The sequence below is a fragment of the Triticum dicoccoides genome, chromosome 7A (assembly GCF_002162155.2).
Source record: "Triticum dicoccoides isolate Atlit2015 ecotype Zavitan chromosome 7A, WEW_v2.0, whole genome shotgun sequence".
Lineage (NCBI taxonomy): Eukaryota > Viridiplantae > Streptophyta > Magnoliopsida > Poales > Poaceae > Triticum > Triticum dicoccoides.
This window is the reverse complement of record NC_041392.1, coordinates 590,514,497-590,586,585: the sequence shown is the minus strand read 5'-3', so window position 1 is coordinate 590,586,585 and position 72,089 is coordinate 590,514,497. Positions and strand designations below refer to the sequence as shown.

Genomic DNA, 72,089 nt, shown 5'->3' with positions numbered 1-72,089 from the left:
GTGAATGTCACATAGTAAGAGCAGCGTAATGCCAGTATCTTTAATATGTTGTGACTGTAGATGGAGCTGCCACCGTGGAGACCCTTCGGGCGGAACTTGCCCGAGCCAAGGAACAAGCAAGAATTAGTAATGCGGCCGCTTTAAAGGTGGTCGAAGAGTTACGAGCCGAAAAGGCTGCGCATTGCGAGAGCAAAGATAAAATGGCCAAGATGGTTGTAAAGTTAAAAGACACTACCGATCGTTGCCAGTTCCTTGAAGAAGAAAACTGGGCGAGGGCGACGGACCTCGAGAAGGCCACAATGGCAACCAAGGACACCCGCTCTGCCATGAGAGCGAAGAAGGAGGAACTGCGTGAAGCCGGGGATATTGCGGTTGGGAAGCCCTTTATGCTGCGGAGGAAGTTCGGAGATCCGCGGTATGCCCCTCTGGATCGGCTATGGAGTTTGGCAGACACATATATGGACTTGGCGGCGAGCGCTGTCGATGCGGCCAAATACTTCCGAGATCAAACAGCTCGTGAAGTGGACAAGCTGTTCTAGTCGCAATTTAACGTTCCAGAGCGTCTGCTTCCATTGATTGATCAGCTAGCCGAATGGGCCGAACTCAATAGGTTGTCCGGACTCGCCATGAGGTCTGTCGTGGATCAGCTATGGCCGGAAAAGCCGAAGCCGAACAGCTATTTCAGCTTAGTGCAGCAGTTCCTTGGTGCGGTGCCGCGCATCAATGCGATGAAAAGGTCGGCGTGCATAGAAGGCTCGCGAATGGCCTTTGCCCGTGTCAAAGCATACTGGGCGGAGATGGATGCTGCCACTATTGCGGCGCAGGGTTCGGCCATAGGCCGAGTGGCTGCCGAGCACTATTTTGAAGAAGTTCTTGAGGGTGCTTGTTTGATAGAGGCCCAATGCTTGAAGAATATTATGTTTGAGTGACATGTATTCCCATTGTAAAAACAATGTTTATGAAATTTATTAAGGCTGTATTTATACTTTTGCCTGAAAGTACTATGATGCCTCATGTGCGGCTGTTTATGTATACATGTGTATAACCTGAAAGATTGTTGTCGTCGGCTTCAGCCCCCACGCATATAATGCCAGGGTGTTCGCAGAAGACGCGTGTTCACACTTAATCCAACGTCTTGGTCCTAATAAGGAGGTGATAGCGCAGTGAACTAGGCAACCGGACTATAATGCTTTAACACTTTCACTTAGCCATAGGAGTTTGACAATGGGGCTACTATATAGCCCCTGGTGGCTCCGCACTCATCCGAATTCGGGGTGCGTACATGCCTGGCCAGGAAACGTCCCTTCGTTAAGGCGGAGGAATTCTATCATTCCGACAGGTCATCGAGTGGTTGACCAGTCTCACGCTATATCATGACAGCCAGTTTTCGGCTTTCTCTACTGAGGTGCTTGTCCGGATGAACCGGGGCACAATCGCAGTAGTTCTCCTGGTGCTGCGTTAGCCGATAGAGCAGAACGTAAGGCAGCAAAACACAAGAGCCGGGCAAACCCAACATTTGACCAAAGACATGATTCGGAGCTGATGCATATAAGGCCAAACTCGCGACGCCGAACACTCCCTAAGGTATTCGGTCTTTATGATATAAACCGGGCCTAATCAGTGCCATTTGTAAGAAGCCCCTGGTGTCCAGGTACGTGCATTATTCTGATGTGGCCACATGCCAAGACGTCAGCATCCTTCTCAATAGTACTGAGAATTTGAGGGATGTGTATCAACAAGAGACAGTAAGAAAGGTTTACGCAGGGTCTTAATCTAAAAAGAATCCTTGGAACGGGTCCCTGCTGCACGTCTACGCCTGTGTCTCCATTGTGTCGTATCCTGGACGGGTGTAGCACGATGGTCATCTGTTAAAGAGAGGAACTCAGGTGAAAAGTTATCGTGCAAAAAGATAGGTTTAAAGAAACCATGTACAATTCAAAAAATTGCCACTTGTCTGCGTGCGTTGAGCCCCTTGTATTTGTAATAGGGGTGTGGCCATCAAACCTGTATGAATTACATATAGCTTCGCCGGACTCGTCTAACCGTGTCCGTGGTCTTGACGACCTATCGAATGCTTTAGTTGGTGAGGCCGTTTTAGTGTGTGGCTGCCAAGGCAGCCGCACTCTCTTCGGCGCGCAAGGATCGCTCAATATTTCCACTTACTGTAATGATGCCACGTGGACCGGGCATCTTAAGCGTGAGGGAAGCGTAATGCGGTATTGCGTTGGAGCGAGCGAAAGCGTCGCGTCCGAGTAGTGCTTGATTGCCACTTTGGAACGGAGCAATGTGGAAAGTTAAATTTTCACTACGGAAGTTATCAGGGAAGCCGAATATAACCTCTAGTAGCAGGGAGCCCGTGCAATGAGCCCCCTAGGCCTGGTGTTACTCCTTTAAAGGTAGTGTTGTTGTGGCAAACTTTCGTTGGGTCTATCACCATTTTGCGGATTGTGTCCTGATATATCAGGTTTAGACTGCTGCCACCGTCCATCAGGACTCGTGTGAAGTAGTATCCGTCAATTATTGGGTCTAATACCAAGGCAGCCCATCCTGCACGCTGGATACTTGCTGAGTAATCCCGATGGTCGAAAGTGATCGGTTGAGACGACCAATGGCAGAACTCCGCGGTGATAGGCTCTTGGGCATATTTATCTAGGAGTGCCGCTTTGTTTCTCCCTTTGATAACGTGTAACATGTTTACTGTTTTGGCTTCTGGTGGAAATTTCTTTTGTTCCCCAGTGTCTTGCTTGAGAGACTCATCCTCATCTTCGCTTGGTGTATCCTCCCCCTTGTGTACGGCGTTGAGCTTGCCGGACTGCTTGAAGACCCAACATTCTCTGTGGGTATGATTAGCGGGTTTACCAGGGGTGCTATGGCTCTGACATATTTGGTCCAGAATTTTGTTTAGGCTGGATAGTTCGTCTCTGCTACCTTTAGAGGGCGGCTTTTGCTGACCTGGCCGAGAGCTTGTGAATCCGGCGTTTACCGCTGTGCTCTTCGGGCTGTCTTCTTTATTCCGGCGCTTGTTATTTTTGCTGCGTCGTGATTTCCCATTTCCATCTCTATCTTCGGATGTACTTGGGTTGCTGGTGCTGCACCGGGCTAGCCAGCTGTCCTCGCCCGCGCAAAAGCGGGTAATGAGGCTTGTTAATGCTGCCATTGTTCTCGGCTTTTCTTGGCCGAGGTGTCTGGCGAGCCATTCGTCTCGGACGCTGTGCTTAAAGGCTGCCAAGGCTTCGGCGTCTGGACAGTCGACTATTTGGTTCTTTTTAGTAAGAAACCTATTCCAAAGCTTTCGGGCTGACTCTCCGGGTTGTTGAGTTATATGACTCAAATCGTCCGCATCCGGAGGTCGGACATAAGTCCCTTGAAAATTCGCCCGAAAAGCGTCTTCGAGCTCTTCCCAGCTTCCAATGGAGCTTTTGGGGAGGCTTTTAAGCCAGTGCCGAGCTGGCCCTTTGAGTTTGAGGGGTAAATACTTAATGGCGTGGAGATCATCTCCTTGAGCCATATGTATATGGAGGATATAGTCCTCAATCCAGACCCCGGGGTCTATTGTTCCGTCATATGACTCTATGTTTACGGGTTTAAATCCCTCTGGAAATTCATGGTCCAGCACCTCGTCGGTGAAACGTAGGGGGTGTGCGGCACCCCTGTATCTGGGTGTACCGTGTTGTTCGGATGTTTGTTGTGTTGCATCGTATGCTGGAGCGTGCTTGCGTGGTCCATAGATGGATCTGGTTGCGCCGTCCTTTTGATGCGAGCCTTCGCGTGGATCGCGTATTGGCTCATGTGCAGCGTTGTTTGCCGCTCTATGTTGGCCGTGAGGTCATCTATCCGGCCAAATGGCCATTTTAATTTTTGGTTGCGGGGGATCAAAGGCCTCCTCATCGACTTCAGGTAGCAACTTCCGCTTCGGGTAGCTCTTGGAGTGGAGATTACGGTCGTACTTCGCTGCTGTGTTGAGTACTTTACTCCATCTGATTCTGAGTATGTCTTGCGCAGCTTTGAGCCTTTGCTTCTGCTTTTTTTAGACTCCTCGCGGTAGCAACAAGCCTTTGATGGGCATTCTGTTGCTCCGGGTGTCTGTCCGGTGTGATGTCGTCCGGACTATTATCTTTGACAGAGTCGGGTTGTTCAGTTTGATTCTCCGTGTTGCCGTGATCCGCGATGGTTCAGCCTGATGTAACGCTGGGTCTATATGATCGTTGTTTCTGCCGAGGCGGGATTTGGAGCGGCGCTTATGCCGCCGCTTTGACTGCTTCTCGAGAGGACAACCCTTCGTTGCATCCTTCTGTTCCTCGCCGTCGTTTCCTTTTGGTGTGTCCACCATGTATACGTCATGTGATGAAGTGGGCGTCCAGTGCCCTGTGGGCAGTGGTTCCTGTTCGTCTCCTGCATCGTCGTCCATACCGTCGATGTCTTCGGAGTCGAGGTCGAGCATGTCGGTTAAGTCATCGGCAGTGGCTACTAAGTGGGTGGTGGGTGGGCGGCGAATTTCTTCGTCATCCGCATCCCAATCCTGTCGGATATAGTTCGGCCAGGATCCTCCTGACAAGGAGAGAGACCTTAATGAGTTCAGTACGTCGCCGAGGGGCGAGTGCCGAAAAATATCCGCGGAGGTAAACTCCATGATCGGCGCCCAATTGGATTCAATAGGAACGGGCGCAGGCGGTTCAGAGTCCATGGCCGGAGAAGAATCCGGCAGTTTAGCAACACGGCTCTCGTGAAGGGTAAGGTCGATATTCGGCTCGATCACCGCTGAGGATACGACCCCCGTGACGGGGTCTATCCACCCATCCACGGATGGTGCAACTGGCTCCGAATCGAGGCTCGGAGCGGTTGCCGGTGCGATCTCCTGAACACTGTCTGATGGTAGAGCTAAATCGTACTCATCGTGACCGCATGACGCACAAGGCAGAGGCTCGAATCCGTCGAAGATCAATTCTCCATGGTTATCGGCCATGTAGTTTAAGCTTCCATACCTGACCTGGTGGCCAGGGGCGTAACTTTCGATCTGCTCCAGATGGCCAAGCGAGTTGGCCCGCAGTGTGAAGCCGCCGAACACAAAGATCTTTCCGGGGAGAAAAGTCTCACCCTGAAGTGCATCACTATCAATGATCGTAGGAGCCATCAAGCCTAACGGCGACGACACAGAGGAACTCTCAATGAAAGCACCAATTCGGTGTCAAAACCGGTGGATCTCGGGTAGGGGGTCCCGAACTGTGTGTCTAAGGCGGATGGTAACAGGAGGCAGGGGACACGAAGTTTTACCCAGGTTTGGGACTCTTGATGGAGGTAAAACCCTACGTCCTGATTGATATATTCTTGATGATATGGGTATTACAAGAGTTGATCTACCACGAGATCAAAGAGGCTAAACCCTAGAAGCTAGCCTATGGTATGATTGTATGTTGTCCTACGGACTAAAACCCTCCGGTTTATATAGACATCAGAAAGGGCTAGGGTTACACAAGGTCAGTTACAAAGGAGGAGATATCCATATCCGTACTGCCTAGCTTGCCTTCCACGCCAAGTAGAGTATCATCCGGACACGAGATGAAGTCTTCAATCTTGTATCTTCATAGTCTAACAGTCCGACCAAAGGATATAGTCCAGCTGTCCGGAGACCCCCTAATCCAGGACTCCCTCACTAATCATGGCATGAATATTAAGACACGAGTTATTCAAAGCAATAATCTATCATTTGACTTAAAAACAATAATACTTCAAGCCTACTAATAAAGAAATCATGTCTTTTCAAAATAACATGGCCAAAGAAAGTTATCCCTACAAAATCATGTAGTCTGGCTATGCTCCATCTTCACCACACAAAATATTCACATCATGCACAACCCCGATGACAAGCCGAGCAATTGGTTCATACTTTTGACGTTCTCAAACCTTTTCAACTTTCACGCAATACATGAGCGTAAGCCATGGACATAGCACTATAGGTGGAATAGAATGGTGGTTGTGGAGAAGACAAAACGGAGAAGATAGTCTCACATCAACTAGGCGTATCCACGGGCTATGGAGATGCCCATCAATAGATATCAATGTGAGTGAGTAGGGATTGCCATGCAACGGATGCACTACGAGCTATAAGTGTATGAAAGCTCAAACTGGAAACTAAGTGGGTGTGCATCCAACTTGCTTGCTCATGAAGACCTCGGGCATTTGAGGAAGCCCATCATCGGAATATACAAGCCAAGTTCTATAATGAAAATTCCCACTAGTATATGAAAGTGATAACTCAAGAGACTCTCTATATGAAGAACATGGTGCTACTCTGAAGCACAAGTATGGTAAAAGGATAGTAACATTGTCTCTTCTCTCTTTTTCTCTTATTTTTTTATTTTTTTGGGCCTTCTCTTTTTTTGGCCTTTCTCTCTTTTTTTCTTTTTTTCTTTTTTTATTTTTTTCGTCCGTAGTCTCATCCCGACTTGTGAGGGAATCATAGTCTCCATCATCCTTTCCTCACTGGGACAATGCTTTAATAATGATGATCATCACACTTTTATTTACTTACAACTCAATATTACAACTCGATATCTAGAATAAAGATATGACTCTATATGAATGCCTTCGGCGGTGTACCGGGATGTGCAATGATCTAGCGTAGCAATGACATCAAAAAACGGACAAGCCATGAAAACATCATGCTAGCTATCTTACGATCATGCAAAGCAATATGACAATGAATGCTCAAGTCATGTATATGATGATGATGGAAGTTGCATGGCAATATATCTCGGAATGGCTATGGAAATGCCATAGTAGGTAGGTATCGTGGCTGTTTTGAGGAAGGTATATGGTGGGTTTATGGTACCGGCGAAAGTTGCGCGATACTAGAGGGGCTAGCAATGGTGGAAGGGTGAGAGTGCGTATAATCCATGGACTCAACATTAGTCATAAAGAACTCACATACTTATTGAAAAGTCTATTAGCTATCGAAACAAAGTACTACGCACATGCTCCTAGGGGGATAGATTGGTAGGAAAAGACCATCGCTCGTCCCCGACCGCCACTCATAAGGAAGACAATCAATAAATAAATCATGCTCCGACTTCATCACATAACGGTTCACCATACGTGCATGCTACGGGAATAACAAACCTCAACACAAGTATTTATACTAATCCACAACTACCCACTAGCATGACTCTAATATCACCATCTTTATATCATTGCAAGGGATCAAACATATCATATTCAGTGATCTACAAGTTTTATGTAGGATTTTATGACTAACCATGTGAATGACCAGTTCCTGTCATCTCTCGAAATAGATATAAGTGAAGCAAGAGAGTTTAATTCTTTCTACAAAATATATGCCCGTGCTCTAACAAATATAAGTGAAGCAAAAGAGCATTCTACAAATGGTGGTTTTCTATGTAAAGAGAAACAGGCAATCCAAACTTCAAATGATATAAGTGAAGCACATGAAGCATTCTATAAAGCCATACTCAAAAGATATAACTGAAGTGCATAGAGCATTCTATAAATCAACCAAGGACTATCTCATACCAGCATGGTGCATAAAATAAAAATGAAAACTAAATGCAAAAGATGCTCCAAGATTGCACATATCGCGTGAACGAAACGAATCCGAAAACATACCGATACTTGTTGAAGAAAGAGGGGATGCCTTCCGGGGCATCCCCAAGCTTAGACGCTTGAGTCTCCTTGAATATTTACTTGGGGTGCCTCGGGAATCCCCAAGCTTGAGCTCTTGCCTCTCTTCCTTCTTCTTACATCGAGACCTTCTCGATCATCGAACACTTCATCCACACAAAACTTCAACAGAAAACTCGGTAAGATCCGTTAGTATAATAAAGCAAATCACTACTCTAAGTACTGTTGCAAACCAATTCATATTTTGTTTTGGCATTGTGTCTACTGTAGTATAACTTTTTCGTGGCTTAATCCACTGATATAAATCAATAGTTTCATCAAAACGAGCAAACTATGAATCAAAATTAGAATCTATATAAAACAGAACAGTCTGTAATAATCTGAACATTCACCATACCTCTTATACTTGAAAAATTCTGCCAAAATTAGGAAAAATAAACAATTTTCATAGAAAGACAGTTCAAAAGTAATCATAACCATTTGACGTTCCAGTAAAAATGTAAAATTGCGCACTACATCCAAAGTTTCTGTCCTATACCGTACAAACCTACAAGCATTGTAAACATCCTAAAGGCAAACCTTGGCACATTATTTTTATAATACAATGGAATGGTACAAGGAGATAATTATTTTTATTGAAAAGTTTCTATAATCAAGTTTCACAAAGTTTCCGTGAGCATGAACAAAGTTCAAGGCTAGCTCCCACTTCAACAATGCTCATCTTTCTCACTTTTGCTTTCCTTTTTGAAAAAGTTTTGGGATCCCCTCTTTATTTTTGTTGTTTTTAAACTATATAAAAGCACTCAACAGAAGTAAATGACTCTCTAAAACTTCCGGGTTGTCTCCCTAGCAGTGCTTTCTTTAAAGCCATTAAGCTAGACATATAGTGCTCAAGTAATGAATCCACCCGGATCCCTAGGTATATCAAAGCCAATTTTAATTAACAATGATTTGTAATTTAGTAGTGAGCACAACGTAACATATATCATGCAACAACGAAGTCTAACTCTCTTCCTATGCATCGGCATGTCATAAAAGAACAATTCATGCACACATAATAAAGGCCAATGCATAGTATAATCAGTTTCTTGCAATTTTATCGTGTTGGAAACATAGAGAGGTGGATATATAGTTCCTCTCTCATAATAATAGCAAGTAGGAGCAGCAAGCACATATATTATACTCATCAAAATCATCATGTGTAGTAGTAAAAGGCAACCCATCAATATAATCCTTAATAAGCACCAACTTCTCCGATATAGTGTAGTTTGGAGAATTCAAAAAGATAATAGGACTATCATGTGTGGGTGCAATAGCAACAATTTCATGTTTAACATAAGGAACTATAGCAAGTTCATCTCCATAAGCATAATTCATATTGGCATCTTGGCCACAAGCATAGCAAGCATCATCAAAAAAGGGATATTTCAAAAGAATCAACGGGGTCATAGCAATTGTCATAGCATTCATCCTTCGGTAAGCACGAAGGGAAATTAAACAATGTATGAGTTGAAGAGTTACTCTCATTAGAAGGTGGGCATGGGTGATCAATCCGCTCTTCCTCCTTTTGTTCTTCGCTCTCCTCCTCATCTTTTTCATCCAATGAGATCACAATTTCATCAATTTCTTCTTCCATAGATTCCTGCAAAATATTAGTCTCTTCTGGGACAGCGGAGACTTTCTCAATAAACGCATCAATATCGGAATTGTATTCATAATTCTCATAACAATATTTAAGGATAGCTAAATTTTCAGGTCCGTAGACAGCATCATAAAGATTTTCATATTCTTTGAACATAGATTCAATTTCATAAGCACCCGTAAAAGCAACAAATTATTCTATTTGGTCCACATCATAGTAGTCATATATACCTCTAGCATAAGAAGCCAAAGTTTCATTATCATTAAATTCACATGAAAAGGGAAGGTGTGGAGCCTTCATCCTAGAGCAACAAGTATAATCATATCTCAAGCATAGTTGCCTAGCATACCAATACAACATATAAATTTGATCCCATAATAGTTTCCCTTTTTGAGTCAAGCGATAATCCCTAAAGTATTCACGTTGATCCAACGTGTCTCCAATTACCAAATTGAATGGGGTTTTCTCTGGATTATCAAAGTAGTACATAATATGTCACATAATGAGCATCGAGGGTTTTAGGAGGTTCCTCATCTACATGAGCAGCAAGTACACCTATTTTTTTGGTATTTCGTGTTCCATATCCATAACTAAAGATAAAGAACAACTAAGAACTGCAAATAAAAATTACTTAGTGATTAAGCAAACAAGCACACACGAGAATATTCACCCCACGCTATTGCTCCCCGGCAACGGCGCCAGAAAAAGGTCTTGATAACCCACAAGTATAGGGGATCGCAACAGTTTTTGATAAGTAAGAGTGTCGAACCCAACGAGGAGCTAAAGGTAGAACAAATATTCCCTCAAGTTCTATCAACCACCAATACAACTCTACGCACGCTTAACGTTCGCTTTACCTAGAACAAGTATGAAACTAGAAGTACTTTGTAGGTGTTGTTGGATAGGTTTGCAAGGTAATAAAGAGCATGTAAATAAAAAGTAGGGGTTGTTTAGATAAAGACACAACTAAATTAGTTTTAGTAGAGAGCTTGTTGTTACGAGAAAGTTATTTGTCCCTGGGCAATCGATAACTAGACCGGTAATCATTATTGCAATTTTATATGAGGGAGATGCATAAGCTAACATACTTTCTCTACTTGGATCATATGAACTTATGATTGGAACTCTAGCAAGCGTCTGCAACTACTAAAGATCATTAAGGTAAAACCCAACCATAGCATTAAAGCATCAAGTCCTCTTTATCCCATACCCAAACAACCTACTTACTCGGGTATGTGCTTCTGTCACTCACGCCACCCACCATAAGAAAATCATGAACATATTGCAAACCCTACAGCGGGAATCCCTCACGCTTGCGCGACACGGAGAGCACCATAGGACATCACCAATAATAAAACATGAAACTCAAACCAATCTTGATCATCAAATAACCCATAGGACAAAACGGATCTACTCAAACATCATAGGATAGTCATACATCATTGGGAAATAATATATAGCGTTGAGCACCATGTTTAAGTAGATATTACAGCGGGTAAAAGAGGGGTTACACCGCTGCATAAAGGGGGGGAGAGTTGGTGATGATGGCGGTGAAGTTGTTGGTGAAGATTGCGGTGATGATGATGGCCCCCGGTGGCACTCCGGTGCCATCGGAAGCGAGGGGGAGAGAGCCCCCCCCTCCTTCTTCTTCCTTGACCTCCTCCCTAGATGGGAGAAGGGTTTCCCCTCTGGTCCTTGGTCTCCATGGCATGGGAGGGGTGAGAGCCCCTCCGAGATTGGATATGTTTATCTGTCTCTCTCTGTTTCTGTGTTCCCTGATTCTACCCTTTCACCGTTTCTTATATTCCCGGAGATCCTTAACTCCGATTGGGATGAAATTTTAACATGATCTCTATCCAGATATTAGATTTCTTGCGGCAAAAGAAGGGCATCAACCGCCTTATGGGGTGGCCACGAGGGTCAGGGGCGTGCCTGCCCCCCTGGGGCACGCCCCCTGCCTCGTGGCCCCCTCGGGCATCATCTCGCGTTGGTTTTTCTTCCCAAAAATCACATATATTCAAAAAAAATCTCCGTCAGTTTTTATTCCGTTTGGACTCCGTTTGATATGGATTTTCTGCGAAACAAAAAACATGCAACAAATAGGAACTGGCACTGGGCACTGGATCAATATGTTAGTCCCAAAAATAGTATAAAAAGTTGCCAAAAGTATATGAAAGTTGTAGAATATTGGCATGGAACAATCAAAAATTATAGATACGACAGAGACGTATCAACAACAAAGAGTCACTCCAAAGTCACTAATAGCGGAGAACAAACGAAGAGATTATGGTAGGGTACGAAACCACCTCAAAGTTATCCTTTCTGATCGATCTATTCAAGAGTCCGTAGTAAAATAACATGAAGTTATTCTTTCCGTTCAATCTATCATAGAGTTCGTACTAGAATAACACCTTAAGACACAAATCAACCAAAACCCTAATGTCACCTAGATACTTCGTTATCACCTCAAGTATTCGTGGGTATGATTATATGATATGCATCACACAATCTCAGATTCATCTATTCAAACCAACACAAAGTACTTCAAAGAGTGCCCCAAAGTTTCTACCGGAGAGTCAAGACAAAAACGTGTGCCAACCCCTATGCATAGGTTCATGGGCGGAACCCGCAATTTGATCACCAAAACATACATCAAGTGGATCAAAAGAATACCCCATTTTCACCACGGGTATCCCACGCAAGGCATACATCAAGTGTTCTCAAATCCTTAAAGACTCAATCCAATAAGATAACTTCAAAGGGAAAACTCAATCCATTACAAGAGAGTAGAGGGGGAGAAACATCATAAGATCCAACTATAATAGCAAAGCTCGTGATACATCAAGATCGTACCACCTCAAGAACATGAGAGAGAGAGAGAGAGATCAAACACATAGCTACTGGTACATACCCTCAGCCCCGAGGGAGAACTACTCCCTCCTCGTCATGGAGAACGCCGGGATGATGAAGATGGCCACCGGAGAGGGATTCCCCCCTCTGGCAGGGTGCCAGAACAGGTCTAGATTTGTTTTCGGTGGCTACGGAGGCTTCTGGCGGCGAAACTCCCGATCTATTGTGCTCCCCGAAGTTTTTAGGGTATATGGGTATATATAGGAGGAAGAAGTACGTCGGTGGACCTCCGGGCTGTCCACGAGGCAGGGGGGCGCCCAGGGGGGTGGGCGCGCCCCCCATCCTCATGGGCAGCCCGGGACTCTCCTGGTCCATCTCTGATACTGCATGGGCTTCTTCTGGTCCAAAAATAAGTTCTGTGAAGTTTCAGGTCAATTGGACTCCGTTTGATTTTCCTTTTCTACGATACTCTAAAACAAGGAAAAAAACAGAAACTGGCACTGGGCTCTGGGTTAATAGCTTAGTCCCAAAAATAATATAAAAGTGTATAATAAAGCCCATAAACATCCAAAACAGATAATATAATAGCATGGAACAATCAAAAATTATAGATACATTGGAGATGTATCAGCATCCCCAAGCTTAATTCCTGCTCGTCCTCGAGTAGGTAAATGATAAAAACAGAATTTTTGATGTGGAATGCTACCTAACATATTTATCCATGTAATTCTCTTTATTGTGGCAAGAATATTCAGATCCATAAGATTCAAGACAAAAGTTTAATATTGACATAAAAGTAATAATACTTCAAGCATACTAACAAAGTAATCATGTCTTCTCAAAATAACATGGCCAAAGAAAGCTATCCCTACAAAATCATATAGTCTGGCTATGCTCCATTTTCACCACACAAAATATTTAAATCATGCACAACCCCGATGACAAGACAAGCAATTGTTTCATACTTTTGGTGTTCTCAAACTTTTTCAATCTTCACGAAATACATGAGCGTGAGCCATGGATATAACACTATATGTGGAATAGAATGGTGGTTGTGGAGAAGACAAAAAGGAGAAGATAGTCTCACATCAACTAGGCGTATCAACGGGCTATGGAGATGCCCATTAATAGATATCAATGTGAGTGAGTAGGGATTTCCATGCAACGGATGCACTAGAGCTATAAGTATATGAGAGCTCAACAAAAGGAACTAAGTGGGTGTGCATCCAACTTGCTTGCTCACGAAGACCTAGGGCATTTGAGGAAGCCCATTGTTGGAATATACAAGCAGAGTTCTATAATGAAAATTTCCCACTAGTATATGAAGGTGACAAAACAAGAGACTCTCTATCATGAAGATCATGGTGCTACTTTGAAGCACAAGTGTGGAAAAAAGGATAGTAGCATTGTCCCTTTTATTTTTATTTTTTTATTTGTCCTTTCTTTTCTTGGCCTTCCTTTTTTTATTTGGCCTTCCTTTTTTTATTTGGCCTTTCTTTTTTTGGCCTTTCTCTTCTTTTGGGATAATGCTCTATTAATGATGATCATCACACTTCTATTTATTTACAACTCAATGATTACAACTCGATAGTAGAACAAAGTATGACTCTATATGAATGCCTCCGGCGGTGTACCGGGATGTGCAATGACTCATGAGTGACATGTATGGAAGAATTATGAACGGTGGCTTTGCCACAAATACGATGTCAACTACATGATCATGCCAAGCAATATGACAATGATGAAACGTGTCATAATAACGGAACGGTGGAAATTTGCATGTCAATATATCTCGGAATGGCTATGGAAATGCCATAATAAGTAGGTATCGTGGCTGTTTTGAGGAAGGTATATGGTGGGTTTATGATACCGGCGAAAGGTGCACGGTATTAGAGAGGCTAGCAATGGTGGAAGGGTGAGAGTGCGTATAATCCATGGACTCAACATTAGTCATAAAGAACTCACATACTTATTGCAAAAATCTATTAGTTATCAAAACAAAGTACTACGCGCATGCTCCTAGGGGGATAGATTGGTAGGAAAAGACCATCGCTCGTCCCCGACCGCCACTCATAAGGAAGACAATCAATAAATAAATCATGCTCCGACTTCGTCATATAACGGTTCACCATACGTGTATGCTATGGGAATCACAAACTTCAACACAAGTATTTCTTAAATTCACAAATAATCAACTAGCCTAACTCTAATATCACCATCTCCATATCTCAAAACAATTATCAAGTATCAAACTTCTCATAGTATTCAATGCACTTTATATGAAAGTTTTTATTATACCCATCTTGGATGCCCATCATATTAGGACTAAATTCATAACCAAAGAAAATTACCATGCTGTTTAGGACTCTCAAAATAATATAAGTGACGCATGAGAGTTCATCTATTTCTACAAAATAAAACCACCACCGTGCTCTAAAAGGATATAAGTGAAGTAGTAGAGCAAATGACAAACTACTCTGAAAGATATAAGTGAAGATCAATGAGTAGTCGAATAATTATGCAACTATGTGAAGACTATCTAACATTTAAGAGTTTCAGGTCTTGGTATTTTATTCAAACAGCAAGAAAAACAATAGAAAATAAAATGACGCTCCAAGCAAAACACATATCATGTGGTAAATAAAAATATAGCTCCAAGTAAATTTACTGATGAACGAAGACAAAAGAGGGGATGCCTTCCGGGGCATCCCCAAGCTTAGGATTTTGGTTGTCCTTGAATATTATCTTGGGGTGCCTTGGGCATCCCCAAGCTTAGGCTCTTTCCACTCCTTATTCCATAGTCCATCGAATCTTTACCCAAAACTTGAAAACTTCACAATACAAAACTTAACAGAAAACTCGTAAGCTCCGTTAGTATAAGAAAATAAATCGCCACTTAGGTACAGTTGTGAACTCATTCTAAATTCATATTGGTGTAATATGTACTGTATTCCAACTTATCTATGGTTCATACCCTCCGATACTACTCATAGATTCATCAAAATAAGCAAACAACACATCGAAAACAGAATCTGTCAAAAACAGAACAGTCTGTAGTAATATGGATCAAACGTATATTTCTGAAACTCATAAAATTCTCAAATAAATTGGTAGACCTGAGTAATTTGTCTATTAATCCTCTGCAAAAAAGAATCAACTTAATATCACTTTCCAACTAAAAATGGCAGCAATTCTCGTGAGCGCTAAAGTTTCTGTTTTTTGCAGCAAGATCAAAACGACTTCCCCCAAGTCTTCCCAACGGTTCTACTTGGCACAAACACTAATTAGACACAAAAAAACCCAAAACAGAGGCTAGATAATTTATTTATTACTAAACAGGAACAAAAAGAAAATAACAAAAATAAAATTGGGTTGTCTCCCAACAAGCGCCAACATTTAACGCCCCTAGCTAGACATGATGATTTCAACGATGCTCACATAAAGGATAAGAATTAAAACATAAAGAGAGCATCATGAAGAATATGACTAGCACATCTAAGTCTAACCCTCTTCCTATGCATAGGGATTTTGTGAGCAAACAACTTGTGGGAACAAGAATCAACTTGCATAGGAAGGTAAAACAAGCATAACTTTAAAACTTTAAGCACATAGAGAGGAAACTTGGTATTATTGCAATTCCTACAAGCATATATTCCTCCCTCATAATAATTTTCAGTAGACTCATGAATGAATTCAACAATATAACTATCACATAAAGCATTCTTTTCATGTTCTACAAGCATAGAAATTTTATTACTCTCCACATAAGCAAAATTCTTCTCATTCGGAATAGTGGGAGTATCATAAGAAACTCGAATACTATAAATTGTTTCCACATTAAAAGAGTAATGTTTAGAACAAGGGTAATCATAATCATGACAAGTTTTATAAATATAATCATCACTACTTTTTATAGCATATGTTGAAGGAAATATGCCCTAGAGGCAATAATGAAGTTATTATTTATTTCCTTATATCATGATAAATGTTTATTATTCATGCTAGAATTGTATTAACCAGAAACATAATACATGTGTGAATACATAGACAAACAGATTGTCACTAGTATGCCTCTACTTGACTAGCTCGTTAATCAAAGATGGTTATGTTTCCTAACCATAGACATGAGTTGTCATTTGATTAACGGGGTCACATCATTAGGAGAATGATGTGATTGACATGACCCATTCCGTTAGCTTAGCACTTGATCGTTTAGTTTGTTGCTATTGCTTTATTCATAACTTATACATGTTCGTATGACTATGAGATTATGCAACTCCCGTTTGCCGGAGGAACACTTTGTGTGCCACCAAACGTCACAACGTAACTGGGTGATTATAAAGGTGCTCTACAGGTGTCTCCGAAGGTACTTGTTGGGTTGGCGTATTTCGAGATTAGGTTTTGTCACTCCGATTGTCGGAGAGGTATCTCTAGGCCCTCTCGGTAATGCACATCACTTAAGCCTTACAAGCATTGCAACTAATGAGTTAGTTGTGGGATGATGTATTACGGAACGAGTAAAGAGACTTTCCGGTAACGAGATTGAACTAGGTATTGAGATACCGACGATCGAATCTCGGGCAAGTAACATACCGATGACAAAGGGAACAACGTATGTTGTTATGCGGTTTGACCAATAAAGATCTTCGTAGAATATGTAGGAGCCAATATGAGCATCCAGGTTCCGCTATTGGTTATTGACCGAAGACGTGTCTCAGTCATGTCTACATAGTTCTCGAACACGTAGGGTCTGCACGCTTAAAGTTCGATGACGGTTATATTATGAGTTTATGTGTTTTGATGTACCGAAGGAGTTCGGAGTCCCGGATGAGATCGGGGACATGACGAGGAGTCTCGAAATGGTCGAGATGTAAAGATCGATATATTGGACGACTATATTCGGACATCGGAAAGGTTCCGAGTGATTCGGGTATTTTCAGAAGTACCGGGGAGTTACGGAAATTCGTATTGGGCCTTAATGGGACATATGGGAAAGGAGAGAAAGGCCTCAAAGGGTGGCCGCACCCCTCCCCATGGGCTGGTCCGAATTGGACTAGGGAGGGGGGCGCCCCCTTCCTTCCTTCTCCTTTTCCCTTCCCTTTCCTTCCCTCCTACTCCTACTACTTGGAAGGGCTCCTAGTTCTACTAGGAAAGGGGGAATCCTACTCCCGGTGGTAGTAGGACTCCCCTAGGGCACACCATAGAGAGGGCCGGCCCTCCCCCTCCTCCACTCCTTTATATACGAGGGCAGGGGCACCCCAAAGACACAACAGTTGATCTCTTGATCTCTTAGCCGTGTGCGGTGCCCCCTCCACCATAATCCACCTCGATCATATCGTAGCGGTGCTTAGGCGAAGCCCTGCGTCGGTAGAACATCATCATCGTCACCACGCCGTCGTGCTGACGAAACTCTCCCTCAACACTCGGCTGGATCAGAGTTCGAGAGACGTCATCGAGTTGAACGTGTGCAGAACTCGGAGGTGCCGTGCATTCGGTACTTGATCGGTCGGATCGTGAAGACGTACGACTACATCAACCACGTTGTGCTAACGCTTCCGCTTTCGTTCTACGAGGGTACGTGGACAACACTCTCCCCTCTCGTTGCTATGCATCACCATGATCTTGCGTGTGCTTAGGAAATTTTTGAAATTACTACGTTCCCCAATAGTGGCATCCGAGCCAGGTTTTATGCGTAGATGTCATATGCACGAGTAGAACACAAGTGAGTTGTGGGCGATATAAGTCATACTGCTTACCAGCATGTCATACTTTGGTTCGGCGGTATTGTTGGATGAAGTGGCCCGGACCAACATTACGCGTACGCTTACGCGAGACTGGTTCTACCGACGTGCTTTGCACACAGGTGGCTGGCGGGTGTCAGTTTCTCCAACTTTAGTTGAACCGAGTGTGGCTACGCCCGGTCCTTGAGAAGGTTAAAACAACACTAACTTGACGAACTATCGTTGTGGTTTTTGATGCGTAGGTAAGAACGGTTCTTGCTAAGCCCGTAGCAGCCACGTAAAACTTGCAACAACAAAGTAGAGGACGTCTAACTTGTTTTTGCAGGGCATGTTGTGATGTGATATGGTCAAGACATGATGCTAAATTTTATTGTATGAGATGATCATGTTTTGTTGAAGTTATCGGCAACTGGCAGAAGCCTTATGGTTGTCTCTTTATTGCATAAGATGCAAGCGCCAAATAATTGCTTTACTTTATCGCTATGCGATAGCAATAGTTGCAACAGCAATAGTTGGCGAGACGACCATGTGACGACACATTGATATAGATCAAGATGATGGAGATCATGGTGTCATGCCGGTGACGATGGAAATTATGACGATGCTTTGGAGATGGAGATCAAAGGCACAAGATGATAATGTCCATATCATGTCACATATTTTGATTGCATGTGATGTTTATTTTATATACATCTTACTTTGCTTAGTTATGACGGTAGCATTATAAGATGAACTGTCACTAAATTTCAAGATAAAAGTGTTCTCCCTGAGTATGCACCGTTGCCAAAGTTAGTCGTGCCCAGACACCACGTGATGATCCGGTGTGATAAGCTCTACGTCCATCTACAAGGGGGCAAGCCAGTTTTGCACACGCAGAATACTCAGGTTAAACTTGACGAGCCTAGCATATGCAGATATGGCCTCGAAACACTGAGACCGAAAGGTCGAGCGTGAATCATATAGTAGATATGATCAACATAATGATGTTCACCCTTGAAAGCTACTCCATTTCACATGATGATCGGTTATGGTTTAGTTGATTTGGATCACGTGATCACTTAGATGATTAGAGGGATGTCTATCTAAGTGGGAGTTCTTAAGTAATATGATTAATTGAACTTTAATTTATCATGAACTTAGTCCTGGTAGTATTAGCATATCTATGTTGTAGATCAATAGCTCGCGTTTAGCTCCCCTGTTTTATTTTTGATATGTTCCTAGAGAAAACTAAGTTGAAAAATATTAGTAGCAATGATGCGGATTGGATCCGTGATCTGAGGTTTATCCTCATTGCTGCACAAAAGAATTATGTCCTTGATGCACCGCTAGGTGACAAACCTAATGCAGGAGCAGATGCAGATGTTACGAACGTTTGGCTAGCTCAATATGATGACTACTCAATAGTTTAGTGCGCCATGCTTAAACGGCTTAGAATCGGGACTTCAAAGACGTTTCGAACGTCATGGACCATATGAGATGTTCCAGGAGTTGAAGTTAATATTTCAAGCAAATACCCAAGTTGAGAGATATGAAGTCTCCAACAAGTTCTATAGCTAAAAGATGGAGGAGAATAGCTCAATCAGTGAGCATGTGCTCAGATTGTCTGGGTACTACAATCGCTTGAATCAAGTGGGAGTTAATCTTCCAAATAAAATAGTGATTGACAGAATTCTCTAGTCACCATCACTAAGTTAGTAGAACTTCGTGATGAACTATAATATGCAAGGGATAACGGAAACGATTCCCAAGCTCTTCGTGATGCTGAAATCAACGAAGGTAGAAATCAAGAAAAGCATCAAGTGTTGATGGTAAACAAAACCACTAGTTTCAAGTAAAGGGGCAAAGGGAAGAAAGGGGAACTTTAAGAAGAACAGCAAACAAGTTGCTGCTCAAGTGAAAAAACCCAAGTCTGGACCTAAGCCTGAAACTGAGTGCTTCTACATCAAAGGGACTGGTCATTGGAAGCGGAACTACCCCAAGTAATTGGCGGATAAGAAGGATGGCAAAGTGAACATAGGTATATTTGATATACATGTTATTGATGTGTACTTTACTAGTGTTTATAGCAACCCCTCAGTATTTGATACTAGTTCAGTTGCTAAGAATAGTAACTCGAAACGGGAGTTGGGGAATATACATAGACTAGTTAAGGGTGAAGTGACGATGTGTATTGGAAATGGTTCCAAGATTGATATGATCATCATCGCACACTCCCTATACTTTCGGGATTAGTGTTAAACGTAAAATAAATGTTATTTAGTGTTTGTGTTGAGCATGAATATTATTGGATCATGTTTATTGCAATATGGTTATTCATGTAAGTTAGAGAATAATTGTTGTTATGTTTACATGAATAAAACCTTCTATGGTCATACACCCAATAGAAATGGTTTGTTGGATCTCGATCGTGGTAATACACATTTTCATAATATTGAAGCCAAAAGATGCAAAGTTAATAATGATAGTGCAACTTATTTGTGGCGCTGCCGTTTAGGTCATATCGGTGTAAAGCGCATGAAGAAAATCCATGCTGATGGGCTTTTGGAATCACTTGATTATGAATCAGTTGATGCTTGTGAACCATGCCTCATGGGCAAGATGACTAAGACTCCGTTCTCCGAAACATTGGAGCGAGCAACAGATTTGTTGGAAATCATACATACTGATGTATGTGGTCTAATGAATATTGAGGCACACGGCATGTATCATTATTTTCTGACCTTCACAGATGATTTGAGCAGATATGAGTATATCTACTTGATGAAACACAAGTCTAAAACATTTGAAAAGCTCAAAGAATTTTAGAGTGAAGTGGAGAATCATCGTAACAAAAATAAAAGTTTCTACAATATGATCGCAGAAGTAAAATATTTGAGTTACGAGTTTGGCCTTCAGTTAAAACAATGTGAAATAGTTTCACTACTCAAGCCACCTGGAACACCACAGTGTAATGGTGTGTCCGAACGTCATAACCGTACTTTATTAGATATAGTGCGATCTATGATGTCTCTTACCGATATACCACTATCGTTTTGGGGTTATGCATTAGAGATGGCTACATTCACATTAAATAGGGCACCATCTAAATTCGTGGAGATGACACTGCATGAACTGTGGTTTGGCGAGAAACCTCAGCTGTCGTTTCTTAAAGTTTGGGACTGCGATGCTTATGTGAATAAGTTTCAACATGATAAGCTCGAACCCAAATCGGAGAAGTAAATCTTCGTAGGATACCCAAAAGAAACTGTTGGGTACACCTTCTATCACAGATCCGAAGGCAAGATATTCGTTGCTGAGAATGGATCCTTTCTAGAGGAGGAGTTTCTCTCGAAAGAAGTGAGTGGGAGGAAAATGTTACTTGATAAGGTAATTGTACCTTCTCCCGAATTGGAAAATAGTTCATCACAGAAATCAGTTCCAGTGATGTCTACACCAACAAGAGAAGAAGTTAATGATGATGATCATGAAACTTCAGATCAAGTTACTACAGAACTTCGTAGATCAACCAGAGTGAGATCCGCACCAGAGTGGTACGGTAATCCTGTTCTGGAGGTCATGTTACTTGACCATGACGAGCCTATGAACTATGAGGAAGCGATGATGAGCCCAGATTCCGCAAAATGGTTTAAGGCCATGAAATCTGAGATGGGATCCATGTATAAGAACAAAGTATGGACTTTGATTGACTTGCCCGTTGATTGGTGAGCCATTGAGATTAAATGGATCTTCAAGAGGAAGATGGACGCTGATAGTAGTGTTACTATCTACAAAGCTATAATTGTCGCAAAAGGTTTTTGACATGTTCAAGGTGTTGACTACGATGAGAGTTTCTCACTCGTATCTATGCTTAAGTCTGTCCGAATCATGTTAGCAATTGCCGCATTTTATGAAATCTGACAAATGGATAAACAAAATTGTATTCCTTAATGATTTATTAAAGAAGAGTTGTATATGATGCAACCAGAAGGTTTTGTCAATCCTAAAGGTACTAACAAAATATGCAAGCTCCAGCGATCCATCTATGGACTGGTGCAAGCATCTCAGAGTTGGAATATACGCTTTGATAAGTTGATCAAAGCATATAGTTTTATACAGACTTGCAGTGAAGCCTGTATTTACAATAAAGTGAGTGGGAGCACTACATCATTTCTGATAAGTATATGTGAATGTCATATTGTTGATCGGAGATAATGTAGAATTATTCTGCAAAGCATAAAGGAATGTTTGAAAGGAGTTTTTCAAAGAAAGACCTCGGTGAAGCTGCCTACATATTGAGCATCAAGATCTATAAAGATAGATCAAGACGCTTGATAAGTTTTTCAATGAGTACATACCTTGACAAGATTTTGAAGTAGTTCAAAATGGAACAGTCAAAGAAGGAGTTCTTGCCTATGTTACAAGGTGTGAAGTTGAGTAAGACTCAAAGCCCGACCACGGCAGAGGATAGAAAGAGAATAAGAGTCATTCCCTATGCCTCAGCCATAGGTTCTATAAAGTGTGCCATGCTGTGTACCAGATCTATTGTATACCCTACACTGTTTTTTTGGCAAGGGAGTACAATAGTGATCTAGGAGTAGATCACTGGACAGCGGTCAAAATTATCCTTAGAGGACTAAGGAAATATTTCTCGATTATGGAGGTGATAAAAGAGTTCGTCATAAAGAGTTACGTCGATGCAAGCTTTGACATCGATCTGGATGACTCTAAGTCTCGATCTAGATACATATTGAAAGTGGGAGCTATTAGCTAGAGTAGCTCCGTGCAAAGCTTTGTAGACATAGAACTTTGCAAAATACTTACGAATCTGAATGTGGCAGCCCGTTGACTAAACTTGTCTCACAAGCAAAACATGATCACACCTTAGTACTCTTTGGGTGTTAATCACATAGCAATGTGAACTAGATTATTGACTCTAGTAAACCCTTTGGATGTTAATCACATGGTGATGTGAACTATTGGTCTTAAATCACATGGAGATGTGAACTAGATTATTGACTCTAGTGCAAGTGGGAGACTGAAGGATAGACAAACAGATTGTCACTAGTATGCCTCTACTTGACTAGCTCGTTAATCAAAGATGGTTATGTTTCCTAACCATAGACATGAGTTGTTATTTGATTAACGGGGTCACATCATTAGGAGAATGATGTGATTGACATGACCCATTCCGTTAGCTTAGCACTTGATCGTTTAGTTTGTTGCTATTGCTTTCTTCATAACTTATACATGTTCCTATGACTATGAGATTATGCAACTCCCGTTTGCCAGAGGAACACTTTGTGTGCCACCAAATGTCACAACGTAACTGGGTGATTATAAAGGTGCTCTACAGGTGTCTCCGAAGGTACTTGTTGGGTTGGCATATTTCGAGATTAGGATTTGTCACTCCGATTGTCGGAGAGGTATCTCTAGGCCCTCTCGGTAATGCGCATCACTTAAGCCTTGCAAGCATTGCAACTAATGAGTTAGTTGTGGGATGATGTATTACGGAACGAGTAAAGAGACTTGCCGGTAACGAGATTGAACTAGGTACCGACGATCGAATCTCGGGCAAGTAACATACTGATGACAAAGGGAACAACGTATGTTGTTATGCGGTTTGACCGATAAAGATCTTCGTAGAATATGTAGGAGCCAATATGAGCATCCAGGTTCCGCTATTGGTTATTGACTGGAGACGTATCTCGGTCATGTCTACATAGTTCTCGAACCCGTAGGGTCCGCACGCTTAAAGTTCGATAGTGGTTATATTATGAGTTTATGTGTTTTGATGTACCGAAGGAGTTTGGAGTCTCGGATGAGATCGGGGACATGACGAGGAGTCTCGAAATGGTCAAGACGTAAAGATCGATATATTGGACAACTATATTCGGATATCGGAAAGGTTCTGAGTGATTCGGGTATTTTCGGGAGTACCGGGGAGTTACGGGAATTCGTATTGGGCCTTAATGGGCCATACGGGAAAGGAGAGAAAGGCCTCAAAGGGTGGCTGCACCCCTCCCCATGGGCTGGTCCGAATTGGACTAGGGAGGGGGGGCGCCCCCTTCCTTCCTTCTCCTTTTTCCTTCCCTTTCCTTCCCTCCTACTCCTACTACTTGGAAGGGCTCCTAGTTCTACTAGGAAAGGGGGAATCCTACTCCCGGTGGGAGTAGGACTCCCCTAGGGCGCGCCATAGAGAGGGCCGGCCCTCCCCCTCCTCCACTCCTTTATATACGAGGGCAGGGGCACCCCAAAGACACAACAATTGATCTCTTGATCTCTTAGCCGTGTGCGGTGCCCCCCTCCACCATAATCCACCTCGATCATATCGTAGCGGTGCTTAGGCGAAGCCCTGCATCGGTAGAACATTATCATCGTCACCACGCCGTCGTGCTGACGAAACTCTCCCTCAACACTCGGCAAGATCGGAGTTCGAGGGACGTCATCGAGTTGAACGTGTGCAGAACTCGGAGGTGCCGTGCGTTCGGTACTTGATCGGTCGGATCGTGAAGACGTACGACTACATCAACCATGTTGTGCTAACGCTTCCGCTTTCGGTCTACGAGGGTACGTGGACAACACTCTCCCCTCTCGTTGCTATGCATCACCATGATCTTGCGTGTGCATAGGAAATCTTTGAAATTACTACGTTCCCCAACATATGTATCCTCACAATAATTATCATAAGTAGCAACTTTGTTCTCATCATAATCGATTGAAACCTCTTCCAAGATAGTGGAATCATTTCTAAATAAAGTCATGACCTCTCCAAATCCACTTTCATAATTATCACAATAAGATTCAACATCCTCCAAAATAGCGGGATCATTACTTCCTAAAGTTGACACTCTTCCAAACTCACTTTCATCAATATAATCATCATAAGTAGGAGGCATGCTATCATCATAATAAATTTGCATATCAGAACTTGGGAGACTTCAAATATCATCTTCATTAAATATAGCTTCCCCAAGCTTGGGACTAACATTAATTGCATCAAATATATTCTCAAAAACATCATCTTCTTCAAACATAGCATCCCCAAGCTTGGGTCTTTTCATATCATAAGCATAATCACTCTCATCATCAATAGTATGGATAGCACCAATAGTATAGCAATTATCATATTCTTAAAAGCAAGTGCCAAAAAGATTTTCAAGATCATAAGAAGTATCATTATCTTCCCAATCATAATCATCACAACAAGCAATAGGCATAGCGAGATCATCATCAAGTGCATCATCTTCCACAATTATATTTTCATGAGGCACAACAGTAATAGGAGCAGCATTATTTGGGAGATATATCTTTTTACCTCTCTTCCTTTTTCTTTTCTTCTTCTTCACCACATCATGTGTGGGTTCAATCCTCCTTTTGGAGCTCATTATTAATGATATTGGTTGAATATAAGGCTCCTCCTCGTTACCTGATTCATCATAAGAAATAATAGGAGGATATTGGGAAGTCTCTTCCCTTTCGTTAGTATTCTCTTCATCTTCTATTTGTTTTATTTTCTTTATATAATTGGCAATATAAGGATTTCAATGCAATTCACCGCACAATACATATAAATTTCTTCTAGATCAATATCGAGGAATTTCTCGAGGTTATATTCTGGAATAATCTTAGTTTGACGTTTCATTTCTTCATAACCCAAAAGCAAACTAAGTTCATTATAATGTGCAAGGGAAATCAAGTCATCACAATTTTTGGACAAGATTCGATCATGAAACAATTTGCATTTGATATTTAAATGACCATGTTCATTGCAAAGTGCACAAGTATGGCTAAGAAATTTTAAATTTTCAGCAATAACATTTAGCCTTTCTTGTAACCATCTAGTTTCTAAATGCTTATGCCTCTTGCAATATCTATCTTCCCTATTTGGTGTGTTCTTGAAAACCCAATGCACTCCACAAAAATTGGCATGTTTATAGGAGGCATTTTCATCATAACTAGTGCAATCATCATTAGTACTATGGATAATCAAGGAGTTCATACTAACAACATTGCAGTCATGCTCATCATTCAAAGATTTAGTGCCAAACATTTTAATGCATTCTTCTTCTAATACTTTGGCACAATTTTCCTTTCCATCATACTCACGAAAGATATTAAAAAGATGAAGCGTATGAGGCAAACTCAATTCCATTTTTAGTTTTTTTTATAAACTAAACTAGTGCTAAAACAAGAAACAAAAAGATTCGATTGCAAGATCTAAAAATATACCTTCAAGCGCTAACCTCCCCGGCAACGGAGCCAGAAAAGAGCTTGATGTCTACTACACAACCTTCTTCTTGTAGACGTTGTTGGGCCTCCAAGTGCATAGGTTTGTAGGACAGTAGCAAATTTCCCTCAAGTGGATGACCTAAGGTTTATCAATCTGTGGGAGGCGTAGGATGAAGATGGTCTCTCTCAAGCAACCCTGCAACCAAATAACAAAGAGTATCTTGTGTCCCCAACACACCCAATACAATGGTAAATTGTATAGGTGCACTTGTTCGGCGAAGAGATGGTGATACAAGTGCAATATGGATAACAGATAATGGTTTTTGTAATCTGAAAATATAAAAATAGCAACGTAACTAATGATAAAAGTGAGCACAAACGGTATTGCAATGCATTGAAACAAGGCCTAGGGTTCATACTTTCACTAGTGCAAGTTCCCTCAAGAATAATAACATAATTGGATCACATAACTATACCTCAACATGCAACAAAGAGTCACTCCAAAGTCACTAATAGCGGAGAATAAACAAAGAGATTGTGGTAGGGTACGAAACCACCTCAAAGTTATCCTTTCTGATCGATCTATTCAAGAGTCCGTAGTAAAATAACATGAAGCTAGAATAACACCTTAAGACACAAATCAACCAAAAACCCTAATGTCACCTAGATACTCCATTGTCACCTCAAGTATCCGTGGGTATGATTATACGATATGCATCACACAATCTCATATTCATCTATTCAAACCAACACAAAGTACTTCAAAGAGTGCCCCAAATTTTCTACCGGAGAGTCAAGACGAAAACATGTGCCAACCCCTATGCATAGGTTCATGGGCGGAACCCACAAGTTGATCACCAAAACATACATCAAGTGGATCAATAGAATACCCCATTGTCACCACGGGTATCCCACGCAAGACATACATCAAGTGTTCTCAAATCCTTAAAGACTCAATCCGATAAGATAACTTCAAAGGGAAAACTCAATCCATTACAAGAGAGTAGAGGGGGAGAAACATCATAAGATCCAACTATAATAGCAAAGCTCGCGATACATCAAGATCGTACCACCTCAAGAACACGAGAGAGAGAGAGAGAGAGATCAAACACATAGCTATTGGTACTCCCTCCTCGTCATGGAGAACGCAGGGATAATGAAGATGGCCATCGGAGCGGGATTCCCCCCTCCGGCAGGGTGCCGGAACGGGTCTAGATTGGTTTTCGGTGGCTACGGAGGCTTTTGGTGGCGGAACTCCCGATCTATTGTGCTCCCCGAAGTTTTTAGGGTATATGGGTATATATAGGAGGAAGAAGTACGTCGGTGGACCTCCGGGTTGTCCACGAGGCAGGGGGGCGCGCCCAGGGGGGTGGGCGCACCCCCCACCCTCGTGGGCAGCCCGAGACTCTCCTGGTCCATCAACGATACTCTGTGGGCTTCTTCTGGTCCAAAAATAAGTTCCGTGAAGTTTCAGGTCAATCGGACTCCATTTGATTTTCCTTTTCTGTGATAAAACAAGGGAAAAAACAGAAACTGGCACTGGGCTCTGGGTTAATAGGTTAGTCCCAAAAATAATATAAAAGTGTATAATAAAGCCCATAAACATCCAAAACAGATAATATAATAGCATGGAACAATCAAAAATTATAGATACGTTGGAGATGTATCACAACTTTACTCTGCCAGACGTTCTTAACGTCATCAGCAGCATCTGCAGCAGGCCTGGCACCCAGCGGTGCTTCCAGGACGTAATTCTTCTATGCAGCAATGAGGATAATCCTCAAGTTACGGACCCAGTCCGTGTAATTGCTACCATCATCTTTCAACTTTGCTTTCTCAAGGAACGCATTAAAATTCAACGGAACAACAGCATGGGCCATCTATCTACAACAACACAGATAAGAAAAATACTATCAGGTACTAAGTTCATGATAAATTTAAGTTCAATTAATCATATTACTTAAGAACTCCCACTTCGATAGACATCCCTCTAATCATCTAAGTGATCACGTGATCCATATCAACTAAACCATAATCGATCATCACGTGAAATGGAGTAGTTTTCAATGGTGAACATCACTATGTTAATCATATCTACTATATGATTCATGCTCGACCTTTCGGTCTCAGTATTTTGAGGCCATATCTGCATATGCTAGGCTCGTCAAGTTTAACCCGAGTATTCTGCGTGTGCAAAACTGGCTTGTACCCGATGTAGATGGACGTAGAGCTTATCACATCCGATCATCACATGGTGTCTCGGCACGACGAACTTTGGCAACGGTGCATACTCAGGGAGAACATTTTTATCTTGAAATTTAGTGAGAGATCATCTTATAATGCTACCGTCAAACAAAGCAAAATAAGATGCATAAAGGATAAACATCACATGCAATCAATATAAGTGATATGATATGGCCATCATCATCCTGTGCTTGTGATCTCCATCTCCGAAGCACCGTCATGATCATCATCGTCACCGGCGCAACACCTTGATCTCCATCGTAGCATCTTTGTCGTCTCACCAACTATTGCTTCTACGACTATCGCTACCGCTTAGTGAGAAAGTAAAGCAATTACAGGGCGATTGCATTGCATACAATAAAGCGACAACCATATGGCTCCTGCCAGTTGCCGATAACTTCGTTACAAAACATGATCATCTCATACAATAAATATAGCATTATGTCTTGACCATATCACATCACAACATGCCCTGCAAAAACAAGTTAGATGTCCTGTACTTTGTTGTTGCAAGTTTTACGTGGCTGCTACGGGCTGAGCAAGAACCATTCTTACCTACACATCAAAACCAAAATGATAGTTTGTCAAGTTAGTGCTGTTTTAACCTTCTCAAGGACCGGGCGTAGCCACACTCGGTTCAACTAAAGTTAGAGAAACTGACAGTCGGCAGCCACCTGTGTGCAAAGCACGTTAGTAGAACCAGTCTCGCGTAAGCGTACGCATAATGTCGGTCTGGGCCGCTTCATCCAACAATACTGTCGAACCAAAGTATGACATGCTGGTAAGCAGTATGACTTGTATCGCCCACAACTCACTTGTGTTCTACTCGTGCATATAAAATCTACGCATAAAACCTGTCTCAGATGCCACTGTTGGGGAACATAGTAACTTCAAAAAAATCCTACGCACACGCAGGATCATGGTGATGCATAGCAACGAGAGGGGAGAGTGTTGTCCACTTACCCTCGTAGACCGTTAAGCGGAAGCGTTATGATAACTCGGTTGATGTAGTCGTACGTCTTCACGATCGATCAATCCTCAGTACCGAATGTACGACACCTCCGCGTTCAGCACACGTTCATCTCGGTGACGTCCCACGAACTCACGATCCAGTAGAGCTCGGGGAAGAGTTTCGTCAGCACGACGGCGTGGTGACGATGTTGATGAAGCTACCGTGGAAGGGCTTCGCCTAAGCACAACTACAGTATGACCGAGGTGGATTATGGTGGAAGGGGGGCACCGCACATGGCTGGGAGAGATCTTCATGATCAACTTGTGTGTCTAGAGGTGCCCCCTACCCCTGTATATAAAGGAGCAAGGGGAAGGCTGACCGGCCCTTGTTGGTGCGCCAGGAGGAGGAATCCTCCTCCTAGTAGGAGTAGGATTCCCCTCTTCCCTACTCCTACTACACTACTAGGAAAAACCTTATACACAGAATCTTACCAGCAGCGCGGCTAAAATAGGGCGCTACTGCTACTTATTAGTAGCGCGACAAAAACAACGCGTTGCTGGTATGACATAGTAGTAGCGCGGGGACAAAAAACCTGCGCTGCTACTAAATGATTTCCACCCTACCCCCTCAACAGAAAATAGTAATAGCGTGGGTATAAGATTTGCGCTACTACTAGATGGATAGTTGTAGCGCAGGTGAGACACACCACGCTGCTGCTATGCCACCAACTGTACTCCACGTTCTCGCCGTCCACCCGGCCATGTTTATCAAAAAAAAGTTCCACCCAAACCTCGATCCAGATCCCCTCCACCACCGGCCTCCTATCCTATCCCAATCCATGAGTGTGTGCAGCCCCGAGCGCTGCAGCCGGCCAGCCAGGCCTCCGCACGACCGCCGCCACCGCCACCGCCACCCTCGCCCCTCCCCTCACCAGAAGACGACGAGAAGAGAATAGGTCAGGCAGCGGCTCTCAGTCCCAAATCCGCCAAGGGCTTGGACCTAGAAATCCATGTCCATGGCCGAGGGCCTGGACCTGGAGATCCACATCCATGGCCGAGGGCTAGGACCTGGAGCTCCACCTCGATGGCGTTGGCTGCATCTCCCCAATTGCGAGCTCGCGCGCCTGGACAGGACCTCCATCCGTCCGTCTGCTTCTGCTCCGCTCGATCGACGACGCCATGGCCGCCAGGGTGCTCTCTCGATCTGCTTCCCTTTCCTTTTTTCCTTACCTCGTGCGTAGCCTCTTTGGTTTCCCTGCAGTGCACAGACGCAGACGCACACACACAGCAGCGTTGCTGACTTGTTGCATGAGGCAGCAGGCAAGGTGAGGTGAGGCAGGAGAGGACTACCCCAAGCGCCTACAAGCCCTCCTTCCTCCACAACAATGAACAGGTCCACCGGTACCCACCTTCTTCTGATCCCCAATCTAATGTCTCTTCCTCTCTTGCAAAGAAAGGACAAATTTGATACTGTACCCGCCACTGTCGAGTCTCACATCCCATATAAATTCATCTTCTCATCTATCTCAGTGGTGAATTACTACTATTATTATACATGCCGTCCAGTAGGTAAATTTGACCTTTTGGCCCAAAGTACGTACTGTAGATCTGAAAGTACACTTCTCCAATTCTTCTTATTTAAATGTGGCCAACTTGTTCAAAGCAGAGTTGAGTTGAATGAATCATTAGGTTCAGTCCATTTTATTTGTTGTAGATAACGGATAGTAAACAATTTTGAGTTGCCCACAAGAGAAATAGAGGTTTGGAGTGACAATTGAAGCCGGCACAAACCGAAACTACCACAGGTTGCATGTGAAAATCCACCTTATGCATATATTCATTTATTTTTTTAACTTACTATGAAGAAAAACTCGAATATGAAAAATCCACCTTCATTTTAATATTCTTCACAATATTGGATCATAGTTCACTCTTCATTCTATAGTTGTTTTCTTCATGCTATTTAAATTACATATTGTAGTAAACTGAAAGATGATCTTGTCTGGTCCTTGAATAAAATTTCCTAGGCCTATGCGCCATTGGACGGGGGCCATCCTCCTGTTCTAAAAAAATGCGTAGTTGGACTAGGTTTCTTTTTGTTTAGTTAGAATCTTGATGTTTTGTTTCCCTATAAGTTAGCTAACTTCCCTTTTCTTGATGAAATTGTCAGGAGTGATGCTTTCTTCATATGTAATTCTATCAGAGATATGTTGGATGTTCATGCAGAGCCATGGACCATTCTATTCTCTGTGACCCCAGCGACGGAGGCTGCTAGGACGGAGTCGATGGCTCCGGCCAGCGAATGGAAGGCAGATGGCGAGTGGGTCACTGTATTCGGGTGAGGAAACCATGATGCTCTTCTTTACTTGTTTTTTGAGGAAGCTGTAGCATCCCGCATGCGCATGGTAGATTCCGTTGTCCAAGTGGGTAGTATCTTGATTTCCACTGGACATGTTGTCATGGAGCTGAAAACAATTGATGCTTTGCATAGGTTCATGGCCCTGCCATGTGCTTGCTCATGTCTATGTCCATGAGCAGCAAAATCAATCATTTAGTAGCATATCGTTCTTAAACCTTAGTACTTGCCCTAGAAACTGGATATACCGGACTCTATAGTGCTAGTGCACTTTCTTTTTTGTTAAGTTTGTACACCCTGCCTGAGAAAACAGTAGCCGTCACTTAGCTTTTTGTTGGGTGCCTTATATAGGATGCACTTCCTCTGTTACCGGATGACATCCACTAGGTTGATGATCCTAAACAGCCTGGGAGAGTGAATGCTTCAATGCTCATCACATATGTGTATGTAGAGTCTGGACTACTTCATAATCTGTTTTCACCATTTGTACTACTAGATAAGCAGTAATTCTGAACATCTTTGTAGCTTGCAAAAACCAGATTGCAAGTAATTCTGAACATCTTTGTAGCTTGCAAGAACATACTTGAAATCAATTGACACATGACCCCCGCGGCAGAAGGCACTGATTAATGCTAATGATTTAGTAACTACAAATTTCTGTATTTTTCTTTACCTTGTCCTGCCCATCATGGTATTCTATTTGTCTACGAAGACTGAACATGGTGCCAAACATTGCGGTGCAAAGTAAACACATCACCCTGCCTGATGTTGTACTATATATAGCGAATAACCTAACAAGAAATCTGCTAACACACAAAGTAATTTAGTTCACATATGCATTTCTGTGTTTCTTTTGACTTTATGTTTTTCTATGCATTTGCCAAATCTATATATTTAGTTTGAATAGGCAGTGAGGAATTAAGCATATATTTTCGGCATGAGCCCCTTTAAATTGCTAGATGAGAAGGAATCTTAACTTAATGGGTCTTGTGAATTGTAATATACTATTTAGTTTAACTGATGCAATTTCCGTACTAACAAGTTTTCACTTTCCCGACGTGGGCGCAAGGGTGATCGACGCTGACTAGCGCGGCCCGGTGGGCGTTGTGCTCTTCAACCATTTGGAGGCGGACTTTGCCATGAAGCACGGTGGCCACGTCGAACAGACGATCGTCCAGGTGATTTTGACACCGGAGGTCTTCGAGGTGGAGGTCCTCGACGCCACCGTCCGAGGGAGTGAGGATTCGGGTACATTGGCGTCTAAACTCTGAGCCTTGGTAGATACATCTAGAGAAGCGATCTGTTTAGGTTGGTGGTGGACCACTACGAGAGGTACTTCGATGATGGTTGTGTGTCTGATGTTAAATGGAATCTTGAGATGGTTCTATGACGTTGTTTTGGTTTGCAGTGGATGTATTACTATTCACGAATACTACATCTAACTTTTATTTTTTTTAATTCATAAATTGTTAGTAGTAGCGTGGGGTAAAAGTGAGCGCTACTACTAGTTAGCTTAGTAGTAGCCTGGGTGTTAGCTTAGCAGTAGCGCGGGTGCACCTGCGCTACTACTAATCATTTAGTAATAGCGCGGGTTTAACCCACGCTACTACTAACTATTAGCTGTAGCGCGATACTAGTAGCACGGGTACCCGCGCTGCTAGTAGCCATTTTACCCGCGCTACTAGTAGCCTTTTCCCTAGTAGTGCTAGGAGGGGGAAAGGCAGGGAGAGAAAGAGAAGGAAAGGGGGCGCCCCCCCCTCTCCTAGTCCAATTCAGACCAGAGGGGGGGCACGCTGCCAGCCCTTGTCCGGCCCCTCTCTCTTTCCCTTATGGCCCAACAAGGCCCAATAGCCTCCGGGGGGTTCCGGTAACCCCTCCGGTACTCCGGTAAAATCCTGATTCTACCCGAAACACTTTCGATGTCCAATTGTAGGCTTCCAATATATCAATCTTCATGTCTCGATCATTTAAAGACTCCTCATCATGTCCGTGATCATATCCGGGACTTCGAACTACCTTCAGTACATCAAAACATATAAAATCATAAAACCGATCGTCACAGAACTTTAAGTGTGCGGACCCTACAGGTTCGAGAACTATGTAGACATGACCGAGACATGTCTCCGGTCAATAACAAATAGCGGAACTTGGATGCTCATATTGGTTCCTACATATTCTACGAAGATCTTTATCGGTCAAACCGCATAACACTATACGTTGTTCTCTTTGTCATCGGCATGTTACTTGTCTGAGATTTGATCGTCGGTATCCCAATACCTAGTTCAATCTCGTTACCGACAAGTCTCTTTACTCATTCCGTAATGCACTATCCCGCAACTAACTCATTAGTTGCATTGCTTGCAAGGCTTATAGTTATGTGCTTTACCGAGAGGGCCCAGAGATACCTCTCCGACAATCGGAGTGACAAATCCTAATCTTGATCTATGCCAACTCAACAAGTACCATCAGAGACACCTGTAGATCACCTTTATAATCACCTAGTTACGTTGTGACGTTTGGTAGCATACAAAGTGTTCCTCCGGTATTCGGGAGTTGCATAATCTCATAGTCATAAGAACATGTATAAGTCATGAAGAAAGCAATAGCAGTAAACAAACGATCAAGTGCTAAGCTAACGGAATGGGTCAAGTCAATCACATCATTCTCCTACTGATGTGATCCCATTGATCAAATAACAACTCATGTCTATGGTTAGGAAACTTAACCATCTTTGATCAATGAACTAGTCAAATAGAGGCACACTAGTGACACTATGTTTGTCTATGTATTCACACATGTATTATGTTTCCGGTTAATACAATTCTAGCATGAATAATAAAAATTTATCATGAAATAATAAAATAAATAATAACTTTATTATTGCCTCTAGGGCATATTTCCTTCAAAGCCCTCCCTCACTCTGACACCCCGATGGCCGAACGTTTCCCCGGCGACGAGGCGGCGGCCAACGGCTTCGGCCGCCGCTCGCTCCGCGAACAGGAGTCGTGGCTCCTGTTCAAGGTCAACATCCCGGTGCCACCGGACATGCGCGTCGGGCCGACGGGGTGGGGGCTCAGCAACGGGGGAGTGCCCGTTCCCCCGTTGCCCGACGCCGTGGCACGCGCCCCCTACTTCGCCGCCGAGGTAGAGCTCGTGCGCGCCTTCCTCACCGACGAGCAGCTCGCCCTCCCCCAGTACGCCGCCGACAACCACGCGACGTGTGCGACATACTTCGAGCGCCGTCAGAGCAGATGCTGGCGTCCACCAACGGGGCGCCGGTGGTGGGCGGCATGAAGAACAACAAGGGACGCCGCGTGTGGTGGGGCGTCACCGGTCCCACGCTCGAGGGTGTGCTGACGCACCTTGAGGGCGGCAACAACCCGCCGCTGGCATACCCCCCGGCGGCCGCCCCGGCCCACCGCCGACGCGCCGGGCAATGGATGCCCAGGAGGTCCGGCTCCTCCTCGTCTTCCTCCTCGCACTCCTCCTCACGGCCTTCTTGCCACTCCTCCGGCTCTCCGGCGCTGCTTGGCGTCAAGGCCGAGCCCGCGCGGGGGGGAGGGGGGGGGGACGCCGCTCGGCCGGCGCACTCGCAGCGCCGGCATCATCATCAACGAGGGCAGCCGGCGCGCCTCCTCGTCGGCTCCTCCGCGCTTCGTCAAGCCAGAGACGGAGCCGGGGCTCGCGCCGGTGAAAACGGAGCCGGGTCTCCTCGCCGTGAAGACGGAACACGACGACGTGGAGCTCGACGATGAGGCGGCCCTGGAATGGACGCGCAAGGAATTCCTGAAGATGAAGGGGGAGCGCCAGTGCGCCACCCTGCGGCGCTTCGAGCAGCGCCGTCGGGGCCGCGACGAAGGAGGAGTCGTCGTCCTCGACGACAGCGACGACGACGACGCGCCGCCGCCGCCACCAATCCGCCTTGGCGACACCGGGCAGGGGTCTACCAGGGACGGCCGTGTTAAGGAGGAGAAGGCCGCCGCCGACGACAGCGACGAGGATGGCAGCGACGACGGCGACTACTCCGCGTTCAGCGAGTTCTTTTTTAGTTTTCTTTGCTATGTACCGCGAACATGTCTAATATATGCCAAAGTTTGCCGAAATTTGGACGTATTTAGCCGAACTTTGTCGATTATTATTTTTTCCAAAAAATTTAGACGCGTCTGGAGCGGCCGTGAGATCGGCGACTGGGGATCAACTCGCCCCAGATTGTTTTTTCGCGGGCTCGTCGCCAGGGGCGATTTTAGGCACCGTGGGAGCGCCTCAAAAAGCCACTGTAGCGATCCCCAACTCAGCTCTCACACAGGCGACAGCGCGGCGGGGCACGCCCGCTACGTCCGTACTTCGCCGGCCGCTGTCCACAGTTGCCCACCCAGCGAGGCAGCGAGCCTCCTCCTTCTCCGGCCTCTCTCTGCCGTCGACGCCTCGGCCTCGCCCGTCCCCCGCCCGCCATCTCTCATCTGCTGAGCCGTCAATCTTACGGAACGAGCGGTCGCAGCTGCTCCGGTCGCCGGCTAGATCTGCAGCGCCATCCCTCCACCCGCTCACCACCGTGATCTACCTGCCGTCACCGGTCCTCTCCCTCTGCCGCACCTCCGACTGAGGTGGAGTTCAACAGTGAGCACTTGTCCCTCCACTCTTTTCCCATAAGATTGTAGTCCTTCCAGTATTGTTCTTTGAAGAAAACCTTTGTATCGATCACGTGCTGTATTGGTTCAGAAATTGAGCTTGTTTGTTGAATACCGTGCTGTCTGAACATTGTATGACGTCTCTCAAATCGACAGTGCGTAATTCGGGTGAAGGATTTTTGTTTTGGTTGGTTAAGTGAAGTTCAGAACTGGTGAGTGCTGACACTACTATCTCATTGAGGTCAAGGAATCTTTGTGTTTGGCGCTGTGATCTACTGGGGAGAAGGCATTTTCCATTCACCATCTTTAGGCAGGCAGGAAGGGCCATGACCAGTTATTGTTGCGATTTCTTGCAAAAACAGTTCACTAATTTTCAATTGTTGGAAGCATCACGCTGGTGAATGGAAAATTAAACGCTCAAGTTCGTATGCTACTCAGAGATGTTTAGTTTCTTATAGCCTGGAATATTGGTTCTGTATGTTGCCGTGGTAGGAGGGAGTGCTGAAATGTTTTGGCTATCATTCCACTTGATTGGCTTGTCTAAGGGTGAAACCGGATCGGCTCGGGCCGTCACGGTTTGTACAGATTGATGCGCACAGATGGTTCTTGTGTCTGCAGTTGGAGTGGGTGTGCCGGCGACGGTCTGCCCTTCCATGTTTTGGGTCTGCCTGTTTCTTGCTTCGTCACTGTGTTCCGTCCGAGTGTGCCTCCCTTTGCCTTCTCATGCTCGTGCCCCTTTCTCGTCTTTCTCAGAGGATGGACCGTTGATATTCATTCTGTCAACTTCCATCCCCTGTCCTCCCACCTTGCCGGTCGATTGTGGTCACCCGGTCTCCTGTTTTGCTCTCTGGCTGGTCATCTTGGCCTTCTGCCAAACTCACCGGTCACCGCATGGCCTTCTGCTGCTGCTGCCTACCAGTTTTCTGGACAGCCATCCGTTGATGATTCCCAAAATAGCCATGCCTGATCTGAACCGCTTCTCTGAATTGGTAAGCGCTCAGATAATAAGAGTTGTTACCATGGCCACATTATTGATCCTAGTGCAGTGCAAGGCTTATTCTCTCATAGTATTGATGAAGTATGGATCCTTTCTCTTATAGTATTGTAATTTGGATATAGGTCTGATCAGTGCAAGTATATTGTTTCAGGACAAGAATTTGCTAGATTGCCTCTTTGGCATTGGTTTATTTTGCATTTATATTGTTCGCCTTACCATGATATTTAAAGTGCAACAATATTTAAAGTAGAATTTTTGGGCCTCCGAATGTCATATGCATACACATCAAGTATGGATGGAAAAGTAAGTCAGGCTACCAAAAGAAATAACAACATTTACAGTGTTAAGTTAAGAAAATGTCATAATCACCAACTTACGGTGGCAATATGTTACCACCAATATAAAAAACTTAGCCAGTTGCCTCTCCAGAGTTTAGATAAAAAAAATGTCCAGAGAGAAAATCTCTTTCCAGAGTAGTTTTGGTTGAAGCCGTAGGTGCAGAAATGACATATGTTCATTATATGAGCCTTTACATAATCTGGTACATGGAAATTTGCTGTGTTAGATCCTAGAGTCTAATTAACACACTTAACGAATATGTGCTCTTCAGATATTTTATAGTGCTAAACTTCTAGGGCTGGAGCAGATTTTAGATTGGCCTGCATTATCTCTTTTTTGTTCAGGATATGTTATTTCTTGACTGTATTTTTTATTCTTGTGATTTACTGGTTTGGACCATGAATGGTCGTTTTATGGAGTGTAAACTGTGAAGAAGCGCTTAGGATCTAGGTTTATGTATGTTTCTTGGGCTAACTACTTCACTCATTTCTTTTCTATAGGAATGAGAGAATTTTCACCCGTGTTCAGTTGAAGTTCGAGATTTCATGATGTATTAGTACTTACTAATCTGGCAAAGGTAATGCTGGCACAACGTTTCTTTACCATTTGTTTCGTTTTTCCGGTTTATGATCATAAAATATTTCTTTTTCAACGGGATCACCTGTTGATTAATTAACTACTGGGCTTGCACTTACTATTTCTTTACCATTTGTTTCGTTTTTCCGGTCTAAGATCATAAAATGTATACCTGGCCAAACCTCGGGCCGGGCCGGGCCTAGCCAAGCCCGAGGCAAAAAACCCAGGCCCGAGCCCGGCCCGGCCATCAGGCCTGGTTTTTAGGCCCAATCCCGGCCAGGACACATAAAAGCCCGGCGGGCCTCGGGCCGGGCCCCTTCAGGAAATCACAAAAACGACGGGCCCGGCAGTCTCCCTGCGTCGCCCCTGGGTCAGAAGAACTAGTGCGGATTGTACTCCTTTTGCTGAACTCAGCGTTGTAATAACTGGACTTGATATTTTGCTGAACCTGTTCTGAGAGGCTTCTTTTAATTAAAAAAAAGGATATTATAGAACTGAATTGGACATGTTGTACTGCTTTTCGACAGTAGACCTCAACATGGAACCTCTCAGCATTTGGAGTCCTTGGCTTCGGACCAAAGAAGCTCTCAGATTCAAGATATGGAAAATGGTTGCTGGTATTTCTGATCCTACCATATGTCCATCGGCTATGTAATGCTTTTCAACGAAAATTCTACTTGTGCCACACATGAAATCTATCAGTATCCTGCCATCCTGATGGTACGTGGTGGTGTTTGTACGTTCCTCTTTCCTTTCTTTCGCTTCGTCTGTCCCTCGCGCACCTACAAGTTGGACCAACCTTGCACTGCGCTAGGGCAACCCCACCTCTCGTCGAATTGCACTGCCACCCGTCTTCTGTGCTTCCTCCGCTCCACGCACTGCACTATCCTATCATCTCCATCCTAACATGTGCCGTCGCCCACCGCCAGTCAAGGCCGCCGCCGATGTGCACTACTGCAGTTGATCGACGGCGCTGCCACGGGCAGAGATCGACGGCGTCCTCTTCCGGATTTGTCCCACTTTAACCCTGGCCGTCTATGGCACATCCCTAGGCGTCCCTTTCCTCCTCGGACGTGCGCTCTGCGTGCTCCATTCCTGAGCCTCCCTCTCTTCCATGGCAAGCGGGCAACATCGATTTCTGGATCTGGAGATGTTGGTCGTCGTTTTATTGGTTTGGGATGAGTTTAGCTGTGTTTTCTCTTGTTTAGATCGAGCATCCCATGTCCCTCTGCTCTGGACACCATGTTCACACCCTTACGTCCGCGTCATGTGTTGTATCACACCTTGTACTCGCTCTAACTCCTATCAATGAAATGATATGCAAGCTTTGTCGTATTCACGAAAAAAAATCAAACGGGACTATACCATAAACATGAGCAGGCTATAGAACAAATTTCTTGACTAACTTCTAGAGGGTACACATTTGCTACCGGAAAATCACCACTGGTTTGGGCATTGTTCATTTGTTGCTCTTAGCGTGAAACATTTATTTAGATTTTTTTACAAATAATATGGAACTGTGGGAATTAATTACATCGTTACATTTCCTTACGTTTGGGCATTATTGTTTGGCGCTTACTAGCAGACAACAAAACATCTCACGAGGGCACGCCGTCCCGCCTCACTTTTCCCTTCCGATTTCACGAGACTATATTTTGTACTCCCTTTGTAAAGAAATTTGAGAGCGTTTATGTCAGTACTTCAGTGATCTAAGTACTTTTATATTTCTTGACGGAGGGAGTAGTAACTTACTGTATAAAGCAGTAAGCCTAAACGAGAGGCATGAAAAATTCAGGTACATGAGAATCGTGTAGATCGAGTCCAGGATCATGCATGGCAGTAGTTCCCCGCTCGAGGTCATACACATACAACGCCTTGTCCTCGTACGTCAGAAAGTATATGCGGTTCCCCTTTCCCAGGCCAGCAACCCGACGGGCATCAAACGACGCCCCGTAACGGCGGGTGCAATCGACGAGGAACACGGCGCCGCCCAGCGTGTCCGCTCTCAGCCAAGCTCCCGTCGAGAGATCCAGCTTGCGCACCACGATCTGCGTCACTCTTCGTTCAGACAGTACCGGGTGGCAGAATATCAGGCTGAAGAGCTCGCCGTTGCTCTCGACGACGAGATCACACCACATGGTATACCCCGTGGGTTTTATTATTCTACTACTATGTTCCAACAGGTCGTGCGTCGTGAACGTTGGGTTGGGAGAAAACTCGAGCGTCACAATTCCGTTGGCGTTGTATGAGCAGAATTTTTCACCAGCCGTTGCAAGGCAATTGTCCATCAAGCTATGGTGACCATGCGCGTGCCTGAGCCACCGGCTGCCTCCTGGTACTGGACGGCAGTAGTAGAAGACGCTGTTGTCACGGTCTAGTAGGAGCACGACGCAGTCTGCGTCTGCGTCAGACGGCCTCCGCGAGAGCAGGCACCTGCCGTCTCCTATGCCGTCAAGGAGATTGTCTTGGTCGACGTGGAGGTGAATTCTCTTGAAGCTAGACGGGTTCCATAGGAAGGTGTCGCGCGATTCGAGATGCAGCATCAGCAGCCAGCCTTGTGGTGTCACCCAGTAGCGGTGGCCTGCGAGGCCGGCGGCTCTCCTGGACCTGCTCAGCAGCTTCCTCTTGGGTATGCTGTACAAGAAGATGGTGTCATCGTCGTCGTCGGACTGGCCACCACCGCGGTCGAATAGCAGAAGCGGCGCAAGGCTTGGATCCAGCGGCACCGGCGACATATCGTTGTCACCTCCGGGTACCCTGCTGTTCGCCGTGTGGCAGTGCGAGTCCTCCAGCTGGTCCGTGAACGCATCCGCACCCCGTCGCACCATGGCCGCGGCGTCGCTCCGAAAAGCGCTTTTGTTGCCAAAAAAAGGTCCTTGTCGTGCCCTCCTTTTTCTTTTCTCTTCGCACGTGTTACAATCTGATGCCGTATCTTTGTATATATACACAGCCGAACCAACCGATCAAACTGACTCTACTTTGCTAATCTAATTTCAAACTGGTACTCCTACTCCGACGCTATCTTGACTAGGTCACGATAAAAAAATCGGACGCTACTCGGACGCTATCTTGACTAGGACACGACAAAGACCTATTATTAAGTAGCAAGCGCCAAGCGCGACGCTAGTTCCACGGTGCGCGATTTTCTGGTCCACAGCTTACCTCAATCATCATCAACCACGTACGAGATGGAGCCGGCGACATCGCAAGAAGGGGACTGCTGGTCGTCTCTCCCGGCGGACCTGCTCGTGCTGATTCTGAAACGTCTGCGGTGGTCGAGCCATCCCAGCTTCGCCCTGGTGTGCAAGCGATGGCGCTCCGCCGTGTCGCCCTTCTACCCGGCGTGGATAACCCCGCTCCTGCTCAGCTCCTCCAACGTCGGAACCAACAACGTCCGCTACTACAGCCCCTATTATCACAAGAATTTCGAGGTTGCCGACAACGCCTTGCCGGGCGCCAAGATCGGCTGCGCCGCCGGGCAGCACCTGGCGCTGTTCCTGGACGGCCACCGAATCCTCGACCTCCAACTCACGAGCGGCGCCGCCCACGAGCTGCCGCCGATTGACGAGGCGTTCAATGCCAGGTACGACTTCCTCGTCTACGACGGCGAGCAGACGATGTACGCCGTTGACCCCAAGTACGGCAAGGTGCAGATCGCCCGTGCAATCAAAAACAACGTCGGCGGGTGGGGTGATTGGGCAAATACGGAGTTTTATCTCGACGAGCCACAGATCATGGCTTCCCCGGACTGCAACCCGGTCCTCCACGGCGGCGCCATGTACATCCTAGGAGAAGACGGGCGGCTGGGCGTGTACGACGAGGAAGGGCACGTTCAAAGCTTCCAGGTTCTCGAGAAGCCCATGAGCTTCGGGTCCGACGAACGCGAAGAAAAGTACCTCGTCGAGGATGACCGGGGCGAGCTAATGGCCGTTCTGTTCAGCCCACGTCGTCAAGCTCGACAAGCGCGCGATGGAGTGGAAGAAGGTTGAGAGCCTTGAGGGAAGAGCCTTGTTCACCGGCACGCGCACGACGATGGTGAAGAAGACCGACCTCAAGTGCATGCAGAACAAGATTTTCATTCCGAGACTACACGACTGGCCCGAGACTGTCCATGTTGATATTGTTGAGCGAGACGGTGAACTCGCCTTCCTGCCGAAAGAAGGATGCGCAGGTGTTAAGACTGGCAGTTGTGGCACGGGCATATGGTCTCACCAACTGGGACAACACCAAGAAGCAAGCGGGTATTGGGGGACAGAGAGACTAGACTATAGTATCTGGGTTGATTTCGATGGTGCTACTTGACTTCGCCATTGGGCATTTTGACCGGGCGAATGTAACAGCTAACAGGAAAGAACATGTTGACTGCCCTCGGCCCTACATAGAGGCAATTGACAATTTTCTTTTGAATAGTTTGGATTGCTTAGAGTAAATTGCACAAAACCACCACTTTGAGGGCAATGTTTGCGAAAACCACTATAATACATTTTTTGTGTGCAGAAAACACCATGTCTTCGGTAATCTTTTTGCAGAAAGCACTGATCGGCGGATTAGGCTCAGATAAGTGAGATTATGACAGATGAGGCCCTTTTTTTGCCTACGTGGTGTTAATTTTTGTTCATGTTCGATTTAATCTAAATTTATAAAGTAGCCCATGCAATTTTACACATACAACCCTCCCTCCCTTCTTCTCCAACTCTCTCCCCTCTCTGCAAAATCAGAACAGAGCTTGGCCTCCCACCGCCGCCCGCTGCCACATGCCTTCCCCCAGCGCCCCGCACTCCCAACCGCCCTCAAGCACTTGGCCGCCCGCCGTCGCTCGGGATCCCACCGCCGGACGCCGCCGCTCGCTGCTACTGGTGGTGCTTGCTGCCGGAATGTGGTACGTGCCTTGCATCGGCGAGGCAGGGTCGACGGCGGCTCAACGCCGGCATCTTCTGCGGTGAGCAAGATCCAGCCATTCTGATGCTCACCGGTGTAGGATCCGTCTGGGGCCGTCAGAGCCGTGGTCGGACCAACGCAAGAGGACGACGACTGGGCCGAGCCCGATCTAGATCTCAACGACGGCTAGGTGAGCCCCTGCACCGTGCAGATCATCCCGCTGCATCGGCGGCCCTGGTAGCTGCTGGAGCTCCGCCTTGCCTGCACGAGTGGGCCGCTCTGAAGGAGATACCGAGCACATCTCCATTTACGAGCGCGCCTTCCAATGTTGACCCGTGGATCCTCCCATGGCGCCGCAACAGAGCAAGCCTCCCTGACATCTTCGGCCGCCCGTGACGATGCCGGAAGCTTCTCTTGAGCAGCGTCGCGTCCTCCCTCAGATGCGGCAGCGCGCCACCATCGTGCCTCCCATGGCCGCTGCGTCTCCTCGTGCGGACTACGCGCTCACCTCAGCCAGCCGCTCCGCTGCCCTCTGTCATTAGCTAGAAGACGAACAGGGGGTACAGAGGAACACAAAGAACAGGAGGGGTGTATGTGTAAAACAGTGGGGACTACTTCATAAATTTAGACTAAAATTGAACAGGCATGAAAAATCACGCCATGTAGGCAAAAAATGGGTCCCATCTGTCATAAATGCGATCAACAGAGCCAAATCCGCCGATCAATGAATTTTGCAAAAACATTACCGAAGACATGATGTTTTCTGCAAAAAAAAATGTATTGTAGTGTTTTCTGCAAACCTAGCTTTTAAAGTGGTGGTTTCCTGCAATTTACTCGATTGCTTACCATATGTGTCACGTGGTACTAGAGGTAGTTGACATTTGGTATCATATATACGTAGAATCTGAAATGTCATCATTGAGCTACATACATTTTGAGCAGCTAAACCGAGTAGGAGTTCAACTAGGTGTGGCTCGAGTTAAGACTAACGACCCGTCTCGCAGTAAACTACAGAAAAGACCACAATTTGGGCTGAAGTTATCAATGCTTAATGAAAAAATCACCAGAAAACATGCATTTCGGTTGGGGTGTTTGATGACTTTTGCACAATTGTGATGTTTTTCTTTTTCTTTTTTTGCAATTTACTCTTCGGCTGGGGATGCTCTTAACTGGGCATCGTACCGAAAACCATGACCGCAACAGCTGAATTCGGTCTGACCGTACCAAGCTTTGAGAGTGCGCCTGAATTAGGTCTGCACCTGAATGTACGAAAGTTTTGATTTACATACGACATATGAAACTAGATTTTCGTTCAAACCTATTAGATCGATCGACTACAATTCATTCAAACAACCTCCAATATATATAATGGCTTTAACGAAGCACTATTTCCAAGCTTAATTAAGCGACGATGGGTTTGGGCGGCAACTCCTTGGCGGCGAGGAAGTGCGCGAAGAGCTGGCTGGCCTGCACGGGGGTGACGGTGGGCACCATGTGGCCGGCGCCGCGGACGGTGACGAAGGTGAGGCCGTCGTAGTCCACCTGGAAGCCGCCGACCTGGTCGCTGGTGAACCACGCCCTCCACTGCTTGAGGGTCCTGAGGCCGAGCTTGCGCAGCGCGTGGCGGGTGGACGAAACGGGCACGCGGCCGTCCGTGTCGCCGCTGTACACCCACACGCGGAGGCCGGCGTCGACCATCCTCTTGATCACCGGCAGCGTGGACGCCGGCGAGTCCTGCCAGTGCTGGAACAGCGGGTCGCTGCACGCGGACCAGGCGTAGGGGATGCTCCCGGTGGCGTTGGCGTGCAGCGCGTGCTGCACGTCCCGGCGGTTCAGGTACGCGGCGGCGTAGTTGTCCAGGCACGGGTCGTAGCTGTTGTAGCGCGGCCGCAGGGGCCTGCCGTTGTCGGACCGGTGGAGGCGGCGCGGCAGCTGGCCCGCCGTGCCGGCGGGGTTGGCGGTGCAGGCGGGGGTGTAGAGGCTGTAGAGGTCGATGTGGTCGAAGGCCCCGTAGAAGCCGTTCAAGGCGCGGTCGCAGGCGGGGTTGCTGGCGGGGTTGTGGCCCGTCGAGGAGAAGTCGCTGCTGTTGCCGGCCTGGTCGAACCTGCAGTGCTTGTTGATGTCGTCGTAGAGCTCGTCGGAGATGACGGCGTGGTCCCACGCGTAGTCCAGCATGCCGCGGTCGTCCGACGCCTCGTCAATCGCCGCGTTGCCGATCTGGGACAGCTAGAGGTTAACATCATCGACGACAAGGTAGATAGCAACATCTAACAGCAAATCAACAGAATTGATTGCGCACCATGAATCCCTTGAAATTGATGCGCCTGCTCTTGTGCACCTTCTTGTTCTGCTCCACGATCTTCTCGGCGAGATTGGGGACGTAGTGCCCTACCAAATATAGAAGATTGATTAGATTTTCCCTACTATTACCTAGTTAATGTGGTACCATAATCACGAGATTGATCGACGGGTAGTGGCAGTACTCACCGGCATAGCTCTCTCCGGCGATGTAGAAATCGTGGCCCTTGAACTGCGGGAACCTCTCGAACCAGTTGACGAGGAACGTGTACGCGTCATGAGCTGATTCATTCACAAACGCATCCACTCGAACGAGTAAGTCAATCACTCAGAGAGAAACTAGAAAAGTATGCATGGGTTGGGTACTTGGGTCATGCATGGATGGATACGTACTAGCGAGCTCGTCGCCGAATCTCTCGAGATCGGCGGTGGTGTTCGTGTAGGAGAATCCGACGCCAGCAGGCTGCTCCAAGAAGAGCAGATTTGCCTCTGCAGTTGCACACATACAAGAAAATTAACAACTAAAGATGAGCTATTTAACTGTAATTACCAAAGTTGACGGCGCTGTGAGTTTGTGAACGAGCTGTTTGGCAGTACGCACCTTTGTTCCATGCGTTGGGGTTGAGCCGGAGCTCAGGGGTGCCCTTCTGGATAAGCAAGGGGCCAATCTCCTCCAGCGCTCCGTACCCAAGCGACGAGCATCCGGGCCCTGCATGCATGCAATAACATTTTTGACTCTAGAACGACCAACGATAGGACTCAGATCAGTCGAGTCGAGTCGATGCTCATGGTGGTGCGTACCTCCGTTGAGCCAGAGGACGAGCGGCTTCTTGGCGACGTCGTGGGTGGCCTCGAAGAACCAGTAGAAGAGGGCGCGGCCGTGCGTCTCGTTCACCGTCACGTACCCGGCGAACTGCCGGACGCCCAGCCCCGCCGGCTGCCCCGGCAGCGCCTCCACCAGGTCCGCCTCCTGCCTGTCGAACACCTCCGCAAACCCGTCGTGGTGGTGGTGGTGGTGGCTGTGGTGACTCGCCGCCGCCACGGTCGTCGTCGTGGACACGAGCGCGACCGCCAGCAGGAGGACGACCGCCGCCGCCCTCGACATCGTCATGGCGGCTACTCGACGTACGTAGATCGGTCGACCAAAGCCGCTTGTGAACTGCTACGTGGTACTCTGCTCTGCGGGTATTCCTCCTCGAGGCATCCGTATATATATGACAGCAGATTGAAAGTTTTCCATATCGGATTTCGGCTGTGTTTGGATGGAAATCAAATCTCTCGCAGGGAAAGAGATGGAAATCAAATCAGCTCGTAGCTGGCCGTTGCGATGCAGGATTTGGTTTGTCTGGTAATTCGTTATTAGTCCGGCATCTATTACTGTACTTACATCAGCATTGCTGCTTGCTACGTATCTGGACGGATTAAAACGCGGCCAGACTACTGGTTCCAGGAATCCAGCTGCTGCTATGCACGCACGCACGCATCTGGACGGATTAAAACGCGACGCGGCCAGTCTGTTGAAAAAGGATCCAGCTTGCTAATTTCATGCAATCGATTCCATTGTATGTACTGTCGGGTTTTGTTACGAATTTTGGTCACGGGCTTGTTGTTGCACGTTGATGATTGATTGGTTCGGTGCCGAGACAGTACCTCACATATATGCTCCTATATGGTAAAGCAGTGCTGTACGTACGTAGGTGCCGTGCCACGTGTATCTCTACAAATACGGTCGAGTTAGTCGGTCTAGACCATGACACAATATTAGGCCAGTACACAAAAGTACACCATCAGGTACATCGAATCCTGATCAAACGTATGGCAATTACTCGCTGCAGCGTGGTAATTATTTTGAAAAAGAATTGCACTACTCCCTCCGTCTGAAAAAGCTTCTCCGGACGAAGGGAGTACATAACAATTTTTCAGTTTTGAACGTGGCATACATAAGCATGGCGATTTTATCAGTTTTCGTAGGGCAATTCTGATCGTTATATTTTTAGTGTTAAAAATCTGCAACATTTAGAGCATCTCCAATATATGTATTTAACATCACCTAAAAGTAGTAGACGTAAAATTTACATCACCAAAAAATGATTGTTATATCACCGAAAAAGGGCCAATTCCAACAGATGATCTATAATAGATGATGTAAAACTAGTGCTCCAATAGATGATGTAAAACTAGTGTTTCGGTGGCATGCCAGTGGCACAGGTGCGGCTTGGAATCGGGCGTCGGAGTCGCAAGGAGACGACCGGCGGAGTCACGGAGGCCGTGCGGCGTGGTGGCGGTGGCGTATATTCTACAAATTGAGTGGCTTCGAGTCGGCCGGAGTTGAGGCGTGCGGCGGCGGGGAAGTAGCAGAGTCGCATGGAGACGACCGGAAGATGGAGGTGGAGGTTGTGCGGGTGCCGACAGGGACGGAGATGCTTCAAATCAGGGACGGCGCAGCAGCGGCTGAGCGGCTTTGATTCCGGTGATTTCAAGGCATGGGGCGGCGGAAAAGCGGTGGATCCGACGGCGGCAGGGGTGTGGAGTGGTAGGGCCCGACAGGCGGGCGGGCTGGTGGCGGGGTGCGGCGGAAGGAAGGGCGATCATGCACTGGAAGGTTCCAGTGGCAGTTGGGCTTCGCACGACACTGCTGCATTTCACATCTAGATGTAAAGCCTGCACCCAAGTGAAATATATTTGCATCACTTGGTGATGCATTTTACATTTTACATCATATGTTAACTCAGATGTAATTTTTTTTGCATCTACGTCATCTGTTGAAGGAACGCTTTTAGGCGTGGTGTATATTTCAGCTAATTTGACATACACATCATATATTGAAGGTGCTCTTAGGGTCACTAAACCAACACCAGAAAAAGAATCATATTTTTTGGTGAAAAGGATCATATCTATTAGAAATGTTCATTCGAAGTACAAAGTATCTCAACAGTCTACTCCGCCTCTCGGAGTAGACGGGACGGGCTCGGCAGACGATATTACTCCTTCGCCGCTGAGGCGCAGCGGGCGTCATTACGTCGGGACTGATGGTTCAGCAGCCAGCGACGAGGACTCTATGGTGAAGGCCATGCGTAGGACGGCTGCCCGCAACCTCGACTTCGAAGGTACACCCTCTCGCAAATCTTTTATGTCTTTTGATAAATCCAAAGTATCTTCAAATATCAATAGACTTGGAGTGTCACTAGGACGTAATGAGAAAGAGGTAGACTTTTCGGTTAGGGCCCTTAAACAAGTGGGGTTCAACCGGCTTACGGTAGCTCCTAAGTTGCCGAGCTTTGTTGACCCTCTCGTGTTATATGAGGAGGATGAGGATGCTGATGCCAATCATGAAGGCAAGCTTCTCTCTCATTTGGTTAAAGACACGACTGAAGTAGACCTTGACGATACTGTACGCGACACTACGCTTTGTGAGCTTGTCGCGTCGGTGCGTAAGAATAAGTCTAACCCAGGAAAGAAAAGATGGCGCTCTTCTAAGAAGGCAAAGGTCTCTAAACAAAAAATTGGTTCAGCATGAGAGACATATTTTGAAATAGCAGAGGTCTAGGTGACTTGGCTAAACACAAACACATTGCCGATTGTGTAAAGGATCATGCATTGGACTTCGTGGCTATCATTGAGGCGGGCAAACGTGACTTTCCAACACGTGATCTAGACCACTTCTCATGTGGTTTGGATTATGAATGGCACGTCTTACCGCCGATCGGGAGGTCCGGCGGAATATTGCTAGGTATTAACTCTACGTACTTGCAACTATTGTCCACGTCAAAGGGGTATCAAATTCCACCTTCGAAACAAGTCCGAAAATTTCCTTTGGAGCCTGGTAGCTGTATATGTCGCCGCTCAAGAGGAGTTTAAGTCTGCATTTCTAAAAGAACTTGTTAATACCTGTCGAGACAATCCCCACCCCATGTTAATCAAGGGGGTTTTAATATCCTTCGATATCAGCAGGAAAAAAACAATGACCGGTTTGATACAAGGTGGCCTTTCCTCTTTAATGCTATTATTGACAGTCTGGATCTGACGGAGATCACGATGTCTGGTCGTCAGTATACCTGGGCCAATAACCGATTGGTGCCAACCTTTGAAAAACTTGACCGGGTGCTAGTTACCACCGACTGGGAATATAAATATACCCTAGCCTCGGTTCGGGCATTAGAAAGAATTGAGGCCTTATCGGATCACGCTCCATTGCTCACCGATTTTGGACAAATAATCCCAAGTTCTAACTGTCACCAATTTAAATTTGAATTGGGATGGCTCACTAGAGAGGGATTTCATGAACTGGTTAAGAAAGTGTGGGCGCGTCTGCCTCGCGGTAACACACCCATTCAACGATGGAATAATTGAATTCGCGCATTGCGTCGATTGCTTCGTGGATGGGCCAAGCATACTGTTGGCATCTACAAAAAATAAAAACTGGGACTATCTACCTTAATTGATTCCCTTGATAAAATAGCGGAGGTGAGGCCTATGTCTGCAGTTGAGATTGAGCAAAAAAGCAATCTAAATGAGCAGATAGCCCGCCTACTACATGAGGAAGAGATTAAATGGTACCAACGTTGCAAGGCGGATTCACTTGTGCAAGGTGATGATAATACGAAATACTTTCAAATGCTTGTCAATGGAAGACCTAGAAAGAAACGCATATTCGCCCTTGATCATGAGGAAGGCCGAATTGAGGGGGACGTACCACTTAGAACTTTTATTACTAAGTATTACAAAGAGCTTTTTGGACCTTCAGCTGAATCAAATTTTTAGCTGGATGAATCCATTACTCATGACATTCCTCAAGTTACGGAAGCGGAAAATGAATTCCTAACCTCCCCGTTCTCTGAGGAGGAAATTCGAATCGCGGTATTTCAAATGGAACACAACAAGGCTCCGGGTTCGGATGGCTTTCCCGCAGAGTTCTATCAATGTTTTTGGGACGTCATTAAGGCAGACTTGGTTAAGTTGTTTAACCAACTGCATGCTGAAGACCTTGACATTTCTCATTTAAACTTTGGGGAAATTATCCTATTTCCTAAGATTAAGGAGGCTAGTTGTATTCAACAATATCGACCGATTTGCCTTCTGAATGTAAGTTTTAAAATCTTTATGAAGGTCGCAACTAATCGGTTGAATGGGGTGGCTGACCATGTCGTAAAACCCACTCAAACAACATTTATGCAAGGCCGCAACATATTAGATGGCGTGGTCGTCTTGCACGAAACTGTACATGAGCTTCACCGAAAAAGTTGAATGGTGTCATTCTTAAAATAGATTTTGAAAAAGCCTACGATAAGGTTAAGTGGCCCTTTCTGTTGCAAACTTTGCGCATGAAGGGGTTTTCACAAAAATGGTGTCGTTGGGTAGAGAGTTTGTCTCTGGAGGAAGTGTGCCCATAAAAGTTAATGATGACATTGGCAACTATTTTCAGACAAGGAAGGGGCTTCGCCAAGGGGACCCCGCTTCTCCTATTTTGTTTAACATTGTGGCCAACATGCTAGCTACCCTTGTTGAGCAGGCTAAGCTGGACGGTCAAATTAGTGGTGTCATTCCACACTTGGTAGAAGATGGCCTATCTATTCTACAATATGCGGATGACACTATTCTATTCATGGATCATGATCTAGATAAGGCAAGAAATCTCAAATTGCTTTTATGTGCTTTCGAGGAACTTTCTGGTCTCAAAATTAATTTTCATAAGAGCGAATTTTTTTTGCTTTGGCGATGCTGCAAAATTAGCACCTGGGTATGCTGAGATTTTTGGATGTCGGCTTGGGCAATTTCTGATTCGATATCTGGATATTCCCATACACTATCGACGCTTAACTATCGCTGAGTGGAAGCATGTGGAAGAGAGACTTGAGAAATGCTTAGCCAGTTGGAAGGCCAAGCTCTTGTCTTACGGGGGACGACTGATCTTGATCAATTCAGTTCTAAGAAACATGGTTTTATATATGTTGTCATTCTTCCACCTACCGAAAAGGGTTCTCCAGCGACTAGACTACTTTAGGTCCAGATTTTTTTGGCAATGCGATAACGAATTCGAGAAATATCGACTGGTTAGGTGGAGCGTATTATGCAGACCTAAAAGTCAAGGGGGGCTGGGAATCCAATACCTTGAGATTAAAAACATTGCTCTTCTCAGCAAGTGGGTTTACAAACTACTCACTGAGAATGGAGTATGGTAGGAAATCATTCACAACAAGTATGTGGGATCCAATGCCATTTCTCAAGTTCATTGAAAACATGGGGATTCACATTTCTGGAGTGGTGTGATGATGGCCAAGGAATTCTTTTTCCAATTTGGGACCTTCTCAACTAGGGACGGTTCTCAGGTTCGATTCTGGGAAGATATCTGGCTAGGGAATAACCCACTGATGGTGCAATATCTGAGCTTGTACAGGATTGTTAGACATAAATTCGTCACAATCAAACAAGTTTTAGAACAAGAAAACCCTGATATTTCTTTTCGTAGGGACCTTTTTGGCCCTCGCCTGACAGCATGGAATGAATTACTCACTCACCTGGAGGACATTCAACTGTCAGGTGAGCCAGACATTTTTTGATGGAACTTGCATCGAAATGGCAAATTTTCAATCAAATCCATGTATGATGCAATGGTTCATTGTGATATTCCAATTGATAACAGGAAATTGTGGAAGCTCAAAATCCCTCTAAGAGTGAAGATTTTCCTCTAGTTTTTTCACAGAGGAGTCATTCTAACTAGAGATAATCTGGCACGACGAAACTGGCACTGTTCCAAGACATGTGTCTTTTGCCAACATGACGAGTCTATTAAACACTTATTTTTTGAGTGCAAGTTCGCTCGGACAGTTTGGGCCATAGTTCAAGTAGTTTCGAATCTATACCCACCACGTAGTGCACGGAACATGTTCGTCAACTGGTTGCGGGGTATTGATAAACAATTTTCTGCACATATTCTTGTGGGAGCGGCGGCCTTATGCTGGGCACTGTGGCTTACCAGGAATGATGTGATTTTTAATAACAAATGTGTCTCGTCTCCTATGCAGGTTATTCATGTGTGTACACAATGGCTCCGTACTTGATCTATCCTGCAGAGGCCGGAGGATAGTGACCTTTTTATGATGGTGTCTACACTGCTGGAGCGTACGGCCAGGGAGGTTTTCTATCCCCATGGATGGCGGTGTGACCTACAGATAGGATCTGCCACTCCTTAGGCTGGACATGTTTTTTTGATTGGCATTGTATTGAATTATTTGTGCTTTTAGGGTACTCTGGACTTTTTTTGCCGTGTGCATCTAGCTATGCAGAGGCCGGGCTTTCTTTCTATGCGATCGTATCACCTCGATATATTTATTCAATGAAATGTCCTTTATCGAAAAAAATCTCAAACATAATAAAAATTACATCAAGATTTCAAGACCACCGAACGATCACTACTACCGCCAGAACGAGCCGTCGACGTGCCATTGTTGTCCCTTCCCTACCGAAACCGGCTTGACCTTGTCGATGATAGTCGGAAAGTCTTCGTGCACGTACCTCTAAGGACCGATGCCCCGGAGCCATAGTCGTCGTCGTTGAATCCTTGCACAGATTTGAAGCACCTAACACCAAATCTCGCCACTTGATGAGAAACCCTAACCTCACCGCTCCAAGGAGACGGTAGGAATAGCTGGAGATCCGTCGACTATGTCCAAACGGGAGAATTCGAGAAGGATCAAAGTTCGAAAGACAAACTCGAAGAAGCGCCGCCATCTGCTCGAGTGTCGCACCTATAAAAAAACCCTACCCTAAACTACTAACCTAGGCAGAGGCACATGGATTCTCCTCCTCGCCACCAGCTGCTGAAGCGGCAGGCAGAGGAGAGGCGAATCCACGGGCTCACCCGTGAAGTCCGGAGGAAAAGGTTTGCCTTAACCGCTTAGGGTTAGGGAAGGAAACAGAGGATCAAAAAAACATATCAAAAGGTAGGCGTGCATGTAGTTGCTACTAGGCTAATCCGATTAACATGCATTAGGGCTAGCTGATCCCCTATAACTCATATTTGAAGACCAATTTGAGGTTTTGGGACAAAAACAGTGAACTATCATATCCTTGTTTATAATTTTACCTCTTGCCTTTCTCAAAATCTGCTCTAGTGGCTATATTTGGTCCTCGCTCAGAGAATGGTTAATAATACAGTCAACTACTAGCTATAGATGTTGGCATATCATCTATAGTCAACACATATAGTCACTCATACAATAAGGTTAGCTATAAGGTTGGCTATAAGAGTAGTACTTTTTCTCATCTTCTCTCTCTTTCATCACATTTATTGCATTTCTTCGCCTGAACGGACCACCGGGCTCTTCTCATGGCCGATTCTATGTCAAGCCATGCGATCTCCGGCGCTGTGAGCTCCGGCCCTAGCTTCTTCTTCTTCGTCGCGGGATGGGTGGTGGTGACGGCCAGGTCGGCGGCTGCGGGTTTTTTCGAGGCGCCGGCTATGGAGGGGTGGGGGTGTTGGGGAATGTAGCATGCAATTTAAAAAATTTCCCACGCTCATGCAAGATCTATCTAGGAGATGCATTGCAACGAGAGGGGAGAGTGTGTCCATGCACCCTCTGTTGGAAATATGCCCTAGAGGCAATAATAAAAGCATTATTATTATATTTCCTTGTTCATGATAATTGTCTTTATTCATGCTATAATTGTGTTATCCGGAAATCGTAGTACATGTGTGAATAATAGACACCAACATGTCCCTAGTAAGCCTCTAGTTGACTAGCTTGTTGATCAACAGATAGTCATGGTTTCCTGACTATGGACATTGGATGTCATTGATAACAAGATCACATCATTAGGAGAATGATGTGATGGACAAGACCCAATCCTAAACATAGCATAAGATCGTATAGTTCATTTGCTAGAGTTTTCCAATGTCAAGTATCCTTTCCTTAGACCATGAGATCGTGTAACTCCCGGATACCGTAGGAGTGCTTTGGGTGTACCAAACGTCACAACGTAACTGGGTGACTATAAAGGTATACTACGGGTATCTCCGAAAGTGTCTGTTGGGTTGACACAGATCAAGACTGGGATTTGTCACTCCGTATAACGGAGAGGTATCACTGGGCCCACTCGGTAATGCATCATCATGAGCTCAAAGTGACCAAGTGTCTGGTCACAGGATCATGCATTACCGTACGAGTAAAGTGACTTGCCGGTAACGAGATTGAACGAGGTATTGGGATACCGACGATCGGATCTCGGGCAAGTAACATACCGATTGACAAAGGGAATTGTATACGGGGTTGATTGAATCCTCGACATCGTGGTTCATCCGATGAGATCATCGAGGAGCATGTGGGAGCCAACATGGGTATCCAGATCCCGCTGTTGGTTATTGATCGGAGAATGATCTCGGTCATGTCTACATGTCTCCCGAACCCGTAGGGTCTACACACTTAAGGTTCGGTGATGCTAGGGTTGTAGGGATATGTATATGCAGTAACCCGAATGTTGTTCGGAGTCCCGGATAAGATCCCAGACTTCACTAGGAGTTCCGGAATGATCCGGAGGTAAAGAATTATATATAGGAAGTGCTATTTCGGGCATCGGGACAAGTTTCGGGGTCACCGGTATTGTACCGGGACCACCGGAAGGGTCCCGGGGGTCCACCGGGTGGGGCCACTTGTCCCGGGGGGCCACATGGGCTGTAGGGGGTGCGCCTTGGCCTACATGGGCCAAGGGTACCAGCCCCAAGAGGCCCATGCGCCTAGGGTCTCAAGGAGGGAAGAGTCCCAAAGGGGAAAGGCACCCCTAGGTGCCTTGGGGAGGAGCGATTCCTCCCCTTGGCCGCACCCCCTAGGAGATTAGATCTCCTAGGGCCGGCGCCCCCCCCCTTGTCCCTCCTATATATAGTGGGGAGATGGAGGACTTCTCACCTTGATCTTTGGTGCCTCCCTCTCCCTCTCCAACACATCCTCCTCCTCCATAGTGCTTGGCGAAGCCCTGCCGGAGTACTGCAGCTTCATCAACACCACGCCGTCGTGCTGCTGCTGGAGCCATCTCCCTCAACCTCTCCTTCCCCCTTGCTAGATCAAGAAGAAGGAGACATTACGCTGACCGTACGTGTGTTGAACGCGGAGGTGCCGTCCGTTCGGCGCTAGGATCTCCGGTGATTTGGATCACGTCGAGTACGCCTTCCTCATCCCCATTCTTTGAACGCTTCCGCACGTGATCTACAAAGGTATGTAGATGCAATCCGATCACTCGTTGCTAGATGAACTCCTAGATGGATCTTGGTGAAACCGTAGGAAATTTTTTGTTTTCTGCAACGTTCCCCAACAGTGGCATCATGAGCTAGGTCTATGCGTAGCTCTCTTGCACGAGTAGAACACAATTTGTTGTGGGCGTTGATGTTGTCAACTTTCTTGCCGCTACTAGTCTTATCTTGCTTCAACGGTATTGTGGGATGAAGCGGCCCGGACCAACCTTACACGTACGCTTACGTGAGACCGGTTCCACCGACTAACATGCACAAGTTGCATAAGGTGGCTGGCGGGTGTCTGTCTCTCTTACTTTAGCTGGAGCGGATTCGATGAGAAGGGTCCTTATGAAGGGTAAATAGAAGTTGACAAATCACGTTGTGGCTTTCACGTAGGTAAGAAAACGTTCTTGCTAGAACCCTACTTCAGCCACGTAAAACTTCCAACAACAATTAGAGGACGTCTAACTTGTTTTTGCAGCAAGTGCTTTGTGATATGATATGGCCAAAGTTGTGATGAATGATGAATGATCTATATGTGATGTATGAGATGCTCATGCTATTGTAATAGGAATCACGACTTGCATGTCGATGAGTATGACAACCGGCAGGAGCCATAGGAGTTGTCTATATTTTTTGTATGACCTGCGTGTCATTGAGAAACGCCATGTAAATTACTTTACTTTATTGCTAAACGCGTTAGCCATAGTAGTAGAAGTAATAGTTGGCGAGCAACTTCATGGAGACACGATGATTGAGATCATGATGATGGAGATCATGGTGTCATGCCGGTGACAAGATGATCATGGAGCCCCAAGATGGAGATCAAAGGAGCTATGTGATATTGGCCATATCATGTCACTATTATTATTTGATTGCATGTGATGTTTATCATGTTTTTGCATCTTGTTTGCTTAGAACGATGGTAGTAAATAAGATGATCCCTCATAATAATTTCAAGAAAGTGTTCCCCCTAACTGTGCACCGTTGCGGCAGTTCGTTGTTTCGAAGCACCACGTGATGATCGGGTGTGATAGATTCTAACGTTCACATACAACGGGTGTAAGACAGATTTACACATGCAAAACACTTAGGTTGACTTGACGAGCCTAGCATGTACAGACATGGCCTCGGAACACAGAAGACCGAAAGGTCGAGCATGAGTCGTATAGAAGATACGATCAACATGAAGATGTTCACCGACGTTGACTAGTCCGTCTCACGTGATGATCGGACACGGCCTAGTTAACTCGGATCATGTTATACTTAGATGACTGGAGGGATGTCTATCTAAGTGGGAGTTCATTGAATAATTCGATTAGATGAACTTAATTATCATGAACTTAGTCTAAAATCTTTACAATATGTCTTGTAGATCAAATGTCCAACGTAGTCCTCAACTTCAACGCGTTCCTAGAGAAAACCAAGCTGAAAGACGATGGTAGCAACTACACGGACTGGGTCCGGAACCTGAGGATCATCCTCATAGCTGCCAAGAAAGATTATGTCCTACAAGCACTGCTAGGTGACGCACCTGTTCTCCCTGCAGAACAAGACGTTATGAACGCTTGGTAGGCACGTACCGATGACTACTCCCTCGTTCAGTGCGGCATGCTTTACAGCTTAGAGTCGGGGCTCCAAAAGCGTTTTGAGAGACACGGAGCATATGAGATGTTCGAAGAGCTGAAAATGGTTTTCCAAGCTCATGCCCGGGTCGAGAGATATGAAGTCTCCGACAAATTCTTCAGCTGTAAGATGGAGGAAAATAGTTCTGTCAGTGAGCACATACTCACAATGTCTGGGTTACATAACCGCTTGACTCAGCTGGGAGTTAATCTCCCGGATGATGCGATCATTGACAGAATCCTCCAGTCGCTTCCACCGAGCTACAAGAGCTTTGTGATGAACTTCAATATGCAGGGGATGGAAAAGACCATTCCTGAAGTATTTGCAATGCTGAAATCAGCAGAGGTAGAAGTCAAAAAGGAACATCAAGTGTTGATGGTGAATAAAACCACTAAGTTCAAGAAAGGCAAGGGTAAGAAAACCTTCAAGAAAGACGGCAAGGGAGTTGCCGCGCCCGGCAAGCAAGCTACCGGGAAGAAGCCAAAGAATGGACCTAAGCCCGAGACTCAGTGCTTTTATTGCAAGGAAAGTGGTCACTGGAAGCGGAACTGCCCCAAATACTTAGCGGACAAGAAGGCCGGCAAAACGAAAGGTATATGTGATATACATGTAATTGATGTGTACCTTACCAGTACTCGTAGTAGCTCCTGGGTATTTGATACCGGTGCAGTTGCTCACATTTGTAACTCAAAGCAGGAGCTGCAGAATAAGCGGAGACTGGCGAAGGACGAGGTGACGATGTGCGTCAGGAATGGTTCCAAGGTCGATGTGATCGCCGTCGGCACGCTACCTCTATATTTACCTACAGGATTAGTTTTGAACCTCAATAATTGTTATTTAATGCCAAGTTTGAGCATGAACATTGTATCAGGATCTCGTTTAATACGAGATGGCTACTCATTTAAATCCGAGAATAATGGTTGTTCTATTTATATGAGAGATATGTTTTATGGTCATGCTCCGATGGTAAATGGTTTATTCTTAATGAATCTCGAGCGTAATGCTACACATATTCATAGTGTGAGTACCAAAAGATGTAAGACTGATAATGATAGTCCCACATACTTGTGGCACTGCCGCCTTGGTCACATAGGTGTCAAACGCATGAAGAAGCTCCATGCTGATGGACTTTTAGAGTCTCTTGATTACGAATCATTTGACACGTGCGAACCATGCCTCATGGGTAAAATGACCAAGACTCCATTCTCAGGAACAATGGAGCGAGCGACCAACTTATTGGAAATCATACATACTGATGTGTGCGGTCCAATGAGTGTTGAGGCTCGCGGTGGCTATCGTTATGTTCTCACCCTCACTGATGACTTGAGTAGATATGGGTATGTCTTCTTAATGAAACACAAGTCTGAGACCTTTGAAAAGTTCAAGGAATTTCAGAGTGAGGTTGAGAATCAACGTGACAGAAAAATCAAGTTTCTACGATCAGATTGTGGGGGAGAATACTTGAGTCACGAGTTTGGCACACACTTAAGAAAATGTGGAATAGTTTCACAGCTCACGCCGCCTGGAACACCTCAGCGTAATGGTGTGTCCGAACGTCGTAATCGCACTCTATTAGATATGGTGCGATCTATGATGTCTCTTGCCGATTTACCGCTATCTTTTTGGGGCTATGCTTTAGAGACTGCCGCATTCACTTTAAATAGGGCTCTGTCGAAATCCGTTGAGACGACGCCGTTTGAATTATGGTTTGGGAAGAAACCTAAGCTGTCGTTTCTAAAAGTTTGGGGATGTGATGCTTATGTCAAGAAACTTCAACCTGAAAAGCTCGAACCCAAATTGGAAAAATGCGTCTTCATAGGATACCCTAAAGAAACTATTGGGTATACCTTCTACCTCAGATCCGAAGGCAAGATTTTTGTTGCCAAGAATGGATCCTTTCTAGAGAAGGAGCTTCTCTCGAAAGAAGTAAGTGGGAGGAAAGTAGAACTTGATGAAGTATTACCTCTTGACCGGAAAATGGCGCAACTCAAGAAAATGTTTCTGAGGTGCCTGCACCGACTAGAGAGGAAGTTAATGATGATGATCAAGATACTTCTGATCAAGCTCCTACTGAAATTCGAAGGTCCACAAGGACACGTTCCGCACCAGAGTGGTACGGCAACCCTGTCTTGGAAATTATGTTGTTAGACAACGGTGAACCTTCGAACTATGAAGAAGCGATGGCGGATCCGGATTCCGACAAATGGCTAGAAGCCATGAAATCCGAGATAGGATCCATGTTTGAAAACGAAGTATGGACTTTGACTGACTTGCCTGTAGAGCGGCGAGCCATAGAAAATAAATGGATCTTTAAGAAGAAGACAGAAGTGGATGGTAATGTGACCATCTATAAATCTCGGCTTGTCGCTAAGGGTTATCGACAAGTTCAAGGGGTTGACTACGATGAGACTTTCTCACCGGTAGCGAAGCTGAAGTCCGTCCGATTCATGTTAGCGATTGCCGCATTCTATGATTATGAAATATGGCAAAGGGACGTCAAAACGACATTCCTTAATGGTTTCCTTAAGGAAGAATTGTATATGATGCAGCTGGAAGGTTTTGTCGATCCTAAGTATGCTGACAAGGTGTGCAAGCTCCAACGCTCGATTTATGGGCTGGTGCAAGCATCTCGGAGTTGGAACATTCGCTTTGATGAGATGATCAAAGCGTTTGGGTTTACACAGACTTATGGAGAAGCCCGCGTTTACAAGAAAGTGAGTGGGAGCTCTGTAGCATTTCTCATATTATATGTAGATGACATACTTTTGATGGGAAATGATATAGAGCTTTTGGAAAGCATCAAGGCCTACTTGAATAAGAGTTTTTCAATGAAGGACCTTGGAGAAGCTGCTTATATATTAGGCATCAAGATCTATAGAGACAGATCAAGACACCTCATAGGTCTTTCGCAAAGCACATACCTTGATAAGATATTGAAGAAGTTCAATATAGATCAGTCTAAGAAGGGGTTCTTGCCTGTGTTGCAAGGTGTGAAATTGAGCTCGGCTCAATGTCTAACCACGGCAGAAGATATAGAAGAGATGAGTGTCATCCCCTATGCCTCAGCCATAGGTTCTATTATGTATGCCATGCTGTGTACCAGACCTGATGTAAACCTTGCCGTAAGTTTGGTAGGAAGGTACCAAAGTAATCCCGGCAAGGAACACTGGACAGCGGTCAAGAATATCCTGAAGTACCTGAAAAGGACTAAGGAAATGTTTCTCGTTTATGGAGGTGACGAAGAGCTCGTCGTAAAGGGTTACGTCGACGCTAGCTTCGACACAGATCTGGATGACTCTAAGTCACAAACCGGATACGTGTATATTTTGAATGGTGGGGCAGTAAGCTGGTGCAGTTGCAAGAAGAGCGTCGTTGCGGGATCTACATGTGAAGCAGAGTACATGGCAGCCTCGAAGGCAGCGCATGAAGCAATTTGGGTGAAGGAGTTCATCACCGACCTAGGAGTCATACCCAATGCGTCGGGGCCGATCAAGCTCTTCTGTGACAACACTGGAGCTATTGCTCTTGCCAAGGAGCCCAGGTTTCACAAGAAGACAAGGCACATCAAGCGTCTCTTCAACTCCATTCGTGAAAATGTTCAAGATGGAGACATAGATATTTGTAAAGTGCACACGGACTGAATGTAGCAGATCCGTTGACTAAACCTCTCCCTAGGGCAAAACATGATCAACACCAGAATTCCATGGGTGTTCGATTCATCACAATGTAACTAGATTATTGACTCTAGTGCAAGTGGGAGACTGTTGGAAATATGCCCTATAGGCAATAATAAAAGCATTATTATTATATTTCCTTGTTCATGATAATTGTCTTTATTCATGCTATAATTGTGTTATCCGGAAATCGTAATACATGTGTGAATAATAGACACCAACATGTCCCTAGTAAGCCTCTAGTTGACTAGCTCGTTGATCAACAGATAGTCATGGTTTCCTGACTATGGACATTGGATGTCATTGATAACGAGATCACATCATTAGGAGAATGATGTGATGGACAAGACCAATCCTAAACATAGCATAAGATCGTATAGTTCGTTTGCTAGAGTTTTCCAATGTCAAGTATCCTTTCCTTAGACCATGAGATCGTGTAACTCCCGGATACCGTAGGAGTGCTTTGGGTGTACCAAACGTCACAATGTAACTGGGTGACTATAAAGGTATACTACGGGTATCTCCGAAAGTGTCTGTTGGGTTGACACAGATCAAGACTGGGATTTGTCACTCCGTATAACGGAGAGGTATCACTGGGACCACTCGGTAATGCATCATCATGAGTTCAAAGTGACCAAGTGTCTGGTCACGGGATCATGCATTACGGTACAAGTAAAGTGACTTGCCGGTAACGAGATTGAACGAGGTATTGGGATACCGACGATCGGATCTCAGGCAAGTAACATACCGATTGACAAAGGGAATTGTATACGGGGTTGATTGAATCCTCGACATCATGGTTCATCCGATGAGATCATCGAGGAGCATGTGGGAGCCAACATGGGTATCCAGATCCCGCTGTTGGTTATTGACCGGAGAATGATCTCGGTCATGTCTACATGTCTCCCGAACCCGTAGGGTCTACACACTTAAGGTTCGGTGACGCTAGGGTTGTAGGGATATGTATATGCAGTAACCCGAATGTTGTTCGGAGTCCCGGATGAGATCCCAGACGTCACGAGGAGTTCCGGAATGGTTCAGAGGTAGAGAATTATATATAGGAAGTGCTATTTCGGGCATCGGGACAAGTTTCGGGGTCACCGGTATTGTACCGGGACTACCGAAAGGGTCCCGGGGGTCCACCGGGTGGGGCCACTTGTCTCGGGGGGCCACATGGGCTGTAGGGGGTGCGCCTTGGCCTACATGGGCCAAGGGCACCAGCCCCAAGAGGCCCATGTGCCTAGGGTTTCAAGGAGGGAAGAGTCCCAAAGGGGGAAGGCACCCCTAGGTCCCTTGGGGAGGAGGGATTCCTCCCCTTGGCCGCACCCCCTAGGAGATTAGATCTCCTAGGGCCGGCGCCCCCCCTTGGCCCTCCTATATATAGTGGGGAGATGGAGGACTTCTCACCTTGATCTTTGGTGCCTCCCTCTCCCTCTCCAACACATCCTCCTCCTCCATAGTGCTTGGCGAAGACCTGCCGGAGTACTGCAGCTTCATCAACACCACGCCGTCGTGCTGCTGCTGGAGCCATCTCCCTCAACCTCTCCTTCCCCCTTGCTGGATCAAGAAGAAGGAGATGTGACGCTGACCGTATGTGTGTTAAACGCGGAGGCGCCGTCCGTTCGGCGCTAGGATCTCCGGTGATTTGGATCACGTCGAGTACACCTTCCTCATCCCCGTTCTTTGAACGCTTCCGCGCGTGATCTACAAAGGTATGTAGATGCAATCCGATCACTAGTTGCTAGATGAACTCCTAGATGGATCTTGGTGAAACCGTAGGAAAATTTTTGTTTTCTGCAACGTTCCCCAACACCCTCGTAGACCGAAAGCGGAAGCATTTGACAACGCAGTTGATGTAGTCGAACTTCTTCTCGTTCCGACCAATCAAGCACTGAACGTACGACACCTCCGAGTTCTGCACACGTTCAGCTCGATGACGTCCCTCAAACTCTTGATCCAGCAAAGTGTCGAGGGAGTGTTCCGTCAGCACGATGGCGTGGTGACGGTGATGTTGATGTGATCTACGCAAGGCTTTGCCTAAGCACTACGACAATATGACCGGAGGAGTAAATGGTGGAGGGGGCACCGCACATGGCTAAGAAACAATTGATGTGCTTTGGGGTGCCCCCTGCCCCCGTATATAAAGGAGGAGAAGGGAGGAGGCCGGCACTAGGGACGCGCCAAGTGGGGGGAAACCCACTAGGACTCTAGTCCTAGTCGCCCCCTTCCTTCTTTCGGAGGGGGAAAGGGGGAAGGAGAGGGAGAGGGAGAAGGAAAGGAGGGGCCGCGCCCCTCCCCTTGTCCAATTCAGACTCCCCATGGGGGGGGGGGCGCCACCCCTTGTGGGCTGCCCTCTCTCTCCCCTATGGCCTAGGTGGCCCATTACTTTCTCTGGGGGGTTCCGGTAACCCCTCGGTACTCCGATAAATATTCGAAACACTCCGAAACCATTCCGACGTCCGAATACTATCGTCCAAATATCAATCTTTACCTCATGATCATTTTGAGACTCCTCGTCATGTCTGTGATCTCATCTGGGACTCCGAACAATCTTCGGTCACCAAAACACATAACTCATAATATAAATCGTCATCAAACGTTAAGCGTGCGGACCCTATGGGTTCGAGAACTATGTAGACATGACCGAGGCACATCTCTGATCAATAACCAACATCGGAACTTGGATGCTCATATTGGTTCCTACATATTCTACGAAGATTTTTATCGGTCAAACCGCAATGACAACATACGTCATTCCCTTTGTCATAGGTATGTTACTTGCCCGAGATTCGATCGTCGGTATCTTCATACCTAGTTCAATCTCGTTACCGGCAAGTCTCTTTACTTGTTCCGTAATGCATCATCCCGCAACTAACTCATTAGTCACATTGTTTGCAAGGCTTATCGTGATGTGCATTACCGAGAGGGCCCAGAGATACCTCTCCGTTACTCGGAGTGACAAATCCTAATCTCAATCTATGCCAACCCAACAAACACCTTCGGAGACACCTGTAGAGCATCTTCATAATCACTCAGTTTCGTTGTGACGTTTGATAGCACACAAGGTGTTCCTCCGGTATTCGGGAGTTGCATAATCTCATAGTCAAAGGAATATGTATAAGTCATGACGAAAGCAATAGCAATAAAACTTAACGATCATTATGCTAATCTAACGGGTGTGTCTTGTCCATCACATCATTCTTCTAATGATGTGATCCCGCGTTCATCAAATGACAACATATGTCTATGGTCAGGAAACTTAACCATCTTTGATTAACGAGCTAGTCAAGTAGAGACATACTAGGGACACTTTGTTTTGACTATGTATTCACACATGTATCAAGTTTCCGGTTAATACAATTCTAGCATGAATAATAAACATTTATCATGATATAAAAAAATATAAATAACAACTTTATTATTGCTTTTAGGGCATATTTCCTTCAGGGGAGGGCGGGAGGGTTTTGGGGAATGAGGGGGAAATGGGAGCGTTATATCCCCGACGGGCAGACCAGGGGAGGACAAGGGCACGCGTCCCACCCGTCCATATGCTGTTTGTTTCGACGCAAACATAGCTTAAATTTGGACCGGAAATGGTTTGGCTGTGGAGAAAAAATGGGCGCTTGTCTGTTTGCTCCTGCCTGTTGGGCCGCAATTTATGTCTGTTTAGTTCCAAACGGGCGCGGCCGGATTATTTGGGGTCATCCGTTTGGATTGGCCTTATACCTTGCCGATTGTGAGGTATAGGGAGCACTCTGCTCACACCAGCGCTACATGGCTCGTGGCCCAGTAAAGGGAATCTATTTTTATGTCTTTATTATGCTTCTTGTTACATTGTTGTGTTTTTATGATTTAGAATTACGTGAATGACTTATTCACCGAGACAGAGGCAGTATCGAGAATACGAGATCAGTGATGGACAACGGCAAGATGGCATAGAGCATTCGTTACATATTACCCACGGCTCTAGGAGCCAACACGTGACATGCCAACTACTCCAATCGTCAATCTATCCACCCTAACCAAGAGTGATCCCTCCTCGCGCAGTAGAGCTCCCGCCCTCCAAATATATATATTTGTTATGTTTATATATTTTTTATTTTTGAAAAGGAGGCACACCCCATGCATTTTAAGTTTATATACAAAAAGAAAATTTTGTATCGTATCACCACTCGGAACAGTATATACAAACCCCTATGAATCCTGGAGAGACATTGCCTGCCGCAGATACAAGTTGTGGTGGTGCCCACCAGACCATTTGTGTATTGGATGGCAATGAGGAATCCGATCTCACTCCTCAGTGGATCATCAGTTTTGTTGGAGTTGGGTGTAGATTCTACAGAAATGGTGTTGGTTTAAACTTTCTCCGAAAGATGGTGTGACACATGAGATTGCTAGTAATGTGTTCACTTATGGTTGTTTTAAAATGGAGATAAAAGATTCGACTCATCAATGAATTAAGGGGATGATAGTTGCCTAATTAATTAACGAAAACCCGGACGAAAACCCGGTTGATGTGCTCACTTATGGTTGTGGCTTGCCATTTTTCTTAGAGCTGGCCGGGGATTCTGCTGATGTGCTGTTTAGTGACTATGGACGTGGTGCGGACTGACGAGCTTGCTGATTATGTGATAATTCATTTCGGCAGCTTGTTACTACTCCTGGAGCTGGACATGCGTAGTCGCCAGGAGCTCCTCAAAGGTGTTGAAAACACCAATTACTTTGCCCCACGATCATGGCGTATGCAGAGTTGAATTGGCATGTCTATTCAAGGTCATCAGAAGATGACAAGCTGCAACAACTATTGCTAAAAGAAATGCCAGATGGTGCCATTTGGTGGAACCTGTGGTTAATCACGGACACGGAGGCCAGATTTTGGAAAGGAGTCAGCTATGCTTACCCTCAACCCAAGAGCTTGAGATTCCCTCAACAAATGCGCAGCTGCTTGATTTATGCTCTACGGCCGGCCAACTCTAATTATGGTTCCGAATAGAAGGAGATCGTGCTACACAAATCTGGTTATGAATTCCTTGTTGATTATCTACAGTTCAATAGAAGGGGCCATTGCTGCCAACTCATTTGAGCAAACATTAGTGCTTCAGTTTTGACACTCAGCTTCTTGAGGACATAAGCTTACACCATTGGCGGTTGGTGCTGTGCAGCAGGTAGTGCCGTATGGAATGGGGAACGACGGCATGGCTGACGCAATTTCAGCGAGTAAGAGCATCTCCAGCCGAGCCCCCAACACGCCCTCCTCAGGGTGATTTTTTCACGCCGACGCATAAAAATCGGTCCAGTCGCGCTCTCAAAAGTCCAATTTTCACCAGCTCGGGTCGAAATTGGCGCCGGCAGACCCAGGCCGAACTCGGCGCGCTGGAGGGCGCTCGGGGGCGCCGGGCGAAACGGTTTTGACGCGAAAGAGCCGCGGGCCCGCCGAGTCAGCGACACTCGCCTCGTCGTCCCGTGAACGCCTCGGTTCCCGCGGGAAATCAATGCCAAGGCTGCCGTCGGTCAGCCTTCCATTGATTCCTCATGGGACGACTCTTCACGGGCGGCGCAGCGCCGCCTACTCCCCGCCTCGCGTACACACGCCTCCCCGACGGCTATAAAAAGCGTCGCCCCACCCCCGCTATTGGTCACAGACGTCGTGCTCTTTGCCTCTCTCCAGCGCCGCCGAACCTTTCTGTCTCTCTCTCTCTTCGCCACCGACGAACCTCTCCTCTCTCCCAGCCCCATCCACGACAATGTGCGAGCGGTTCCCCGGCGACGGAGCGGCGGCCAACGGCTTCGGCCGCCGCTCGCCGCAGACGTGGGAGGCGTACCTGCTATTCGAGGCGAACATTCCGGCGCCTCCAGACATGCGCGCTGGGCCGACCAGATGGAGGCTCTGCGCCGGAGGCGTCCTCACCCCCCTGTCGGACTTCGTCGCGCAGCCCGATCACTTCGTCGGCGAGGTCGACCGCCTTCGGTCGTCGCTGACCGAGGAGCAGCGCGCCTCCCCGCAGTACGCCGCCGACAACCACGAGGCGTGGGCGGCGTACTTCCAGCGCCGTCAGGTGCAACGCCTCGCCTCCACCCACGGGGCACCGGTGGTGGCGGGCGGCCGGTGGAACAACGAGTGGCGACGCCTGTGGTGCTCCGTCCCCGGCCAGATGCTCCGCGAGGTTCTTGCGCACCTCGAGGGCGGCAACAACCCGCCGCTCACATACCCTCGAGGCCTGGTCGCCGCTCCGGTGCCCCGCCGCGGCGCCGGGCAATGGATGCCAAGGAGGTTCGTCTCCGGCTCGTCGTCCTCGTCCCGTTCCTCCTCCCACTCCTCGTCCCACTCCTCTGGTTCTCCGGCAGTGTTAAAGGGCGAGTCCGCAGCAGAGACCCCGCTCGGCCGACGCACCTACCCGGCCGGCATCATCATCAACGAAGGTGGCGGCCGCGCCTCGTCCTCGGCCCCTCCCTGACTCATCAAGCCGAAGACAGAGCCAGGGCTCCCCGTCGTGAAGACGGAGCCCGGGCTCGCCGGCGGCGTCAAGGAGGAGGCGCTCGACGACGAGGCGGTCCTCAAATGGTCGCGCGACGACTGGCTGCAGGCGGAGAAGGAGCGCCAGTGCGTCGCCCTGGCGCGGTTCAAAGCTCGTCGCTGTGGTCGGGACAAGGGAAGCATCGTAGTCCTCGACGACAGCGACGACGACGAAGACGCGCCGCCACCGTCTGTCCGCCATGGAGCCGTCGGGGAGGGGTCCAGCACGGGAGGCCGCGCGATCAAGAAGGAGAAGGCCGCCGCCGCCGCCGAGGACGGCGGCGACGTCGGCGACTTCGCCGCGCTGATCGGCTTCTTCGCCCCTTAGATTGCTTTTTTATAATTTATGTAAAACGCCGAACATGTTTAATATAAATATCAAGTTTACCAAATTTTAGCTGAACTTTGCTGAATTCAAATTTTTAAAATAAATAAAACGCGTCTGGGGACGACCCTGGTGCGAGCGGCTGGGAACCCGCTCGCCCCCGTGCCGATTTTAGCGCCGACACGCCCCCAGGGGCCATGTAAAATCGCCGCCTAGGGGGCCAACGGCTGGAGATGCTCTAAGGTTGTCGGCCAAACATCTTGGAATGCCATATGCATGGTGTTATGCAGGTAGTGCCTTAGAGCAACTCTAGTAGACCCCGCACCCGCCTTCGACCCGCATAATAACCGTCAAAATGCGGGCAGGGGCGGAAAAACCTGCCCGATCAGACCGTGCATCCCGCCTCGGCCCGCAATTTTTTTGAGGGGCATGGCAAAATCCTGACCCAACCCGGGGAAACACGGGTTTCCCCCTCGCAGCTGCGGTGCCCGGGATCACGGAGAAGCAGTTGGCGGGAGGGACATTTCAGCCCGCGTGCCTTTCCCCCTCCTTCCGCCGCCGACCGTCCTTACTTCCGCCCGTCCGCCGTCGGCGATTCCGGCCATATCTATGGGCGGAATCGCGCCACAGGGCCGCTCCGCACCCTTCCGCACCGAGCCGCTGCACCGACCCCCCGGATCCGGCGAGAAGAGCCGCCCCTCGTCGCTGCCGCCGTCGGGGATCGACCGCCGTCGAGCTCGCCCCCTCGTCGTCGCCCGGGACACCCGCCACCGGTTAGTCCGTTTTTTGTGATTTTTGCGAGCTGTATAGTTGATTGACGCGCCGGTACGCATGTAGATGGAGTTGAGCCCGTGCGAGAAGTTCTTGCTCTCCGATTCGTCCGATTCGGATGACTCGGATGTTGAGACCATGCTTGCAAACTTTCGGCAGCAGACATTAGTCATGGCACTTGCCATGAAGGAGCACGAAGATGAGAATCGGAAGAGGACACAAGGATCGACCGTCGGGCATCTTTGCATTCCTCGAAATCTCATCTTGGGAACGAGATGTTGATGCAAGACTACTTTGCGGAGAATCCTACATATCCACCGCACCTCTTCCGGAGAAGGTACCGAATGCACCGATCCCTCTTTTTGAAAACTGTTCAAGCTTGCGAGGCAAATTGCCGGTATTTCACACAAAGAAGAAATGGTGCGGACTTAAAGGGATTTAGTGCATATCAAAAAATTTCCGCAGCTATGCGGGTGATTGCATATGGCGTCCCGGCTAACTATGCCGATGAGTACCTTCGCATTGGTGAAGATACTACAATTGAGTCTGTGCGTAGATTTGCAAAAGTGATCATCCGTGTCTTTGGTCCTGAGTATCTTCGGGCACCCAACGAAGATGACACAAAGAAATTGATGGCATCTAATCAGAGGAGAGGTTGGCCTGGCAAGCTAGATAGCATTGATTATATGCATTGGACTTGGAAAAATTGCCCCAAGGCATGGCAAGGAATGTATTGTGGCAAGTCTCTGATGCAACAATTGTTCTAGAGGTCGTAGCATCCCAGGATTTATGGAGCTGGCATTGCTTTTTTGGTATGCCGGGCACTCTCAATGATATCAATGTGTTGCAACGGTCTCATTTGTTTGCTAGGCTTGTTAGTGGTGATGTGCTCCTGCTTGCAACTACACTATCAATGGGCATGAATACGCAAAGGGATACTATCTTGCAGATGGTATATACGCTCCTTGGTGCACATTTGTCAAGAGCATCCAAGAAACCAAAACTAAAAAACAATGTGAATTTGCAAGGGTGCAAGAGGCAGCCCGAAAAGACATTGAAAGAGCATTCGGTGTTTTGCAATCTAGGTTTGTCATTGTCCATGGTCCTGCTCGTTTTTGGGATAAGAAAACCTTGAAAAATATCATGACATGCTGTGTTATCCTGCACAATATGATTCTTGAAGATGAGAGATGAATGAATTTGGAATTCTTCTATGACAATCTAGGTAGCCGTGTCAAACCAGCTAGAGACCCTAATCGCATTAGAGCTTTTCTTCAGACATACAAGGAGATTGAAAATGCAAACACACACTTTCAACTTTAGGAGGATCTCATTGAGCATCATTGGCAAAGGGTTGGACAGTGACTAATTTTTGTATTCATTTGTATTTGTATTCATGACAAGTTTTGTATTGCATTATTTAAGTTTGCTACGGTGATTTGAATAATTATTTGTAATGTGGATGATTATTGTATTATGTTTGATTTGAATGACTTAGTTTTGCTTACGTTTGTTGTAATATGTTGGATTTGATATTTGCAGGCTGATGAGATGCGGGTTGCAGCGGCGCAAAGAGCAAACCCCGCAAAGCCGACCCGTAAAAAAGGCATATTCGACGAATATACTTTTATGCGGGTCCGTTTGAGGGGTCTGCATCTGTGGCCGTCCGTGCAGGCCAATAAAGGCCATTTTGCGCGAACTGCAAACGCGTTTTGCGGACCGACGGGATGCGGGGTGTGCTAGAATTGCTCTTATGGACGTTATTCTTTTTGCAATGGAACATCCTTGTGCACATCATATACTCCTCATACCCTGAGATTCTGGCGTTAAGTGCGAGGGCAACACGTACGAATCCAGGATGTACGTGGCCAGGTGGACGTGGACTGCTCTTAGGGTGTATTTGATGTACGTAGTTACCCGCGTATTTCACAAAAGATTCCCAGGGTGTATTTGAAAAATGGTCATCATGTTTTCTGAAAAATGTTCATTGTGTTTTCAATAATGTCCTTTGTGTATTAAAATTTTCCTTGTGTACTTCAAAATGTTTATCATGTATTTTTGAGTGTCCGTCGTGTACTTCAAAATGTTCATCAATTTTTCACAAACGATCATCGTGTTTTACAAATAGTTTATGGTGCATTCTAAAATAGTATGTGCTCATATTTTTATTTACACTAGCATCTAAAAAATACGGACCACTTTTGTAAAAAAAAATCATGTGAACGCTTCAGGATGCCTGTACTAGAGGATTGCTTCTGGACTTTAAGATCAATAGGCATTCTCCGGGTATATCACATCTGTTGTTTGCTGACGACTGTTTGTTTTTCTTCAAGGGATCCATTAATCAAGCTTTGACAATTAAGAATATTATTTCCACTTATGAGAAGGGAACTGGTCAGGTGCTGAGCCCAGATAAGTGCTCTATCATGTTTGGAAAAAAGTGCAGTGTGGAAATTCAAGTGGCCGTTATGGTAATCATTTGCATCACTGCAGAGAGATTTGTGGACAAATATCTTGAGCTTCCGGTGCCTCAGGGTAGAATGAAAGCTGGTAAATTTCAATCAACAAAAGAAAAAGCTCTCAAGATTTTATCAGATTGGTTAGAAAAATATGCTTCTTGTGGAGCAAAGGAAACTTTGATTAAATATGTGCTTCAGGCCCTCTCAGTGTATGCCATGGGTATGTTTAAGTTTCCGGCTACATTGTGTGAGGAATTATCGCAGATTGTAAGGAATTTTTGGTGGGGTGATGAGGTGGATAGGAGAAAGACTCATTGGCTGGCTTGGGATAAATTGACAAGGCCTAAAGCTGAGGGAGGGATGGGATTCCGAAATCTCAGACTTTTTAATCAAGCGCTGTTAGCGAAGCAGGCGTGGAGGTTGGTGGTCAACCCTGATTCTCTGTGCGCCAAAGTGGTCAAGGCAAAATATCATCCATAGGGACATATCCTTGACACTGTATTTCCTCAGTCGGCTTCACTGCCTTGGCAAGGTACTATGCATGGATTGAAGTTGCTGAAACCGGGAGTTATTTGGAGGGTGGGGGATGGCTCTAATATTAATATTTGGAGAGATAACTGGCTCCCAAGGTACTCTGGACTTAAAATTACGGCAAGAAAGAGTAGGACGAGAATGAAAGGGGTGTCTGAATTGATTCTGACTGGGCCAAAAAGATGGGACGAGAATCTGCTTAGGCACCTATTTTACCCTCATGATGCAGAAGAGATCCTTCGGCTGCGTATCCCATCTTCTGGGGAGGGTGATTTTGTTGCATGGCACTTCGAGAAGACGGGGAGGTTCTTAATTAAAAGCGCGTACAAGCTTGCACTCATGCTAAAGGAACAAAAAGAAGACGAAGGGCAACACAGCGATGCAACTTTGGGGGAGAGGAAAATTTGGGACATCATCTGGAAGGCCAATGTTCCTCAGAAGATCCGGGTTTTTGCGTGGCGGGCCGCTACCAATAGCTTGGCTGTCCAAGTAAACAGAGTGGCGCACCACCAAGTGACTCTCAATACGTGCTCAATATGTGGATTGGAGGCCGAGAATACGTTTCATGTGCTTGTTACGTACCCCAAGGCTCGTGCGTTGCGCATGGCCATGAGAGATAGTTGG

At 46.1% G+C, this 72,089-nt stretch overlaps 1 protein-coding gene and 1 long non-coding RNA gene across 2 annotated transcripts; one reads left to right on the top strand and one right to left on the bottom strand.

Annotated features, from left to right (window-relative positions):
- Positions 1-35,895: 35,895 nt before the first annotated feature.
- On the top strand, positions 35,896-38,666 carry LOC119330873. Its single transcript, XR_005160306.1, has 3 exons — positions 35,896-36,244; positions 38,092-38,168; positions 38,324-38,666. It is a non-coding gene; the product is annotated as an uncharacterized LOC119330873 (long non-coding RNA).
- Positions 38,667-44,260: 5,594 nt separating this feature from the next.
- On the bottom strand, positions 44,261-46,454 carry LOC119331243 (serine carboxypeptidase-like 34). Its single transcript, XM_037604421.1, has 6 exons — positions 46,145-46,454; positions 45,945-46,052; positions 45,737-45,832; positions 45,533-45,625; positions 45,345-45,433; positions 44,261-45,262 (listed from the first exon to the last, which is right to left on the bottom strand). Exons 1-6 carry the CDS (start codon positions 46,452-46,454, stop codon positions 44,447-44,449), a joined length of 1,512 nt encoding a protein of 503 aa, XP_037460318.1. The 3' UTR covers positions 44,261-44,446.
- Between the last annotated feature and the right edge of the window lie 25,635 nt (positions 46,455-72,089).

Coding starts and splice junctions, on each gene's coding strand:
- LOC119331243 (XM_037604421.1), bottom strand. CDS start 46,454: ATGACGATGTCGAGGGCGGCGGCGGTCGTCCTCCTGCTGGCGGTCGCG. Junction 45,833..45,944: donor CCCCAACGCATGGAACAAAG/GTGCGTACTGCC, acceptor GTGCAACTGCAG/AGGCAAATCTGCTCTTCTTG. Junction 45,263..45,344: donor TCAATTTCAAGGGATTCATG/GTGCGCAATCAA, acceptor TAGCTGTCCCAG/ATCGGCAACGCGGCGATTGA.